The 72,089-nt window shown below is 35.8% G+C and overlaps 2 protein-coding genes across 2 annotated transcripts; both read right to left on the bottom strand.

Moving 5' to 3' along the window:
* Window positions 1-35,984: 35,984 nt before the first annotated feature.
* LOC149564715 (histone-lysine N-methyltransferase, H3 lysine-9 specific SUVH1-like) lies at window positions 35,985-37,049 on the bottom strand. Its single transcript, XM_089816217.1, has one exon. The coding sequence runs from the start codon at window positions 37,047-37,049 to the stop codon at window positions 36,306-36,308; it is 744 nt and encodes a 247-aa protein (XP_089672343.1). The 3' UTR covers window positions 35,985-36,305.
* Window positions 37,050-61,171: 24,122 nt separating this feature from the next.
* On the bottom strand, window positions 61,172-62,110 carry LOC149564714 (uncharacterized). Its single transcript, XM_089816916.1, has 2 exons — window positions 61,444-62,110; window positions 61,172-61,324 (listed from the first exon to the last, which is right to left on the bottom strand). The coding sequence occupies exons 1-2, from the start codon at window positions 61,840-61,842 to the stop codon at window positions 61,313-61,315; spliced, it is 411 nt and encodes a 136-aa protein (XP_089673042.1). The 5' UTR covers window positions 61,843-62,110; the 3' UTR covers window positions 61,172-61,312.
* Between the last annotated feature and the right edge of the window lie 9,979 nt (window positions 62,111-72,089).

The raw sequence follows: 72,089 nt of genomic DNA, 5'->3' as shown, positions 1-72,089 counted from the left end.
ATTTTGAACTTTTCTTGATGAGATCACCTTCTTTCTATGTTTTATTACTAATATAGATGATCTTATCATGTACTTTTGATTGTTTGATAGCTCTACTTGACTATGTACTAATGTTTGTATGTCTTTTTGTTATTGAAGAGGGACTTTCCAAGTATATCATTTTGTTCCACTTATCCTACTATTCAAAAACTGGTTAGAGATCTTACTAATGGAGAGGTGGCCCACCTTGATACCCTAGGTTTGATACACTTGTGTGATGTCCCTGATATTTGGGTGAATCACATTCTTCTTATTGCACTCATCAAGTATTTCCACTACAAGTTAAACACATTCCATTTACCACTGGGCAAGATGATTGTGATGCTTGAGGACATATACAAGATTTTGAGGATACCTTTCCACAAACCTTGACTAGAGTATGATATTGATGCTCAACCTAGCATTGTTATGCCGAGGGTTGTATTTCTGGATGATATTATCATTCTAAGTAGAGTCATTCATAGGGATGAGCTTATTCATAGATATGGGTGAGATCACTAGATCACAATTGTATTGGGTACCTTTATCTCAGTTGCTATCTGATGTTTGGAAGAGGGAAACATGGCTTGCAGTTTGGATGGGATCATATGCTTCAGAGGATGTTGGATCCTCTAGCTCAATTTGGTTGGGGCTAGTGCATGTTGGCACACATGTATCATAAGATGCATGAGATTGTTTACTATTGTGCGAACAACATGGCCTTCAAAATATTTGTCCTTCAAGTTTGATATGGGAGCACCTACCCATTGTATGACTAATTGTTTAGGATCACCACTGGCCTTTAGAGTCATATATTCATAGATACAGAGGATACATTTCCCAACCTACATTGGGTAAGACCAAGAACTAGAGGCGATAGTTAGATGATCTAATGTCTGTCATCTAGAGACTATGGTGAGTTACTAAGCCATGAGGTGATGCTAGGTCATAAATTAGCAATATGTTAGTCTCATGTCCACTGATCAGACATGTTATAGTTGTAGAGGTTTCCTTTAACATGAGTGTGGCAATAGTTTGGTTGGCCACATGATACTTCTCAGGAGTGTTGTTCCTATGCCTGATTCACTAACGAGGTGAAGAATTTGTGGTCACTGAGATTGGATCCAGGGCTTTGGATGATTGAAATTTGATCAATTAGCCTCACTAGGTGGGATCATTTTCTTGATATTGAATATGCCATGATTTTTCCCAAGTACAAAGATTCTTTTACCACTCATCCATTTCTATGGTTTACAGATCCTTTTGGTATGAGTGTCCTTGTAGGGGTGGCACTAGTAATGACACTACCTCAGGACATGTCAGTGGCTCCTCCTGTTCAGTTGAGAGTTGCACAGGTATAGATTCCTAATCATATGTTTAGAGGGGATGCAGGTGCTAAAAATAATAGGGGATTAGTATAGGGATGATCCTACAATGAGTTTGGTACCTTGGATTCTATTGGTGGAGGTACACATAGATATTTGGTTGAGGACCCAATATAACCATCATAGGAGTAACAAGTTAGAGGTGGTGATGAGGACATGCTAGACTAGCCACCATAGGGCCCACCTTTTGGGGATGTCTTAAGTTAGACCCAGGATGCTCTTCAATGTGTTCAAGAGAGACTATGAGCAACACAACACCAAGTTAGAGATTTGTAAATTTAGGTGGTGGTCTAAGATACATGCCTTGCAAAGAGAGATCAGAGATTCATGAGTTGCAAGGCCAACTCAAGCATCAGTGAGAGAAGGCTTGCCAGAAAACCACTTAGGAAGCCTACTATATTGTCGCTTATTCCATAGTTGTTCCCTAGGTAGAGTAGGTGCCTCACTTTTCTAAGTATAGTTATGGCTCTAAGGGATCAATGTCTCCTCCTAGATTAGTTGTGCCTTCTCCTCTTGGGGATGAGGAGGAAGGTTTTAGTTAGACCATGTACCTTTTGTGATGTATTGATGTATTAGCATCACTCATGTATTATATTGATACTTATAGCAACAATTTTCTAATTAGCACTCATTCTTTTTTATATTTTGATTGTATCACCTCTTTGGCATTCAATGATGTATATGATATATAAATTTTGATTCAATCTCATCACATGTGTTATAGTTTGTAGATTTTTATTCATGAGATGTTTCTTTTGTGATAGTATGTCATGTATGTATGCATTTTTCCTTTCTATATTCTAGATGACATATATGCAAATGTATGTATGGAGATGTAGTTAAATGATTAGTTTTGTTTATATAGCTACTAATGTTTATGAGATACCATGCTTATGATGATGATCTAATGAAATAAAAATTTATAGATATCAAATGTCTTCTTTGATGATTATGTAGAATGATTATATGTATGTATACAACTAACCATCTCATGTAAGTTATTTTTTATACTAAAACAAATATTTGATCATTGTTTTTGGAAATAGAAGAGACAATCATCCACTTGTACAAGTTAGGAGTGATGAGAAATGACATAGTCTGAAGGACTTCTTACCTTCATTTCTCATAGTTTCAAAGAATGATGAACATTACAATGCTAGATATAAGAAAAATTTAAAATGCATGCAAGTCTAGGACTTTAGTCATTGAACCATATCTTTTTTTCATCACTAGAAATATTTTTGGTAAGGCCACAAGATGTCATACAACCCTCATTAATAGGGCTATCATGAGAATATGAATATGATATTAGTCATAGTTTATTGGAATTAGATGTAAGCATTAAGGCATAAGAAGCCAAATAACCAAAACACATGCTCCTTTTTATTTAGCAAGTGAACATAAGCATCAAATCATAAATGCTAGGATGACTAGAATGTTTCTTGCATACAAGCACATCAAACACACTAGAGTCTCTTCTCACACTAGGTAATCATGATTGTTCTATCCACAATGACCCATTTTTTATTCATAACTTGAGACATAATGTTTATTGTCTACTTTAATGACCCATATGTTTACATCCTAGGGTAGTTATCCAAATTACCATTGCAATGAGAGAGTATTTAAATAGATAAGGAAAACTCCCAACCTCGTCTAAGTGTCCAAATAAAATGAGTCAATGTATACATGGTCATCCAACATGTGATGGAGACTCTCATAATAGACACCCTTTTTATTTGAACATTCTAGATCATTGGAATTACATCATCAATCAAAAATCAAATCAAATTTTATTCCCCTCGTCGTCACTCCTCTATATCTAAGTAGTTGTCCTAGAATTGCTTGAGGGAGAATAGTAAGCCAAAAATAAATACAAAGAAGAACTCTAGTATTAACCAAGAAAGTTTTAGTTTCACATTTCTCATTGATACATTTGTTATGTACATCATGTTTGATGACCAACATGTCAGTTTTTAAAACCCTTTAGTGGTTAGGTGACACTTGATTGACTTAGAGTTTATGTACAAGAATTTACAGAAGAAAAACTAGACTAGATTTTTAGGACCTTGCCCCCTATGTACAAGTTGATTGCACCATGTGTATAATTTGATTGGTTTAAATCCATGATGATCTCAAGAGGGTCATGAAAGTGACTGAATTCTAAGAAAATAATTTAGATTAAAAAAAGAAAAACTAGATATCACCATGGTGCTCATTTGCTAGATTTTCACCAAGATGATGAATGTTTTTAGGACTTTTGTCAAATTTTTAGACTTTTTTCAAGAATTTTTAGAATGTAAAGATAGCTTCTCAAGAAATTAGCTATAGAATCTCTTCAGATGGACAGTGTTGATAGGATCTTTGAGTGCTTCTCCCTCTATTGTTGACAAGTGGTATGCCCCTAACCCAAAGACTTCAATAACAATGTATGGTCCCAACTAGTTTGGCTCAAATTTACCCTTTGGAATTATATTATGTTGATTCTGTAGGTTTTCTCTTAGATTGAGATTACCCACTTGGAATTCCCTTGGTCATACTCTCTTATTATATCTCTTTGACATCTTCTTTTGATAAATATTAGGTGATCAAACATCACTTGTCAATGTTGATCCAATAGTTCCATCTCTTGCAGGCAATGTATTCTATAGTCATCATCAGTGATGAGGCCCTTCAAAGAGACTCACATAATAGGAATCTTGACCTCAATTGGAAGAACAACATCTACTCCATATACCAAAGCATTTAGTGGGATACCGCAATTGATATTCTGATGCTAGTTATGTTTTTCCAAAGAGAGGATTAAGTTGAAGGTGCCAATCCCATTCTAATCTATTAACTATTTGATGTAGGATTTTTAACAAGTTTTTGTTTGATGCTTATGTTTTTCCATTATCTTGAGCATAGTAAGTGGATGAGCAATTTTGTTTGATCTTGAATTTTTCACACAGTTGTTTTAGATCTTTATTCTTGAACTGCCCTCCATTATTTGTGACATTAAGGGAATACCATACCTACAAATGATATAGTTCAAGATGACCATAGCTACTTGTTCATGAGTAGATTTTTTTAAAGGTATTGCCTCCACCCACTTTGCGAAGTATTATGCTACAGTGATGATAAAATTATGTCCATTAGAGGATGATGGGTATATATGTCCAATCAAGTCAAATGGCCATTATTAAAATGGATAAATAGTAATGAAGGGTATCTATATCAAGTGCATGGATCAAATTCCCATGTTGGCACTGGTTCCATGACTTGGCAAATTAAATAGTGTCTTTCTCCATTTTGGGCCAATAGTAATCCGCTCTTAGTAGTTTTTGAGCTAGTGTCATGCCACTAGAGTGCAATCCAAAAAATCTTCATGTACATCTACTAATGCATGTTCAGACTCTTTGTGTTCTAAACATCTAAGTAATGCACCATCCAATCCCCTTTTGTATAAATCATTTGCTACAAATACATACTGTTAAGCATTATGAATAGGGTTACGTCTCTCATTTTGAGCTAGATTTTCAGGAATGGTTTGGTCTCAAATATAAGAATGTATATGATGTTAGTAAGATGATTCATGCCCTATGACAGAAAAAATCATCTAGGATTCAGGAGAATCATAGGTAGGGTAGTGTAACCCTATTAATAAGGACTCATAGTGTAAATTGTTTTTTGGCATTTTTGATATCTAAGAAAGTGTCTTCATGGCATCTACAACTTTATTCTCTATCCTTGGAATTTTTGGGAAGACTATACAAGGGAAGTACTTCTTGAGATCATCTACCATTATTTTATATGGTAATAGTTTCTAATATTTTGTTTGATATATGTCATTTACCTAATTGATTATGACCTGAGAGCTCCATATACATGCAATTCATCTACCCTCTAGTCGATGGCCATTCTCATACCATTAAGAAATGCCTCATATTCAATAATATTTTTCATACATGGGAATAGTATCTTGTATGCCCTTGGTAAAGAAAATATTTTTAGTGTGATAAATAAAGTACCAACACCTGATCCTTGTTGAGTGAGTGAACCATCAAAGTACATTTTTCATGTTTATTTTGTCACATGCATGATGGGCTCATCATGAAACTCTATGTTTATTAGTTGATTATCCTATAATAGAGCTTTTTATAATTGATTAGCAATTACTTACCATTTTATATCCTTTTGATCAAAGTATTCAATGTCAAATTCACTTAATACAATGATCCATTTGGATAGTCTTCCAGTCAGCACTACTTTGTTTAGTAGATACTTTAATGGATAAATCTTTATAACTAGTTTGATAGAATGTGTTGGCATGTAGTTTCTCAACTTTTGAGAAGAAAATACCACCACTAAACAAGCCTTTTAAATTAAATTATATTTCATCTCATATGAAACCAATATTCTTTTGATGTAGTGTATCACCCTTTCTTTCTTGTTCTCATCTTCTTGTGCTAGGAGTGCCCCCACTATTGAAACAATAGTTGATATTATAAAATCAATGGTTTCCCTTGAATAGGAAGCATTAAAATTGGTGGATTTGTAAAATATTTTCTTATTTCATTCAAGGGTATGTGCAGGATCATGGTCAACCAAACTATGGCCTTAAGTGGCAGTGAAAAACCAATAAATCAGGGTTATGTCAACTTGACACATAATTTTAAAGTGGTTCTAGACTTTATATCAAAAACTTGTAAGAAAATAATCTATAGGGAAATGAATTTAGTTTCTAAACTACTAGGCCTTATCTCAAGAAAAAAAAAATTGATTGTTCAAAAGTTTGAATTTTAATGCAGTACTACAAAAATTTCAAGGTGAAAATAAAAACTAGGTGTATGTCTAACCACCTTAATCGAAATCAAATGATAATATTTTTAAATATAATTATACATATAAAAAGTAGACTCATGCTCGGATGTGAAGCATATTTTTTGATATTTTTATTCCAAATAAATAATTAAATATGAATTTTCTACTAAAACTTTTTCAAAAAAGAAAAACTCCCATGTCTGACCACCTTAACTAATTGAAAACTATACCAAATTAAAAAAATTTCCTTATGCTAGGCGAAACATAATATGTGACACAACTTTTGTATTTAAAAAATGTTATACCATTTTAAAGTTAGCTACTTTTCAATTAGTATGTTAATCAGCACTTTACAATCATCTTCATTGAAAATTAACTAATAAATTCTTATTGAACTCAAAATTTGACAACAATTATATCGATCAAATCTTGAGTGTTATAAAAAAAAACCCTTTTTGTTTCATTCAATTTTGATGAAAATAACAATTTTAGATGGCTATCCAAACTCTGAGTGTTAGTGAAACCCTTCTCAAACATGTTTTTTTGGGTTGACCAAATAGGCTTGGTAAATACTGAGCCTAATAGAATACCCAAAATAAATCAGGTATCTGATTTGTAATCGCATACCCGATATGAAATCAGGTGTCCAATCACTACGAGTTTTCCAATTAAACTTTTGGATGAAAATTTGAGAGGAAAGATTTTCCAACTATAATTTTGGAGGGAGGGAAATTTGAGAGAAGAGATTTTCCAATTGCAATTTTGGAGAGAAATTTGAGAGGGAAACTTTAGAGGGTTTTAGAGGGAAATTTATTTGGGGGAAGTGTGGACATCAATATTATTATTACATATGATTATGATTATTATTATTAACTATTATTATTATATATGATTATAATTATTATTATATATAGTAATATGTATAATTATTGTTGTTAAATATAATATAGTTATAAATATAATAATAATTATTATAATTAAAATAATATAGTAATATTATATGACTATTATTATATATAATAATATATATGGTTATTATTATTATATTAAAATATATAGTATTATATTATTATTAAATATAATATTGTCATGAAATGCATCAAAATGGGTCATAGGTTAACCTATGACCCCTTTCGACACATTCCCAAAGGTCCCTAGGGGTCCTAGGGCCCCCAGGGACATATGATGTCATGAAATGATATTGGAACCAACCAAATGCATCCCTAGGGGCCTTAGGAACCCTAGGTACATAAGTTGTCATGAAATGCATCGAGAGAGGTCATAAGTTAAACTATGACCCCTCTCGATGCATTGGAACCAACCAAATGCATCACTAGGGGTCTTATGGCCCCTAGGGATATACATTGTCATGAAATGCATTGAGAGGGGTCATAGGTTAACCTATGACCCCTCTCGACACATTAGAACAAACCACATGCACCCCTAGGGACATACGTTGTCATGAAATGTGTCGACAAGGGTCATAGGTTAACCTATGACCCCTCTCGACGTATTGGAACCAACCAAATGCATGCATAGGGTTCTTTGGGCCCCTAAGACATATGTTCTCATGAAATGCATCGAGAAGGTACATAGGTAAACATATGACCCCTCTAAAAGAAATGGAACTAACAAAATGCATCCTTAGGGGCCCTAGGACCCCTAGGGACATAGGTTGTCATGAAATGTGTTGAGAGGGGTCACAGGTTAACCTATGACTCCTCTTGATGCATTGGAACTAGCCAGATGCATCCCTAGGGTTCTTGGGGCTCCTAAGGACATATGTTGCAATGAAAATGCATCGAGGGGGGTCATAGGTTAACCTATGACCCCTCTCTACACATTGGAACCAACCAAATGTGTTCCTCAGGGCCCTAGGACCCCTAGGGACATAAGTTGTCATGAAATGCATTGAGAGGGGTCATAGGTTATGAACCTTCTCGATGCGTTGGAACCAACTAGATGCATCCCTAGGGGCATTAGGCCCCTAGGGACATAGGTTGTCATGTAGTGCATCAAGAGCAGTCATATGTTAACCTATGACCCCTCTTGATGCATTTGAACCAACCAAATGCATCCCTAGGTGTCCTAGGGCCCCTAGGGACATACATTGTCATGAAATACATTGAGAGGGGACATAGGTTAACCTATGACCCCTATCGATGTATTAGAACTAACCACATGCATCCCTAGGGGTCCTAGGGCCCCTAGGGACATACGTTGTCATGAAATACATCGAGAGGGGTCATAGGTTAACCTATGACCCCTCTCAATGCATTGGAATGAACCAAATGTGTCCTTAGGGTCCTAGGGCCCCTAGGGACATACATTCTTGTGAGATGCATCGAGAGGGATCATAGGTTAACTTATGACCCCTCTTGCACACTAGAACCAACCACATGCATCCTTAGGGGTTGTAGGGCCCCTATGGACATACATTGTCATGAAATGTGTTGAGAAGAGTCATAGGTTAACCTATGACCCATCTTGATGCATAAGAACCAACCAAATGCATCCCTAGGTTTCCTAGAGCCCCTAGGAACATAAGTTGTCATGAAATGCATCCAGGGGAATCATACGTTAACCTATGACCCCTCTTGATGTATTAGAAATAACCACATGCGTCGAAAAAGACATATATTGTCATGAAATGCCCTCTCAATGCATTGGAACCAATAACATCCATCCCAAGGGCTCGTAGGGCCCGTAGGGACATACATTGTCATGAAATGCATTGCCTATGACCCCTCTTGACATATTGGAACCAACAAAATGGGCCCCTCTAGGGACATACATTGTCGTGAAATGAGTTAACAGGGGTTATAGGTTAACCTACAACCCCTCTCAACACATTAGAACAAACCACATGTGTGCCTATGGGTCCTAAGGCCCATAGGGACATATGTTGTTGTAAAATGCATCAAGAGGGATCATAGGGTAACCTATGACCCATCTCGATACATTAGAACCAATGACATGTGTCTCTATGGGTCCTAGGGCCCCTAGGGACATAAGTTGTCATGAAATGCATTGAGAGGGGTCATAGGTTAACCTATGACCCCTCCTAATGCATTGGAACCAACCAGATGCATCCCTATAGATCCTAGAGCCCCTAAGGACATACATTGTCATGAAATGTATCGACAAGGGTGATAGGTTAACCTATGACCCCTCTAAATGCATTAGAAAACTAGGTGCATGCCTAGGGGTCCTAGGGCCCCTAGGGATATATGTTGTAATGAAATGTATTGAAAGGGGTCATAGGTTAACTTATGACCCCTCTCAACACATTAGAACTAACCAAATTCTTCTCTAGGGGTCCTAGGGCCCCTAGGGACATATGTTGTCATAAAATGCATCAAGATGGGTCATTGGTTAACCTATGACCCCTCTTGATGCATTGAAACCAACTAGATGCATCCCTAGGGGTCCTAGGGCCCCTAGGGACATACATTTTCATGAAATGCATCAAAAGGGGTCATAGACTAACCTATGAGCCCTCTCAACACATTAAAATCAACCACATACTTCCATAGGGGTCCTAGGGACCCTAGGGACATACATTGTTATGAAATGTGTTGAGAGGGGTCATAGGTTAACCTATGACTTTTCTCGACACATTAGAACCAACCACATCTGTCCCTAGGGGTCCTAGGGCCCCTAGAGACATACATTGTCATGAAATGCATCGAGAGGAGTCATAAGTTAACCTATGACCCCTCTCAATGCATTGGAACCAACCACATGCATCTCTAAGGCCCCTAGGGACATACATTATCATGAAATATATCAAGAGGGGTCATAGGTTAACCTATGACCCCTCTCGACACATCAAAACAAACCATATGTGTTCCTAGGGGTCTTAGGGCCCCTAGGGACATATGTCATCAAAAAATTCATTAAGAGGGGTCATAGGTTAACCTATGACTCCTCTCGATGCATTAGAACCAACCAAATGCATCCCTAGGGGTCTTAGGGCCCCTAAGGACATAGGTTGTTGTTAAATGCATCAACCTATGACCCCTCTTGATGCATTAGAACCAACCACATACATTCCTAGGGGTCCTAAGGCCCCTACAAACATAGGTTGTCATGAAATAAGTCGAGAGGGGTCATAAGTTAACATATGACCCTTCTCGATGCATTAGAACTAACCATATGCGTCCCTAGGTGTCCTAGGGCCCCTAGGGACATATTTTGTCATGAAATGCATCGAGAGGGGTCATAAGTTAACCTATGACCCCTTTCAATGCATTGAAACCAACCAAATGCATCCCTAGGGGCCCAAGGACCCCTAGGGATATAGGTTGTCATGAAATGCATCAAGAGGGGTCACAAGTTAATCTATGACCCCTCTCGATGCATAAGAACCAACCAAGTGCGTCCCTAGGGGTCATAGGGCCCCTAAGGACATATGTTCTCATGAAATACATCGAGAGGGGTCATAAGTTAAACTATGACCCCTCTCGATGCATTAGAACCAACCATACGTTGCCATGAAATGCATTGAGAGGGGTCATAGGTTAAGCTATGACCCCTCTCAATGCATTAGAACCAACTAAATGTGTCCCTAGGGGCCCTTGGACCCCTAGCGACATATGTTGTCATGACATGCATCAAGAAGGGTTATAAGTTAACCTGTGATCCCTCTCGACACATTAGAACCAACCAAATGCATCCATAAGGGTCCTAGGGCCCCAAAGAAATACATTGTCATGAAACCCAATGAGAAGAGTCATAGGTTAACCTAGCCTATGACCCCTTTCAACACATTGAAAATAACTAGATGCATCTTTAGAGGTCCTAGGGACAAAGGTGTTCATGAAATGCATTAAGAGGGGTCATAGGTTAACCTATGATGCATTTCAACAAAATAGAACCAACTACATAATCCCTATGCGTTGTAGCACCCCTAGGGACATAGGTTGTCATGAAATGTATTGAGAGGGGTCATGGGTTAGTCGATGACCCCTCTTGATGCATTAGAACCAACCAAATGCATCCCTAGGGGCCCTAGAACCCCTAGGGACATAGGTTGTTATGAAATGCATCAAGAGGGGTCATAGGTTAACCTATAACCCCTCTCGATCCATTAGAACCAACCAAGTGTGTCCCTAGGGATCTTAGGGCCCCTAAGGACATACCTTGTAATGAAATGCATTGACAGGGGTCGTAGGTTAACCTATGACCCCTATTGATGCATTTGAACCAACTAGATGCATCCCTAATGGCCCTAGGGCCCCAATGGTTATGGGTTGTTGTTAAATGTGACAAGAGGGGTCATAGATTAACCTATGACCTCTCTCGATACATAAGAACCAACCACATGCATCCTTAGGGGTCCTAGGGCCCCTACGGATATAGGTTGTCATGAAATATGTTAAGAGGGGTCATAGGTTAACATATGACCCCTCCTAATGCACTGGAACCATCCAAATATATCCCTAGGGGTCCTAGGAGCCCTAGGGAGATACGTTGTTATGAAATACATCAATAGGGTTCATAGGTCAACCTATGACCCCTCTCGATGCATTAGAACTAGCCACATGCAACCCTAGAGGTCCTAGGTCCCCTAGAGATATACGTTGTCATGAAATGCATCAAAAGGGGTCATAAGTTAGCCTATGACCCCTCTTGACACATTGGAATCAACTAAAAGTGTCCTTAGGAGTCCTATGGCCCCTAGGGATATACATTCTCATGACATGCATTGAGAGGTGTCATAGGTTAACCTATGAACCATCTTGACGCACTAGAACCAACCACATGTGTCCCTAGGGGTTTTAGGGCCCCTATGGACATATGTTGTCATGAAATGCATTGAGAGGGGTCATAGGTTAACCTATGACCCCTCTCAATGCATTAGAACCAACCAAATGTGTCCCTAGGGGTCCTCGGGCCCCTAGGGACATATGTTGTCATGAGATCCATCAAGATGGGTCATAGGTTAGCCTATGACCCCTCTAAACACATTGTAACCAACCAAATGTGTCCATAGGTGCCCTAGAACCCCTAGGGACATAGGTTGTCATGAAATGTGTTGAAGGGGATGCATTAGAACCAACCAAATGTGTCCCTAGGTGTCCTAGGGCCCCTAATGACATTCGTTGTCATGAAATTTGTTGAGAGGGGTCATAGGTTACACTATGACCCCTCTTCACACATTAGAACCAACCACATGCATCCCTAGGTTCCCTAGGGCACCTAGCGGCATACGTTGTCATGAAATGCATCAAGAGGGGTCATAAGTTAAACTATGACTACTCTTGACATATTGAAACCAATCACATGAATTGCAAGGGGTCATAGAGCCGCTAGGGACATACATTGTCATGAAATGTGTCGAGAGGGTCATAGGTTAACCTATGACCCCTCATGATGCATTTGAACCAACCAAATGCATCCCTAGGGGTCATAGGGCACCTAGGGACATATGTTGTCATGAAATGAGTCAATAGGGGTCATAGGATAACCTATGTTATCCTATGACCCCTCTCGATGAATTAAAACAAACCACATGTGTCCCTAGGGGTCCTAGGGCCTATAGGGACATACATTGTTGTGAAATGTGTCGAGAGGGACCATAGGTTAACCTATGATCCCTCTCGAACCATTATAACCAACCACATGCCTCCCTAGGGGTCCTAGGGCACATAGCGACATACATTTTCATAAAATGCATTGTGAGCAATCGTAGGTTAACCTTTGACCCCTCTCAATGCAAGGGTCCTAGGGCCCCTAGGGAAATAGGCTGTCATGAAATGCATTGAGAGGGGTCATAGGTTAACCTATGACCCCTCTCAATACATTAGAACCAACCACATGCATCTCTAGGGGTCCTAGGCCCCCAAGGGACATATGTTGTCAAGAAATGTTTCGAGAAAGGTCATACATTAACCTATGATCGCTCTCGACACATTAGAACCAACCACATGAGTCCCTAGGGCCCCTAGGGAGATACGTTGTAATGAAATATGACAAGAGGGTTCATAGGTTAACCTATGACCCCTCTCAATACATTAGAACCAACCACATGTGTCCCTAGGGGTCCTAGGGCCCCTAGGGACATATGGCGTCATGAAATGCATCGATAGGGGTCATAGGATCTCGATGCATTGGAACCAACCAAATGTGTCCCTAAGGGTCCTAAGGCTCCTAGGAACATACATTATTGTGAAATATGTTGAGAGGGGTCATAGGCTAACCTATGACCCCTCTCCAATCATTAGAACCAACCACATGCATCCCTAGGGGTCGTAGGACTCCTAGTGACATACATTGTCATCAAATCCATCGAGAGGGATCATAAGTTAACTTATGACCCTACTTGATGCATTAGAACCAACCCAATGTGTTCTTAGATGTCCTAGGGCCCCTAGGGACATATGTTGTCATTAAATGCATCAACAAGGGTCATAGGTTAACCTATCACCCATCTCAATGCATTAGAACCAACCAAAAGTGTCCCTTGGGGACCAAGGATCCCTAGGGACATAGGATGTCATCAAATGCATCAAGAGTAGTCATAGGTTAACCTATGACCCCTCTTGATGCATTAGAACCAACCAAATGTGTCACTAGGGGTCAAAGGGCTCCTAGGAACATATGCTATCATGAAATTCATTGAGAGGGATCATAGGTTAAACTAGGACCCCTTTCGACATATTGGAACCAACCAGATGTGTCCATAGGGGCCCTATAGCCCCTAGGGACATAGGTTTTCATAAAATGTGTTGATAGGGGTCATAGGTCAACCAATCACCACTTTCGATGCATTAGAACCAACCACATGCATCCCTATGGGTCTTAGGGCCCCTAAGGACATAGGTTGTCATGAAATACATTGAGAGGGGTCATAGATTAACCTATGACCCCTTTCAATGCATTACAACCAACCACAAGCATCCCTAGGGGTCCTAGGGCTGCTAGGGACATTAATTGTCATGAAATGCATTGAGAGGGGTCATAGGTTAACGTAACACCCTTCTCGATGCATTAGAACCAACCACACTATATCCCTAGGGGTCATAGGGCCCCTAGGGACATAAGTTGTCATGAAATGCATTGAGAGGGGTCATAAGTTAACCTATGACCCCTCTCAATGCATTAGAACCAACCACATGCGTCCCTAAGGGTCTTAGGGCCACTTGGGACATATGTTGTCATGAAATATGTCAAGAACCTATGACCCCTCTCAATGCATTGGAACCAACTAAATGCTTCCCTAGGGGCCCTAGGACCCCTAGGGACATAGCTTGTCATAAAATGCATCAAGAGGGGTCATAAGTTAACCTGTGACCCCTCTTGATGAATTAGACCAATTGAATGTGTCCCTAGGGGTCCTAGGGCCCCTAGGAACATACATTGTAATGAAATGTGTTGAGAGGGGTCATATGTTAACCTATGATGCCTCTCAACGCATTGGAACCAAGTAGATGTGTTGCTAGGGTCCCTAGGGCCCCTAGGGACATAGGTTGTCATAAAATGTCTTGAGAGTGGTCACAAATTAGCTTATGATCCCTCTCAACAAATTGAAACCAACCACATGCATCCCTAGAGGTCCTAGATCCCCTAGGGACATAGGTTGTCATGAAATGTGTTGAGAGGGGTCATTATTTAACCTGTGACCCCTCTCATTGCATTTAAACCAACCAAATGCATCCCTAGGGGCTCTACGACCCCTAAGGACATAGGTTTTCATGAAATATGTTGAGAGGCGATGCATTAGAACCAACCAAATGTGTCCCTAGGGGCCCTAGGACCCTTAGGGACCTAGGTTGTCATGAAATGCATCGAGAGGGGTCACAGATTAACCTAAGACTCCTCTCGACACATTAGTACCAACCATATGCATCCCAAGGGGTCCTAGGGCCCCTTTGGATATAGGTTGTCATGAAATGTGGTAAGAGCAGTCATAGGTTAACCTATGACCCCTCTCGACACATTAGAACCAACCACATGCATCCCTAGGGGTCCTAGGGCACCTAGTGACATACATTGTCGTAAAACATGTTAAGAGGAGTCATAGGTTAACTTATGACCCCTCTGAAAGTATTGGAACCAAATAAATGTGTTCCTAGGGCCCTAGAACCCCTAGGGACATTGGTTGTCATCAAATATGTCAAGAGGGGTCATAGGTTAACCAATGACCCCTGAATCAAATGTGTCCCTAGGTGTCCTAAGGCTCTGAGGGATATACATTGTCATGAAATGCATCAAGAGGGGTCATATGATAACCTATGACCCCTCTCAATGCATTGAAAATAACCAGATGTGTCCCTAGGGGTTGTAGGGCCCATAGGGACATACGTTCTTGTGACATGCATTGCACGAGAACCAACCACATGCATCCCTAGGGGTTGTAGGGCCCCTATGGACATATGTTGTCATGAAATGCATTCTCGATGCATTAGAACTAACAAAATACATCCCTAGTGGTCCTTGGGCCCCTAGGAACATACATTGTCATGAAATCCATCAAGAGGGGTCATAGGTTAGCCTAAGACCCCTTTGAACACATTGCAACTAGCCAAATGTGTCCATAGGGGCTCTAGAACCCCTAGGGAAAGAGGTTATCATGTGATGTGTTAAGAGCAGTCATAGGTTAATCTATGACCCTCTCAATGCATTAGAACCAACCAAATGCATCCCTAGTGGTCCTATGACCCCTAAGGACATTCGTTTTCATGAAATCTATTGAGAGGGGTTATTGGTTAACCTATGACTGCTCTTGATGCATTAGAACCAACCACATGTGTCCCTAGGTGCCCTAGGGCACCTAGAGACATACATTGTCATGAAATGCATCAAGAGGGGTGATAGGTTAAGCTATGACCAGTCTTAACATATTGCAACCAATCACATGCATTGCAAGGGGTTGTAGGGCCGCTAGGGACATATATTGTCATGAAATGTGTCGAGAGGGTCATAGGTTAACCTATGACCCCTCTTGATGCTTTTGAACCAATCAAATGCATCCCTAGGGGTCATAGGGCTCCTAGGGACATACATTGTCATGAAGTGAGTCGATAGGGGTCATAGGTTAACCTATGACCCCTCTTGATGAATTAAAACAAACCACATGTGTCCTTAGGGATCCTAGGGCCTATAAGGACATACATTGTTGTGAAATGCATCAAGAGGGACCATAGGTTAACCTATGACCACTCTCAATGCATTAGAACCAACCAAATACATCCCTAGGAGTCCTAGGGACCACAAGGACATACTTTGTCCTAAAATGTATCGAGAGGGGTCATAGATTAACCTACGACTCCTCTCAACGCATTGGAACCAACTAGATGCCTCTCTATGGGTCCTAGGGACCTAAGGGACATAAATTGTCATGAAATGTGTCAAGAGGGGTCCTAGGTTAACCTATGATGCCTCTCGACACATTGGAACCAACTAGATGCATCCCTAGGGATCTTAGGGAACCTAGCAACATATGTTGTTGTGAAATGCATTGAAAGGGATCATAGGTTAAACTATGACCCCTCTCAACACATTGGAACCAACCACATGCCTCCCTAGGGGTCTTACGACTCCTAGGGACATATGTTGTCATAAAGTGCATCATGAGGGGTCATAGGATAACCTATAACCCCTCACAACGTAGGGGTCCAAGGGCCCTTAGGGACATAAGTTGTTAACAAATGTGTCGAGAGGGGTCATAGGTTAACCTATGACACCTCTCAATCCATTAGAACCAACCACATGCATCCCTAGGGGTCCTAGGGCCCCAAGGAACATATGTTGTCATAAAATGCATCAAGAAGGGTCATACATTAACCTATGACCACTCTTGACACATTAGAACCAACCACATCCATCCCTAGGGACCCTAGGAAGATACATTGTACTGAAATGTGACAAGAGGGGTCATAGGTTAACCTGTGACCTCTCTCGACACATTAGAACCAACCACATGTGTCCCTAGGGGTCATAGGGCCCCTAGGAACATATGTCATCATGAAATACATTAAGAGGGGTCATAGGTTAACCTATGACCCCTCTCAATGCATTGGAACTAGCCAAATGTGTCCGTAAGGGTCCTAAGGCCCCTAAGGACATACATTGTCATAAAATATTTTGAGAGCGATCATAGGTTAACCTATGACCCCTCTCAACTTTTTAAAACCAACCACATGCATCCCTAGGGGTCATAGGACCCCTAGGGACATATGCTGTCATGAAATCCGTTAAGAGGGGTCATAGGTTAACTTATGATCCTGCCTAATGCATTAGAACCAAACCAATGCATTCTTAGTGGTCCTAGGGACCTTAGGTACATACATTGTCATGAAATGCATCAACAGGGATCATAGGTTAACCTATCACTCATCTCAATTCATTGGAACCAACCAAAAGCATCCCTTGGGGCTCGTGGACCCCTAGGGACATAGGTTGTCATGAAATGCATCAAGAGGGGTCATAGGATCGATGCATTAGAACCAATCAAATGTGTCTTTAGGGGTCATAGGGGCCCTAGGGACATATGTTGTCATGCAATTCATCAAGAAAAGTCATAGGTTAAACTAGAATCCTCTTGATGCATTGGAACCAACCAGATGTGTCCAAATGGGCCCTACGGCCCCTAAGGACATAGGTTGTCATGAAATGTGTCGAGAGGGGTCATAGGTGAACCAATGACCCATCTTGATGCATTAGAACTAGCCACATGTGTCCCTATGGGTCCTAGGGCCCCTAAGGACAGAGGTTTTCATGAAATGTGTTGAGAGGCAAAGCATTGGAACCAACCAAATGTGTCCCTAAGGGCCCTAGGATCCCTACGAACATAGGTTTTCATGAGATGCATTGAAAGGGCTCATAGGTTAACCTATGACCCTTCTCAATGTATTAGAACCAACCACATGTATTCCTAGGGGTCCTAAGGCCCCTAGGGACATACGTTGTCATGAAATGCATCGAGAGGGGTCATAGGTTAACATAAGACCCCTCTCAATGCATTAGAACTAACCACATGCACCCCTAGGGGTCCTAGGGCCTCTAGAGACATAAGTTGCCATGAAATGCATTGAGAGGGGTCATAGGTTAATCTATGACCCCTCTCGATGCATTGGAACTAGCCACATGCATCTCTAGTGGTCCTAGGGCCACTTGGAACATATGTTGTCATGAAATATGTTGCATTGGAACTAACTAAATGCTTCCCTAGGGGCCCTAGGACCCCTAGGGACATAGCTTGTCATGAAATGCGTCAAGAGAGGTCATAGGTTAACCTATGACCCCTCTCGATGAATTAGAACCAATTGAATGCTTCCCTAGGGGTCCTGTGGCCACTAGGAACATATGTCATAATGAAATGTGTCGAGAGGGGTCATATGTTAACCTATGATGCCTCTCGATACATTGGAACCAAGTAGATGTGTCTCTAGGTGCCCTAAGCCCCCTAGGGACATAGGTTTTCAAGAAATTCCTTGAGAGGGGTCATAGATTAGCCTATGAGCCCTCTCGATAAATTAGAACCAACCACATGCTTCCCTAGGGGTCCTAGGGCCCCTAGGGACATAAGTTGTAATGAAATGCATTAAGAGGGGTCATAGTTTAACTTGTGACCCCTCTCAATGCATTTGAATGAACCAAATGCATCCCTAGGGGCCCTAGGACCCCTAGGGACATAAGTTGTCATGAAATGCATCGAGAGTGGTGATAGGTTAACCTATGACCCCACTCAATGCATTAGAACCAACCAAATGTGTTTGTAGGAGCCCTAGGAACATAGGTTGTCATGAAATGCGTCGAGAGGGGTCATAGGTTAACCTAAGACCCCCTCTTAGTGCATTAGTATCAACCACATGCATCCCTAGGGGTCCTAGGGCCACATAGGATATAGGTTGTCATGAAATGCGGTGAGACCAGTCATAGGTTAACTTATGGCCCCTCTCGATGCATTAGAACCAACCACATGCATCCCTAGGGGTCTTAGGGCCCCTAGAGACATACGTTGTCATAAAATGCATTGAAATGAGTCATAGGTTAACCTATGACCCCTCTCAAAGTATTAGAACCAACTAAATGCATTCCTAGGGGCCCTAGAACCCCTAGGGAGATAGGTTGTCATCAAATGCGTCAAGAGGGGTCATAGGTTAACCTATGACATCAAATGCATCAAGAGGGGTCATAGGTTAACCTATGACCCCTCAACCAAATGTGTCCCTAGGTGTCCTAGGGACCCTAGGGACATACGTTGTTATGAAATATGTTGAGAGGGGTCATATGTTAACCTATGACCCCTCTTAATGCATTAGAAACAACTAGATGCATCCCTAGGGGCTCTAGGGCCCCTAGGGACATAGGTTGTCATGAAATGCCTTGAGAGGGGTCATAATTTAACCTATGACCCCTCTTGATGCAATAGAACTGACCACGTGCATCCCTAGGGGTCTTAGAGCCCCTAAAGACATAAAGTGTCATAAAATACATCGAGAGGGGTCATGGGTTAACCTATGACCCCTCTTGATGCATTGGAACCAACCAAATGCATCACTAGGGGCCCTAGGACTCCTAGGGACATATGTTTTCATTAAATGTGTTGAGAGGGGTTGTAGGTTAACCTATAACTCCTCTCGATCTATTAGAACCAACCATGTGCATCCCTAGGGGTCCTTTGGGCCCTAGGGACATACATCGTCATGAAATATGTTGAGAGGGGTCATAGGTTAACCTACAACCCCTATCTATGTATTTGAATCAACCAAATACATCTCTAATGGTTGTACATAGGTTGTTGTGAAATGAGACTTTCGATGCATTAGAACCAACCACATGCATTAGTAGGGGTTTTAGGGCCCCTACGGACATAGGTTGTCATGAAATAAGTCGAGAGGGGTCATAAGTTAACATATGACCCTTCTTGATGCATTAGAACTAACTATATGCATCCCTAGGTGTCCTAGGGCCCCTAGGGACATACGTTGTCATGAAATGCATCAAGAGGGGTCATAGGTTAACCTATGATCCCTCTCAATGCATTGGAACCAACCAAATGCATCCCTATGGTCCCTAGGACCACTTAGGACATAGGTTGTCATGAAATGCATCTTTCACATTAGAACCAACCAAATGCATCCTCAGGGGTCTTAGGGCCCCTAGGGACATACGTTGTCATGAAATGCATCGAGAGGTGTCATACATTAACCTATGACCCCTCTTGATGCATTGGAACCAACATAGTTTTTAATGAAATGTGTCGAGAACCTATGACCCCTCTCGACGCATTAGAACCAACCACACACATCCTTAGGGGTCATAGGGCCCCTAAGGCCATACATTTTCATCAAATGCATCGAGAGGGGGGTCATAGGTTAACCTATGACCCCTCTTGATGTATTGGAACCAACCAAATGCATCCCTAGGGGACCGAGGACCCATAGGGACATAGGTTCTCATGAAATGCACATTAGAACCAACCAAATGTGTCCCTAGGGTTAACCTATGAGCCCTCTCAATGCATTAGAACTAACCGCATGCACCCCTTGGGGTCCCAGGGCCACTAGGTACATAAGGTGTTGTGAAATGTGTCAACCTATGACCCCTCTCATTGCATTAGAACCAACCACATGTGTCCCTATAGTTCCTAGGGCCCCTACGGCCATAGGTTGTCATGAAATGCATTGAGAGCAGTCATAGGTTAACCTATGACCCCTCTCAGCGCATCAGAACCAACCACATGTATCCCTAAGGCTCCTAGGGCCCTTAGAGACATACATTATTGTGAAATGCATCGAGTGAGGTCATAGGTTAACCTATGACCCCTCTTAATGCATTGGAACCAATTAAATGCATCCCTAGGGGCGTTGGTACTCCTAGGGACATATGTTGTCATGAAATGCATCAAGAGGGGTCATAGGTTAACCTATGACCCCTATCGATGCATTAGAACCAACCAAATACATCCCTAGGGGTCATAGGACCCCTATAGATATATGTTGTCAGAAATGCATTGAGAGACATCATATGTTAACCTATGACCCCTCTCAATGCATTGAAACCACCCAGATGCATCGCTAGGGGGCCTAGCGCCCCTAGGGACATAGGTTGTCATGAAATGCATCGAGAGGGGTCATAGGTTAACCTATGACCCCTCTCAATATATTAGAACCAACCACATGCATCCCTAGGGGTCTTAGGGCCCCTAGGGACATAGATTGTCATGAAATGCATGGAGAGGGGTCATAGGTTAGCCTATGTCCTCTCTCGATGAATTGGAACCAACCAAATATGTCCCTAGGGGCCCTAAGAACCCTAGGAACATAGGTTGTCATGAAATGCATCAAGAAGGGTCCTAGGTTAACCTATGACCTCTCTCGATGCATTAGAACCAACCAAATGCATCCATAGGGGTCCTAGGGCCCCTAGGGACATATGATGTCATGAAATGTGTCAAGAGGGGTCATAGGTTAACCTATGACCCCTCTCAATGAATTGGAACCAACCAGATGTGTCCCTAGGGGCCCTAGAGCTGCTAGGGACATAGGTTGTCATTAAATGCATCGAGTGGGGTTATAGGTTATCTTATGACCTCTCTTGATGCATTGGAACCAACCAGATGTGTACCTAGGTGCCCTAGGGCCCTTACGGACATAAGTTGTCATGAAATGTGTTGACAACCTATGTCCCCTCTTGACGTATTAGAACCAATAACATGCATCCCTAGGGGTCCTACGACCCCTAGGGACATAGGCTATCATGAAATGCATCGAGAGGGGTCATAGGTTAGACCCCTCTCAATGCATTGGGACCAACCAATGCATCCCCATGTGTCCTAGGGCCCCTAGGGACATAGGTTGTCATGAAATGGATCGAGAGGGGTTATAGTTAACCTATAACCCCTCTTGATACACTAGAACCAGCCACATGCGTCTCTAGGGGTCCTAGGGCCCCTAGGGACATACGTTGTAATGAAATGCATTGACAAAGATCATAGGTTGACCTATGACCACTCTCAATGCATTACAACCAACCACATGCATCCGTAGAGGTCCTAGGGCCCCTAGGGACATATGCTATCATGAAATGCATTTTAGAACCAACCAAATGGATCATAGGTCATAATAATAATAACAATAATAATATTTGTTGTTATATTTAATAATAATAATATAATATTAATATATATTATATTTATGTATTATAATAATAATATATATTATGATAATATAATTAGAATATATTATTATTATTATTATTATTATATATTAGTATTATTATTATATATTATTAATATAATTATATTATAATATATTTATAATATATATTATTATTATATTTATAGATTATAATAATAGCATATATTATTATATTTAATATTAATATAATATAATAGTCACATATATTAATAATAATAGGTCATAATAATATATAATACATAACAAAAATCCTAAATAATATTACTTATCATACATTCCCCTTAATTCCCTCCAAAATTTTGGCATCAATATCGAATATCCAATCTGAAATCAAATATCTAATTTATTATTGGGTATCCGATCTTAGATCGGATACTCGATTAAACTGGCATGATTTTCCAAAAATATTCCCTGTCACTGCAAACTTGACAACATCGCTTTTTGTGGGCCATTTTCATGGGTTTTGGGAAAACTCACATTTTGGGGCCCAAACGATCGAAAAATGTTTGATAATATATCATTAGGTGTTTGATATTGTCATCTAAATGGGGAGCAGTAGTCGTCGAAAGGCTAAATGCGAAAGGAAGGTATCTAATGAAGACATTGTGGTCGATAAGGAAAGGGACAACATAAATTACTGAAGGAAAAGACAAGGTATGTTAAATGTGAGTCAAGTTGATGATTAATTAGTCAAAGGTGAAATCATAGAGTCAGATAATGAATATGTGCAGTTGGGGAATGAAAATGTACCAATTGATAACGATAATGCCGAGATTGAAAATTTAGAGAATGAAAATTTGGAGGATAAAATGATACCAGGTCATAATGTAAATTGCATGATTGACCATGTTGAATATGACAATGCATAGGAACCTTACATATATCCTAATTATAATCAACATGAAGGTTCTAGAAAACCAAAATAGATAATTGAAATTGATGAAATGATTATTACCAATTTGGAAGGGAAAAAATCAAAAAGAACCATTCGATTATGGGCTTCAAGACTATATAAGATGTTTTTTGGCAACAAGACAGTGGTGGAGCAATGTCAACTTTTAATGCACTTATTAAAGATGCAAAAGATGAGACCTACGCTTCTCAAATTGAAGATTCGACTCAATAAAAAAATAGAAATAAATGCCATTATTGTGAAGAATATTTTCAGTGCTCTCAATAGCATTGGAAAAATAGCAAGGAGAAGGATAAGAGAGCTACTCAAAGGGTTATTACAACCTGTTTGGTAAGTCATCATTTGAGAAAGGGTAGATATATGAGACAAACTTGTATTGACTTGAACCTAAATTGTACTACTTTGAGAAGAACACTTAGTAGATGAGAGAGAATTGATGATCCTCTTCAAAATGAAACATTGGTTTTTGGTGGAAGACTTCCACACTCTGATAAGAAGCTATTTGATGATGTGAAAGAAGAAATTACACAATTTTGGCACTCTAGCTCAAGAGTATCACCCAATGCTAAAGACATATTAAAGTTGAGAATTGGCATCAAAGACCACATGCCACATCCTAAATATTATTTAGAGGTAAGTCAAACTATGTTGTTCAAACAATTTAGAGAGAGTCATCCAAGTCTTCATTTATCACAAAGGGCTTTTGAATCTTTGAAGCCATTTTATTGTGCGCAACTTAAAATTTGAAATACATGTTGTTGCAAATATCATGTCGAGTTTTCTATGCACCATGAACTATTATGCTCCAAGCGACTTGCTAGATCAATTTTTATGTCATAGATTTGATGGTTGTTTCTTTTATAGAAATGCTTGCTTAAATGAGAACTGTTCAGAATGTGGTGGCTTATCCAAGTTTGACACATGTTTCCATGAGGGGTCTGAACAAGATCTAGGAAAGATAATAGTAAAAAAAAGGGTATATGAAATGGTGAAATACACATTGAAGAGTGGGGGTGAGGGCTCTAGATGTGAATTGGTTGCAAAAAAAATCAGTGTGGCTAGTTTTATTTCAGATTTCAAGACAAATCTTTTCTACAAGTATGCAAGACATAGTCATAGGTCTTAGTGGTTGGATCAACAATTTAGAATGTGTAAGGAGACTTTTCCCATTGGCACTATTATATTAGTTGTTAACTTTGCTAAGAACTACAAGTTGCAACCTCAAAATGAGACACAATCTCAGTATTACAACTCCATTTAGATTGCTATTTTTGCCCATATAACATATAAAAATGTCCCTAATAGTGCGGAAGATAATCAGAAGATTATTAGAGAGTATCATTTTATGAGTGATGATAGATCTCACTCTCATGAGTTTGTGCAACATTATTTTGATAATTATTTTGATTTCTTATAGGAGCATGAGATTGCTATGGATAGACATATCATTTGATCAAATAACTATACAGGTCAATTCAAGAATGCTCGCGTGTTTTATTGGTTGTATAGGATGCACGCAGAGAGAGGGGTGCCTCATATTTGGAGTTTTTTTGAGACTAGCCATGGAAAAGGTGAACATGATGGAGTAGAGGCATGTGTGAAGAGAGCTCTAGTTAAGGAGCAATTGAAAATTTTAGGAGCAGAGCTTCTTGATGCTCATAGCATTGTTGATTGGTCTAGTTTAGCATTATCATGGGGGGGGGGGACTCTTGATTCAATGGTATGTAGGTTCTTTTGGTTGATTGAGGAAGGGTCCATAGGTGACAGATCAAATTGTGCTATAGTGAGAGACTCATAAAAAATGCATTCATTTCGAAGCTTTGATTCTAGTACATGGACCATTTGGACATGACAACTAGCTTGTTTTTGTCTTAGTTGTTTTCAGTGTGATTGGGATCACTGTGAGTCGAGTGAGTGGGTGGACACATGGGCTCCACATTATCTTACTCCATTTTCTATCATATCCTCTATCAAAAATGATGACATGAATAGTTTACTCAAGCATAACCATCTATCAGATCTTCTTTAGCTAGGACATGTCTTTGCATTGGTTGCACCACAGGGGAATGATGAGAAATCTGATTATTGGTTACCATGTTGTGGAAGAGGTAAACAAAATCTTGCACAACTGATCAAAGATGATGATGGATTCACATATCCTACCAGTTCAGTGGTTGTCACTGGAACATGGCTACGGACATACATGCTTAGAAGGAATGGAATTCCTGCATTCAAAGACTATCAGAAGTACAAAATAATTCTCATATATTCGCATCTTATTATAACAACAAATGTAAAATTTTTGAAACAATAAAGAAGACCAAAAGTAAAAGAACTTTTAATGTTGATCTTGAAGCCCTATTGGAGACCCTAAAATAGAGAGAGGACCCTACTGGAACACTTGACTAGGTATATTTACTTCTTATGTTATTTTCTTCATAATGATTTAGTGAACTGATGATTATCTTGTTTAATACAATAAATTACTAAAAAAAATTATGATATTTGAATGTAGGTGCATCATGAAGAGTTTCCATGCGTGAAGATAAAAAACTAAATAAGGAGTAGAATGAAGAAAAATCTATTCTATTTTTGACACTACGATTTTTTACAATACTTTTATTCATACTACGATTTTTTACACTACTATTTTTGACACAATGAGTTTTGGTAATTGTGTATTGATGTAATAATGATAAAACACTTGATATATTGTAAATGTAAACTTGTTGATTTAATGTAAGAAACAAAGATGATTTTACTTAATGCAATTTATGTGGTGGGACCTAAAAAATGATAATTTTTATATATATTAACACCAAACTTGCATTGTGTCAAATGCCAAAAACTTGAGAGAGGTAAAAAATATTGTTTTTGCTTTTAATACTAACCCTAGTGTGACCCTTGTTCTAGATGTGAAGACCATCATTCGTCCACGACCACCCTATACCAAGGAGTCTTTAAGGTGATGTAAGTGCATTTCGAGGTCAATCTTTTGAGGGTCGTAACTCAAAGTGTGTGAGGGCTATCAATGAAACATTAAATTCTACAGGACGGTCATGCCAAGGTCTAAAATAACCTATCTCATTTTCGAGAGATCACATTCTGTTTGGATTCGACACAACGATCTCTCTTGATGCCAAAACTTGCAGTGTGCCTTAGTTCATAGGTGCACCACAGTGTAACTTTGAAACCACTAATCTTGGCAGCAAATCATCAGTGTCATTAGCTCTGGATGGGCGGGTGAACTCTAGTGACACCCTTGTTCCAACCGTGGAGACCATCCATCATCTACAGCCACCCCATACCAAGGAGTCTCCAAGGTGCTCTAAGTGCATTTTGAGGTCGATCTTCTGAGGGTTGTAACTTAGAGCTGCAAGTTTTGGCACAACAATCTTGCTCGATGCCAAAACTCAATGTGCCTCAATTTATAGGTACACTACAGCATAAATTTGAAACCACTAATCTTGGCATCAAATTGTCAGTGCCATTAACTCCAGATGGGGGGTTGAACCTTAGTGACACCCTTGTTTTGGCTACGGAGACCCTCCATCGCCTACGGCCACTCCATACCAAGGAGTCTCCAAGGTGCTCTAAGTTTGTTTCAAAGTTGATCTTCTGAGGATCATAACTCAGAGCTCGTGAGGGCTATCGATGAAACATTGAATGCTACATGATGGTGATGTTGAGGCCTAAAATAACCTATCTCATTTTTGAGAGATCACATTCTATTTGGATTTGGCATAGAAATCTCGTTCGATGCCAAAACTTGCAATGTGCCTTAGTTCATAGGTGCACCACAACGTAACTTTGAAACCGTTGATCTTGGCATCAAATCATTAGAGCCATTAGCTTTGGATGGGTAGGTGAACTTAGTGACACCCTTGTTCCAGCCACAGAGACCATCCATTGTCTGTGGCCAACCTGTACTGAGGAGTCTCTGAGGTTCTTTATGTGTGTTTCAAGGTCGATCTTTTGAGGGTCATAACTTAGAGTTCATAAGGGCTATCAATGAAACATTTAATGTTATAGGATGGTGATGCCAAGGCAAAAAATAACTTATCTCATTTTTGAGAGATCACATTCTATTGGGATTCAACATAGTGATCTCGATCGATGCCAAAACTGGTAATGTGCCTCAGTTCATAGGTGCATCATAGCGTAACTTTGAAACCATTGATCTTAGCATTGAATCATCAATTCCATTAATTCTAGATGGGCAGGTGAACCCTAGTGACACCCTTGTTCTAGCCGTAGAGACCCTCCATTGTCCATGGCCACCTTGTATCGAGGAGTCTTTAAGGTGCTCTAAGTGTGTTTTGAGGTCAATTTTCTGAGGTTTGTAACTCAGAGCTCATGAGGGCTATCGATGAAGTTTTGAATGCTTTAGAATGGTGATGTCAAGGCCTAAAATAACCTATCTTATTTTTGAGAGATCACATTCTATTTGGATTCGGCATAACAATCTCACTCTACCAAAACTCACAGTGTACATCAGTTCATATGTGCACCACAGCATAATTTTAAAACTACTAATCTTGGCATTGAATTGTCAGTGCCATTAGCTCCAGATCAGTAGGTGAACCCTAGTGACATACTTTTTCCAGTCACAGAGACCATCCATCATCTGCATCCACCCCATACCAAGGAGTCTCCAAGGTGCTCTAAGTGTGTTTCGAGGTCGATCTTCCAAGGGTCATAACTCAAAGCTCGTGAGGACTATCAATGAAATGTTGAATGCTATAGGATGGTGATGTTGAGGCCTAAAATAACCTATCTCATTTTCAAGAGATCACATTCCATTTGGATTTGGTATAGCGATCTCGCTCGATGCCAAAACTCATAGTGTGCCTAAGTTCATAGGTGTACCACAACATATTTTGAAATTGCTGATCTTGGCATCAAATCATCAGTGCCATTAGCTTTGGATAGGTGGGTGAACCCTAGTGGCACCCTTGTTCTAGTTGTGGAGACCATCCATCATCTGTGCCCACCCCATATCGAGGAGTTTCCAAGGTGCTCTAAGTGCATTTCAAGGTCAATCTTCAAAAGATTGTAACTTGAAGCTTGTGAGGGCTATCAATGAAAGGTAAAATGCTATAGGATGGTGATGCCAAGGCCTAAAATAACCTATCTCATTTTTGAGATATCACATTCCATTTGGATTCGGCATATTGATCTCACTCGATGCCAAAACTCATAGTGTGCATCAGTTCATAGGTGCACCACAACATAACTTTGAAACCCTTGATCTTAGCATCAAATTGTTAGTGCCATTAGCTTTGAATGGGTGGGTGAACCCTAGTGACACCTTTTTTTTATCCATAAAGACCATCCATCGTTCGTGGCCACCCCGTACCGAGGAGACTCCAAGGTCCTCTAAGTGTGTTTCGAGGTCAATCTTCTGAGGGTCGTAACTCGAAGCTCATGTGGGCTATCGATGAAACATTTAATGCTACAAGATGGTGATGCTGAGGTCTAAAATAACCTATCTCATTTTTGAGAGATCACATTCGATTTGGATTCAGCACAATGATCTTGCTCGTTGCCAAAACTCGCAGTGTGCCTCAATTCATAGGTGCACCATAGCGTAACTTTGAAACCACTAATCTAGGCATCGAATCATCAATACCATTAGCTCCAAATGGGTGGGTGAACCCTAGTGATACCCTTTTTCTGGCCACGGAGACCCTCCATCATCCACAACCACCCCATACCAAGGAGTCTCCAAGGTGCTCTAAGTGCATTTTGAGGTTGATCTTCTAAGGATCATAACTTTGAGCTCGTGAGGGCTATCGATGAAAAATTGAATGCTATAGGATGGTGATGTCGAGGCCTAAAATAATCTATCTCATTTTTGAGAGATCACATTTTTTTTGGATTCGGCATGGCAATCTCACTCGATGCCAAAACTCGTAGTGTGCCTCAATTCATAGGTACACCATAGCGTAACTTTGAAACCGTTGATCTTGGCATTGAATCGTTAGTGCCATTAGCTCCAGATGGAGGGGTGAACCCTAGTGAAACCCTTGTTCTAGCCCCAGAGACCATCATCCACAACCACCCTATACTAAGGAGTCTCTGAGGTGCTCTAAGTGTGTTTTGAGGTTGATCTTTCGAGGGTCATAACTCGGAGCTCGTGAGGGCTATCGATGAAACATTGAATGCTACAGGATAGTGATGCTAAAGCCTAAAATAACCTATCTCATTTTTGAGAGATCACAATCCATTTGGATTTGGCATAGCGATCTTGCTCGATGCCAAAACTCACAGTATTTCTCAGTTCATAGGTGCACCACATCGTAATTTTGAAACCACTGATCTTGGAATTGAATTGTCAACACCATTAGCTCTAGATGGGCGGGTGAACCCTAGTGACACCCTTTTTTTGGCTGGGAAGGCCATCCATCATCCGTGACCACCCCATACCGAGGAGACTCCAAGGTGCTCTAAGTGTGTTTTGGGGTCAATCTTCTGAGGGTCGAAACTTGAAGCTCATGCAGGCTATCGATAACCCCTTACCAAGTTTGGTGAACTTATCTAATTAAGAATTTAAAGTTATATCAAAAATTGCTCAAAATTGCAACTTTTTCTTGCAAAGTGAAAATGAGTGCAAAGAGTTTGTTAAGGGTTTGAGCACTACCATACAAGGTTGGAAACACCTATATAAGGTGTGAAATGATAGCATGCATTAATGAAACCAGTTTTATTAAGTGGATTAGTATGGGTAATCTAATCAATGTGAGAAATGTATAGATGTTATTCATATGGATATGGTATTGGGGAACCAAGTTAAAAAGGTTTGATCCAATCAAATCTCTTAACTTGGGATATTTTGAGGTTATGTTGAAATTGAAAAGCTTTAGTATGAGGATAGTAACAAAGTGAAGGGCTAGTTATCAAAGATTATGAGTCTAGGAATGAGTTCATGGTTGGGAATAGAATCCATGGTTGAGGAGTGGAGTCCTTAATTGTGTTGAGATTAGATTTGAAGCCAAGAGTTAGTTTCAAGGTTGAACTTGGGGTTATGTGAACCTTGTGTAGGAGGTTAACAAGTGTGTTTATGTCATGATAGCACTTCAAATTAAAAATTGCATCCAAATTTGATAATAAAGGTTGTTAAAATTTTATTCACAAATTATTTCATTTGAATCAAATATAACAAACATGATCAAAATTAATGATATTCCATTAACATGAACAATACATATGATCTACAATAAATTGAACAATACTAGATACTAAATTAATATGTATATCATTATGCACATAAATGACAAAAATATATATCAAAATACATATATCCATAAACAAATTACACAAATATATATCAAAGTTCATGTGTCCATAGACAAATTACACAAATATATATCAAAATACATAGATCCATATACAAAATGTGGCTGATCATGCCATTGAAATGTGTATAATATCAATGTTTCTATAAACAATGTGGCATATGCCATATCAAAATGTCTCATGACACATCCTATGACAACTATACTATCGTAGATTGTTGGTGGATGATCAAAATGCACCCTCTTCAATACACTAGGTGGATCGGATGCCTCCTACATAAACAAAAAAGGAAAATCCAAAGTTAGACTACTAAATTTATATGATTCTTTATATCTAACATTGAATTACTCAAATGCATAATGATCTTTTATACTATTAAACTTTCATAATAAATACCTCTCTCATCGACCTCTTGCGCTAGTCAGGAGTCCTCTCGTATGCCCTTGGGAATGCTTGTACCTCGCTGATTGTGGCCTATGTATGTTCAAATATGTTTGTCAAATGAATCTACAACTTAAACTATAACATTATAATTCATAGCATGCTAAATTTATAACATATTTAATCAAGAATTCAAACTACAACTTACTAGTATAGGCTCCTCCTCAGGATATAGTGGTTGCATCATCAAAGATACAAAACTCTCCCATCCAACCTCGTGTGCACTAGGAGTTTCCTATGAGATGCAAAATAGTAGTTGTTAATATTAAGAAAATCAGTTTTTAATTTATTTATGAAGATAAGGAAAATAAAATATAAATGATACTTATACAGACAATGGGGCTCTCAGTGCGAATGGAAATGCCTGAGCACCCATGACACGGAATCTACATGGGCTCATCGCCAGTAGCCACGCCCTATACAATAAAGAATGTAATTAAATTTCATTACCAAAAACATTTTACAAGAATGTATCGATATTTAATCAAATAGAAAGCACCTAATTACGTTTCCTTTTTCAATGGGTCCTAGTTCATCCCCCACACTTTGTCCCCCATATACAGGTGATTACTATAAGATAAAAGCAAGATTAGAAACCATATATGCTACAATATCAAATAGAAAAAATAATGAGAACACAACATAATGTACCATAGATGTCTCAAGGCCAAATGAAATAGCCGAGAGCATGGCATCATCAACTTGTCTCAGCTCCTCCTCAATCATCAACTAAACATGAATAAAGATCACATACATGTATAAGTTAGTATGGCTTAAAATTTAAAATTACTCTATTATAAAAATTAACTTTAAATTTCATATGTCATAACAAAAAAATGTATACATGTACTGACATAGAAGGATTTCATGTCTCTGCATGCCCTTCCTCTCTCGCATTAGGGTCTATAGCCTTTGCATGTGCATCTGGTGTATCCTCGTCTAATACAAACTAATACTTAGGAAGATCACCTATAAGACTCAAACAAATATTCTTGCATGTAATGCAATTATGAGGCATACAAACTTGTGATGAGCTAGCCGATGATGAACTTGAACCAGCATCATCAACACGGGGAGGCAAGACTGACCTAGCCTGAGATATCAATAGGCTACTTAGTCTATAAAAGGCTCTAATGGTCTGAGAGCTAGCCTCTACAATAATATCAAGATGTTGCACTCAAGAAGGGGGGGAGGTATCAATAGGGGGGACAAAAGTGCTAGCTTTCTTCTACTAGGAAGAGGGTCTATCATGAGGAGCTCCTAGTCCTACACCCATGTTGGGCTTCATGCTCCAATAGTTCACCTTGAGTTTCAACACAAATTTTGCATACAATTTTATAAGGAAATAAAATGGCATGTCTAAAGTGCTATGTGGAGGGATGTCAAAAACCATCCACCAATGATCCCAAAAGTTCATACGTATGACATCATTTCTACACCATTTAATCGATAGTTTGGGCTTTTTGTGGTCAACTGGTAAATTGGTTTTTGGGTTCACAAAAAGGGAAACCAAATCATCTTTACTTATACTGAGGGCCGCAACCTCATCATAGTCGAACCCATCATCAAACATCTCATGCATTTCGTCATGCCAAAAAAGAGCGGCATTTTGTTCCTCAGTAAGTGTTTCAATGTTATCCACTATGGTGTTTAACATGGATAACATAGGAGCCAATGAGAGTACAGAGTATTATATGTTGTTCGCAAAGTACTCAATTCGGTGAGATTTTCAAATATCAAGTCCTTGATTTGAGGAGGGTTTTGAGGGGGTAAAGGATCATTTGGTGGACGATTATGTGGGGGTACTGGATTGTTTGGTGGGGGGTTAGGAGGAATAGTATTCCTTGCCTAAATATCATCATTTTGGTTAGCCATACCTATTAATTTGCAAAACATAATTTATATTTAAAAAAACCTAAATTTTAACAATTTCTATCCAAAAAAACCTAAATTCTAACAAATTCAACTAAAACTAACAAATTTATAATAAAATTTGATAAATTAATACTAAAATTTATTAAAAACATCAAATTTTTTTACCTTTTATCATGTATCTAATTACAAAATGGATATTCGAGCTCGAAAAACACTATATCACTATCAAAACAACAACCCTCGAGTTGTGGTTTTTTTAAAAATAATAGTACAATTATTGGGTATCCAATTTGATATCGAATACCTAATATTATCAGATATTCAATTTTATATTTTGATACACAATATTATCAGATATCCAATTTTATATCGAATGTCCAATAATATCGGGTATCCGATATCAAATTGGATACTTGCAGATAAGGGTTGGGGGCCTACTTTATAGGTTTGGTACCAAGATGGGTGAAAAAAGTCAGAGTGGATTTTGAAACACTTTTAGACATTTTCACACTCTATTTTTTTCACATCACCACTTTTTGGCAGACCATGATCTTGCACATACCCTCAAGCACCCCTTTATGTAGAGTTTTGGCAAATGGTTGTGCCCTGTCTGCCATATGTGCAATGAATCACCTAATAGAGTATAGTCTCCCTTACAATCCTCTCATATTACTTATGTTCCAAGGTGGTTTCATTTTCATGATTTCTTGTACCTTCTTGGGATTAACCTCAATTCTTTTTTCTAATCCAATGTAGCATAATAGCTTTCCATATGTAACCCCAATTGTACATTTCTTGGGATTAAGCCTTACTTTGAATTTTTCCACTCCCTCTAAGATCAGACCTAGATTTGTCAGATGTGTCCTTCTTTCCATTGAGTTTATCAAAGTATCATCCACATAGTCTTCCATCATTATGTGCATCATATCATGGAATATAATAGTCATTACATGTTGATATGTCACTCCAATATTCTTAAGACCAAATGGCACAATGTTCTGACAAAATCTTCCCCATACACATGTAAAATTCATCCTCTCCTAATCTTCAGGTGCAATCTAATTTTATTATAGCCTAAGAATCCATTAATTAGTGAGTACATATCATATCCAGTCGTCATGTCCACTATCATTCTTATATTTGGTAGTGGAAAGTCATCCTTTGAACAAGCATTGTTTAGATCTCTAAAATATGTGCATACCTTGATTGATTTGTCGACCTTATAGATAGGCACAATGTTGGGTATCCCTTATGCATAATGAATAGCCCTTATGAATCCTTCCTTTAGAAGTTTTTCCAATTCATCTTTAATTATTACTACCACATGAGGATGCATCTTCCACAACTTTTTTTTCACAGGTTTTGTACCAAGTACAATAGAGAGATGATGCATGAATAAATCAAGGTCGAAACCTAACATATCAGAATATGTCCATGCAAAGTTAATTTTATTTTCCTAAAAGAATACTATAAATTCTTTCTTCTCTTCTTCTGATAAGAATTAAGCTAGGTGAATTATCTATGGATACTCCTAGATACCCAAATTTATTGGTTGTGTTGGTTACTATCAGTACTGAAGACCTCTCCTGAAAGTGACTTGGGAGAATGTCAAATACCTCATCTTCAAGTGCCTCAATGAGGTTTCACATTTAGATACATTTTACTATATTTAATTTTAACACCACTACAATGTCATTTTCACCATCAAAATGCCTATTATTTTTCTTTTTGATCTTTTGACAGAGGTATTTGATATCCACCTCTATCATATTTATCCTAGAGTCACTAGTAGAAGATGTCACACATTCAGTGATGTTAAGGTAACAAGTTAGAGCATATTCATTTTGGAACATTGTGACTTCAATGGATGTTATATTAGAGTTCCATTCAATAAGATTGGGAAGTATGAGGGGAAGAGAACCAATGAGTTCAATTGCATTCGCGATGATAATCATGTTTTTACACTAGAAATTTAGACTTTTGTGTCATCTTGACTTAGTTTTCATATATAAAATTTGATGAAATTATTACTTTAGATTTAAATTAGTACACAAAAATATTCATATGTAAATATATTTTTTAATAATAGAATGTTTAGAATTATATATTAGTTTTAATTTTAAGGCTTTCCCTCTTATTAATAATAATATTTTGATATTACCTATTTTTTAATTATTATTCATCAACTAGAAACTCTTCATAGTTGTATCATATACTAGTATGCATTATTTTAATCCTTAGATAATAATATTATTTAATATATTTTATCTAGACAATCAAATTGAAATATAAATACTTGCTTATTGGTCAATACAAAAGATTTCTTTCCCAACTTTTGTTTGGTACAATGTTATAATAGAATAAAAGTTTAAAGAGTCATTAACCAAGGGAGATGACCTAGACCTTGAGCATGTTCTAATGGTTATTTACAATAGTTATTAGTTTCATACCCATACTTGTTGGTTTGATGTCTATATTTTTTTCAACAAACTATCAACAATTGTGAAAATAAAGTAATTTATTTAATAATGACTACCCATAATTGAATGTTGAAATTATCCCTTGTTTTAAAAAGGGACTAATGATTTGATGTCACCTTAGCTAAACAATTTTGGGTTTACTTTGGAATAACTATTGCTCTCAATTGTCGGGGGGTTGTTTTAAACACCTTGGAAAAAATACATTGATGTAACATTATCTTTGATGATGTAGCCTTGAAATTTTAGTTATAAGTATAGAGCTTGCTAAGTAAGATAATGTACTTCAAATGGATTGAAATTTTTGCAAACAATTTTGAGAAGCACAAAAATAGGATGCTCAATACTAGGTCATATCCTTTGTATATAAGGAGAGTCCTTACCTCATAGTACAACTAGTTATTCATGGTTCTACAACCATACAAGTTAGAATAAGAAAGAGAAACTAGTTTGATGACTTAAAGATTTTAATCAACAAGTGGAACATTTGACATGATTATGAAGTTTGTAACCATTGAATTATAACACTAGTTGCGTGAGATGTGAATGAAATGATGAGTGTGAGATCAAATACTATTTCAAAGTTTATAATCATCAAATGATTACACTAGTAATTAGAACATTGACAACAACATAGAATAGTCATTAGGAAATTGATATTAACGATCAACTATCAAGTTGACAAGATAGACATGAAATGATAAGCATGGACATAATTCATTGTTGTGTGTTTGCAAAGTTAACCATCACAACATCTAGTCTCTAAGATAGACATGATACCAGTGACATCAACATAACTTAATACATACTTACAAAGTTAATCTGCACAACTACTAACTCTTGAAATAGACATGAAATCAATGATCTCGACATGACTTAATACATGTTTACAAAGTTAACCCTCACAACTTCTAATCCCTAAAGATCTTCAACACAAGCATCCTCAATATTTAGAATTGTGCAAAAGACCACGGGTGGAAGTTGTGTCGATGTTAATTTGAGGTTGGCCAGGTTGCCTAACAAGCTTGAACTTAAACACCTTATTACCTGATGCACCTTTCTCATGGGTATAACTCTCTACATCATACAACCCATCAAAAGTATAGAACACCCTTCGCCCATGAGAGATCTCTCTCGCCCTCACAACCCTAACAGGAATCCCACGCTCCATGCTATTTTTGAGGGCCAGATTACCTCGATCAAGGGTCTGATCTCTTCCAGTATCCCCATGGCCCGCGTATATCAAAACCTCCCCTTTATCAACATTATCTTTGTACCCACCAGATACCACAACACTAATAGCCACGTTGAGGTGATTCACAGTTCCATTTTCACCAAAAGGGCATTTGAAAAAATCAATACCTGCCTGCAAAGGGCGATGAAGACCCACAATGATCAACTCCAATCGGAACTCAAAGCTATCTCCAACATATATTCCGGGCACCATTCCCACCTGTGCCTCTGTCCGCTTCAACTCATTCTTTTCCTGCATAATGTTGTACGCCTTCATACGCCGTCCATGATATATATTCTCACCTCTACACTCTCTGCAACGCCTCTTAAAAAGCTTCAGCAATTCTATGATGCGTTTCCTTTCCCTTTCTTTATTAGGGTCGCCCAATTTTCCCTTGTTGGATGTTTCTTCTTTGTGTTTCCTTTCTTCGTTACTACAAATTGGATCACCCATTTCCTTTTTAAATGTTTCTTCTCTATACTTTCTCTCTTCATCATTACAAATTGGTTGACCCATTTTTTTCTGGAATGTTTCTTCTATATACTTTCTTTCTTCATTATTATGAAGAAGGCGACCTGTGTTCATTTTGGATGTTTCTTCTTTATACTTTTTTCCTGCATTACTACAAAATGAGTTGCCCATTTTTCTCTCTTGTGTTTCTTCTTTGTACTTTCTTTCTTTGTTGTTACGAACTGGATGACACATCTTCTCTTTGGATGTTTCTTTTCTATGATTTCTTTCTTCTCTATTCCAAATTGGATGACCCATTTGCCTCTTGAATGTTTCGTCTTCATACTTTCTTTCTTCATTGCTACAAACTAAATGACACATTTTCCCTTTGGATGTTTCTACTCTATGATTTCTTTCCTTTCTATTCCAAATTGGATGATGACCCATTTGCCTCTTGAATGTGTCTTCTTTATACTTTCTATCTTCATTGCTACAAACTGGCTGACATATTTTCCCTTTCGATGTTTCTTCGCATTGATTTCTTTCTTCTCTATTCCAGATTTGATGACCCGTTTGCCTCTTTAAAAAGGGACTAATGATTTGATGTCACATTAGCTAAACAATTTTGGGTTTACTTTGGAATAACTATTGCTCTCAATTGTTGGGGAGTTGTTTTAAACACCTTGGAAAAAATACATTGATGTAACATTATCTTTGATGATGTAGCCTTGAAATTTTAGTTATAAGTATAGAACTTGCTAAGTAAGATAATGTACTTCAAATGGATTGAAATTTTTGCAAACAATTTTGAGAAGCACAAAAATAGGATGCTCAATACTAGGTCATATCCTTTATATATAAGGAGAGTCCTTACCTCATAGTACAACTAGTTATTCATGGTTCTACAACCATACAAGTTAGAATAAGAAAGAGAAACTAGTTTGATGACTTAAAGATTTTAATCAACAAGTGGAACATTTGACATGATTATGAAGTTTGTAACCATTGAATTATAACACTAGTTGCGTGAGATGTGAATGAAATGATGAGTGAGAGATCAAATACTATTTCAAAGTTTATAATCATCAAATGATTACACTAGTAATTAGAACATTGACAACAACATAGAATAGTCATTAGAAAATTGACATGCAGGGGGCCCCTACTAGACTATAGAAAGGGGGGCCCCACTATAGAAAGGGAAGGGGGGGGTGCTTCTCCCTAGGGCGGTGCAGGCTCACCCTATCAATAAGCTGAAAGTTAGAAAGTTGTTACTGAAGCCCTACCCTATAAAATTGATGGAGAGGATATTTTGCCCATAAAATTATAGGGCTTCGTCCACCCATAGCTAGTTAGTAGTTAAGTTCTAGTAGGGCCAATAGCCCAAACTCCTAGAATTTTATGGGCAAACAATTATGAGGACCGTAGCAACAATCCTAAAACATTTCTAGTTTCCTCCTTTTTGAGAGTCTTGGAATAGTGTGTGGACATTCATCAAATCATAAATGAGACATAACTAGTAGTAGAAATACTTGCAAAAACTTGATAGACATGTATGCAAAATGTAGAAGCATAGACAAACTACTACTTTCTTATTATTCATGAAATTCATGCAAATTGTTCTATGATCAAACAAACTTCTTGAAGTCAATTTTGTATAAAATTAAATAGTTTTTTATTAATATAATATTTTTGTAGATGCTCAAAAATGGTTCACATCTATGGTTTCATGACTTCTTAATACTAATTTGTCCCATTTTCTCATTCTACTAACTCTGATCTTTTGGCCAGATTGACCATATTTTGTCATTTGTATCCTCTTTCACATCAATTTCATGTCAACTTAGAATCATATCAAATCAACTCGAAATCACCCCAAATCAACCCGGAATCACTTGGAATCAATCCTAATCAACCCGAAACATATCAAACATCCCAAATCAATCATCATTTATCTTATCCTAGGTATTGTTGTGGCTTTCAGTGCCTTGGAAATCTATCAACTTATCAATCTTATCAATCTGACCTTAGTATTGTCATGGCTCTCAGTGCTAGGTCAAACTATCATTCATGTCATCCAATCTTTGACATTGTTGAGGCTTTCAATGTCAGATCATGGCATCATCAACCATTTTAATAATATTGGTAGTGTCTTTCGATGTTATTATGATCAAACCTTTTCAATCAATTTCAATCTTGTAGCATTTACAATGTCGGTTAAATGTTACATATCAACCAATTCATGTCATGTGTCTTTGGCATGTTATCAATTTTAATCTATCAATCAATTTGACCATGGCTTTGATCTACTGGTCATCATCTTATTCGATCTATATCATCATCACATTTTCATCAAATGGTGCAGTCACATTCATTCAATCAATTTGGCCAATCGTCTGCTAATTTTGTGAGGCCTCGCCCCGACCCTTCACAACCTTAGTTATTATTTTATCATTTTGACACTCACGACTCGAGATGTTGAGACATTATCAGATACTTGAACATATCATATTATTTCATGTTGTGTGATGTTATTTTCAGATATTTAATGTTCGTCATTTAAGGTTTTAGGTATATGTATATTGATGAATTAAGTAAAATGTAGGATTAACACATTGATTTTGGAATCTTTATGGTTAAGGATATAAGTAGGATGCAAGAAACCCTGAGTGATGTATGTTCCAATTTATGTGAAATTCTGATACGTATATACATATGTACATGTGAATTTTGGGACTACTGATGTGTGCAATGAGTGTGCAGATATTTTGGCCGAAAAAACCGACGGAAGAACTGAACTGATCTCTATCTGCTAAATTTGGAAACCTTGTTGTTCATAATTCAAGTATTTTAACTATGAGATGTATGTATTTTCTTTCTATGTTCAGTGAATGTAAATGTTCGTAACTATGTTCTTTTGGTGTCGCTTGACACTCATGAGTTGTTTATGTTCTTCAACATGCTAGTTAGGGTTAGTTGTGTAACCTTTAGACCTAGGTCGAATTTAAGTTAGTGTCAATTTGCTAATTGGGTTCTTAATTGAGTTTAGTCACCCTTAATTTGGATTAGTGCTTAATCTATTTTGTTAGAGTTGTTAGTTGGTCCTAATCATTTTCCTAACTTTTGTTTGGCTCTAAACCTATTCCTAAGGCTTTAAAACATGGAATATTTATACCCAAGGGGTATGGGTATGGGTTAAGGGTCTTTTCCAACCCCTAAGCCCCTTTTATTGACTTTTGAGGCCACTCAAAAAGTCTCTTTTTGCTTTTGTGCGAAAATTGACTATGGCTACCATGAGTTTCATCACCCCATCTCCACTTAGTGTTTAACCATGGTGTGGGTTGAGTTAGGAGTTTTTAGAATTGTAAGTGGGTGGGAGAAGTTATTGATCTTTTTGGTGGTTGAGTTTGAGGCTTATTTAGAGACCCTTCTTGGTCTAGTGGAGGTTGTTACCCAATCTCTACATTTAGAGAGGAGTCTTGGAAGATTGGAGCAAGGAAGGGGAAAGCTCTACTCAAACTTGTTCATTGCCATTACCTCTTTGTGAAGGTTGGAATTCTCATCTCCCTTGTTCAGATTTCATTCTTGTTTCATGCTTATGCTACCTTGTTGTTATATGAATGTTTGTATGATTGTGAGTATGTTGGAAAGATTTGAAAACCATGTTATTTTGGATGATTTCTTTTCATGTGTATGATTAAAATTTTGAGATTTTCTTGCATGGGTGTTTTGGTATTACTCACCCATGGATAGGGTAGAAGTGACCAATTTTGGGAAAGGTTTGTTTAGTTGGACTCCAACCAGTGTAGAGTCTCTTCTCAAGATGAGAAGAGGGAGAAAGGGTAGGGTGTTATGTGCCCCTACCTGTCAGCACAAACCTTGTATGATTATGATATGTTGAAATGGAAGAACGAAAGTTCTTGGTTTATAGCCCTGATTGGGCATCTATTTTGTGTCGTGCTTGACTTCTCTTGGTCGGAAGAATCCACCTTTCCCTAGTGTTGATTCATTGTGAATCCTATTGTAAAAACCTTGTATGAATATGCATGTTTGACTTGTTCTTGGTCATGCTTGTGGTCCCCTGATCAGATTTTGTTCCCTCCATGGTTATAGAAATGTGTTGCAGAAATTGTTATGAATCCCTTGATGAGGGTCATGAAGAAAATTCAATTAAATTGTTGAAATTTGGGATTGATATCCTATGTAATTTGTATTTCAAACTTTTTTGTAATGGCAACGAAGCCGGGTTTTCTTCCTGGTTCTTTCCTGGCTGAGCCTTTGAATCAGGTTTGCAAATAAAAATGGAGATTGAGTATGTTTGTTTATCATGAGACTTAGTCAAGAAATCTTCAATTAGATGAATGCACATCAAAAATAGGATGGAAATGTTGTTGATTCAATTAGGCAAAAACTTTATGTTTCTTTATATGTTGAAAACACGAAAATCATATTTTGAATGAAAAGATTTAGTTTCGTGATTGTTGAAATTAAATCAATTCTTGCATTGTGGCTCAAATGGATAATTAAATCTATTGGTTTATTAATTTTCAAGTGGTTATTAAATCAACTGAAAAAATATAGACTTAAAAAAAAAGAATGTGCCAAGAGAGCAAAAACTCTCTGGTTTTTGTATGGGGAGCAATTTAAATTCTCCCCTTGAGACAGAGAATATTCCTAAAGATATTCTCAAATTTAAAAGTTAGCTATAAAAAGTAATATACTTATAATAACATGAAAATGTATAAATTAATAATTATCTAACTTACTATCTTAAATATCCATTCTCACCAACCTTTCTTTATTCATTTAAACCTACGTATCCCATGCGCCAGTTTGTAAAGGAATGCATTGTGTTTAAAACTTAGAGGTTGAATTTAATGCCAAGACTTTTGGCCACCTTATGACATCACATCCACCCCTCTCTTTTAAATTTTTGGGCGCAGTGAGCAAGACCAACTTGTATTAATGGAAAGTGAGTAATGTTTTAAAAAGTTTTTGTTGCTTTTCTCCATCTTCCATTTTCCTGATGTTTATGCTGCCCTCTTGTACCTTAGTCAGACCTGTACAAGGATTCACATGACATAAACATTGGTCCACATGAAGAGTTTTGGGAGGCGCCCAAAGACATAGGAATTCACAGCTTAGCAAATCCTTAGATTTGACATTTATTGTGAATACTTTGCAAGGGAGTTTAATTGTTTTAATGCCTTCTACCATTTGCTTTCCTTGTTTACCTTGGATGCTTCATCACACTTGAGTGTGGTCAGTGCTAGTGGGTTTGGGGCAGAGAGCCAAGCCTCCTTGGTAAGCGCTTGGCAGGCGTTAGTCTTAGGGATCTACGCATGGGAATTGGGGAATGATGTGATGTGGTTTGGGTGGAAGTTAGTGGTAGGCTTAGGATAGTTTAGTAAGTGTTTAATTAAGTTATTTTGTTTTAGATTTTATTTTATGTTAGGGATTAGTGTTAGTTAATTTTAATTTTAAGTTAGTTTAATTAGTGTAATTTAGTAAGTTGTTTTTAGTTAGTGGTTTATATTATGTTTTGTAATTTCTTTATGTTGTTAGTTAATAATTTTGTTAGTTAGTTTAATTTATTTAAATTGTAAGTTATTCTAAATTTAGCATGTAGTTATAAATTTAAGTTAGTTTAGTATCAAATTTATATTAAATGTAATATAGTTTAGATTTTAAATTAGTTAGTATTTTTAAATATATATGTATTTTAATATAGTTTAGTTGCAATTATAGTTTTAATTAGCATTAATTAAATTGGTGTTTGAATGGTGATTTTATTAGAATTAAAAGGATGAGTTTTAATTTTGTTATGAATTAAGTATCATGCTAAATTAATATTAAATTATGGGTTCTATCATCATTTAAATTGTGCAACTTTAGTTCTACACTAATAAGATTGTTAACTAGTTTAAATGTATTATTGTTTTATAATTAGTTAGTAGGCATTAGATTTAGTTAGTTATTAGGAAAGGAAATTTAAATTTAGTAAGATTAGATAGTTAATTTTTATGTTAAGATAGTCGAAATGTTTTAAGTTAATAAATTTTAGGCATATAAATTCAGTTTTTAATTTTAGTTAATTTTTTTTCTTAAAAGTAACTTTACAATATCGGTTAGATTGTCAACCGATAATTGTCTAAGAGATTTATAGTTGTTTTTGATTAAATATTTTCAAATAACTTGGAACGAACTCATTTAAATTATTTTTTAAATAATTCTCATGTATTGTTATAGAGGAAATATAAATCTATTGTTTTAAGATTAATATGAAATGAAATAACATCGATATTATTTTAATAACGAGAGCATCAAATTTTAATGATGTATGCCTTTACAAGATATGTAACTTAAGATGTAATGAAGAGAATCTTTTCATGCAATGTGATCTCAATCTTATCGAACTTAGAGCATCTTAATTTTAAAAAAAATTATTATTGTGTGTTTTTGCCCTCATAGTTTGGGCATGACAAATTTTCTCTATAGGATTAAATAACCCATAATTTAATCCTATTCTTTCTAATTATTCTTCCTAATTATAATCTTTAATTAATTAATTTTATTAATTAATTAGTTCATCATCAGCAAACCATGAAAATTCTTAATTTCTTAAGCTCCATTTTCCATCATTAATTCTATTTTCTACTAATTCTTATTTTGTGGAATAAGAGGATTTTTAATTCAAATATTCCATAAAATATTGCATCATAGTGACACTTGGATATGACACCTCATGGATTCTCCTTTGACACTTGGCTAAGATTTGTCATAGTCAAATATTCTTACCTCTTACGCACATCCCTATTCAATATAGATTCTTGGCTTTAAGTGGGTTGAGGTGTCTTATGACACGTCATAGATTCTCTTCCACATTTAGCCAAGTTTGACTTTCATGTGTCATAGAATCTTACAATTGGCATATTCTGTCATATGTGTCATAGGAATCTCTTGCCACATTGCATATCTATGGGTGACAAATCCAATGCTCTCACCCTCCATGACAAATATAAAATGGACACCCTTCCTCTCATTTCACGAGCTGAATGCTGAAGTCTTGAGTCCTTGAATCCTTGAGTCTTTGAGTCTCTATTTCTTTGCATTTTGCATTCTTGCTCTCACACTAAAATCACACTTCAAGTATTCTCATGGCTTTATCCCTATCATAGGATTTTGCTTCAATCTTGTGTGCACTATAGGCAAATTGGAGCTACAATCATTTGGAGAAGAAAGAAGGACATGGGAGCTACAAACGGAAAAGGGAGTTTTTAATTATGTTTGCTTTCTTTTGATTAGTTTGGCTTTCATGGTAGACTAGTGGGTGCTAATATATGTTGATTGAGTTTGTGATTTGCTCATAGTGTGTTATGCATTTAACCTATTTTCTGGTCTTACAATTTTATAAATAAATACATTAAAAATCTTTAAATTAATATAATAAAATAAAATTATTAATTTTAAACTAAACTAATTTGTATGTTTAATAAAATATTGGTCAATGAATGGAAAAAGTAAGATTCAAATATAAATTAAGGAAAATCTAAAAAATGAATTATGAGTAATTTTAAAGTGAAATGAAGTAAACTTTTAAAAAATGCATTAATAAATCTTCAAATTAATATAATTTAATTAAATCATTAAATTTTAAACTAAACTAATTTGTATATTTAATAAAATATTAATCCATAATGGAAAAAGTAAGATTCAAATATAAATTAAGGAGAATCTAAAAAATGAGTAATTTTTATTATTCCACTTCAATCATATAAATTTAATCAAAACATAATTTAAAAATAAATATAGCCAAGACTATAATCTTTATCCATCACATTATTTTTAAATTTTTTTTAAAACATATGTATATAATATTGAGGAAGCTACAGTGTATAATAATATTTAAAACATAATTTAAAAATAAATATAGCCAAGACTACAATCTTTTAATAGTGAGGAATAAAATAGAACTATTTAAAAGAGTGATTATTTCCATTAAAGAAAATAACCATGACCAATAAAAATCATCACTATTAAAGAAATCAACTATGATCAATAAACAAAAAATGTTTGAAGAAACTTTAAAAACTTCTTTGAGGTCCTTTAAAAATGGGTGAATTATGCTTTAAATTTTATTAATGTCCTTTACTGAATGAAATAGAAGAGGATTGGATTTCTGTGCAAGAGTTACTTTAGTAGCACTATTCTTTCCTTTGATAATATGCTCCTATGGGTTGGCTTTTTGGGCTGCCATTAACCAATGTCAATTCCTTACGAACATTTTTTAACAATCTTGGAAATTGATTTTTCAAACATTGACAACATGTTAAAATCAGTTCTTAGTTAGTTGAATTTATAAGAAGATAATGTACAAACAAATAGAGCAATCATACAAAAATACAAACACGTGCAACTATACAAAAAAAATACAAAAAATTACAAACCGTATTTAAGGAGTATTCATCATCATTTGACCCTTTAATTGAAATTTTGAATAATAATTCTTTTAGCAACATTTTTGTAATTTATAAAGTTAATCTCCATATTCTTACAATGATATTATGTCTATGGATCATTTTGTCCTTAGATTACTATGGTCGGTTTATTTTGTTCAAATTTATTTTTTGCTTGGTTATTATGTCCAACGAATAGGTTAAAAAGATTAAAAAACTAGTTTAATTTTATTTTTATTTTTTGTTTCCATGCATTATTGGCCTTTTGGATCAATTTTAAAGTGCCAAATTGTTCTCCAAGTTTGGTCTATAAAGTGAGTCTCATTAAGTGATAATTCTAGTCGAAGACATGTATAAGATAACTTGTAAGACTAAAATGTATATATTTTAGTGCCTTGGGATACTATTTTTTCTTGCCAATACTCATGCTACTTTTGTTATTCTTGAAAGGATGTGCTATTTTGTAATCATTTATAAAAAGAATTATGGCATACTTAATTGACTTCCTTTTCTTTTCTTTTTTTGGGATAAGATTTTATGTACTTTCAATAAAAAAAAGTTGTATCCAAACTTTTCTATTTTGTTTTGTTATATTTTCCATTTACTACCTTAGATTGTCATTCATGAATATGGTATTCATGTTGAACATTCAAGAGTGGAAGTTCTTCTCAAATGGCTTACTACTTTTCTATGTTTTCTAACTTTTGTAGAAAGTTCTTCACATATTTCTCAAATATTGTTGTACCATTCCATAAATTAATAAATATGAGTTTTGTATTTAAATGGATATAAAAACACTCCCATACTTTGAAAATATTAAAAGAGAAATTAGGTTTAATATCTATCCTTTTAAACTAGATATCTCACAACCATTTTAGTTTAAGGTAGATGCCTTATAATATACAATTGATATTTTAGTAATTTGGTCATCCTATGGCCTATAATTCAAAAAATATTTGTTACTAAAATAAATTAGTCTATATATGATATAAAATTATATGCATCAGTTCTAGTGACTTCCTCTACAATTTTTTTAATCTCAAAAAAACAATAAGGAAGCTAGAGATATGATGTCAACTTAATATTTACAAAAAAAAGTATTTGTTCATCAAGTATAAAAAGGTGAACACAATAAATAGTTTAGATGCCTTGTAATATACAATTATTGTTTTAGATTAATTTAATCATCCTATGGCCTATAACTTCAAAACTCTTTGTTGCTAAAAGAAAGTACTCCATATATGATACAAAATTATATGCATTAATTCTAGTGACTTCCTACAAAAAAATTTAACCTCAAAATAATAATAAGTAAGCTAAAGATATGATATTAGTTGACTTTATATTTACAAAAAAAAATCATTTTGTCAACAAGTAGAAAAAAGTGAAAGCCAATAATATATTAATTTTTTGAGTCATCCTCCTACAACATTTTTGAAAACTATTTTGATCACTTCTTATTCGAGACTAAGGGAATGATGTTCTCCATATTCTTATGATCAATTGTTTGGTGATGCTTACACTAGCCTTCAAAAATCATTCAACTTCCAAGTTGACACCTTTTCAATATTTTGAAATCTTAAAAAAAGGATAATCTATAATTTAGTTAAATTGTGTCACTCAAGATCAAAAGCTTCTCAAAATGAAGAGCATTATACTCTTTATGGTGGTCAATTTGGGAAACAATAAAACACTCCATCTTTTACAATAGGTCATCTATTAGTCTCATACATTCCCATATTCTCCATTTTACCAAGAGATGTGCATTTTGTTGTGTTTCCAAATTAACCAATAAAAAGATGGACTTGAGTATTCATTTTCTTATTCTTTATCGTCTTGCAAGATAATTATTATTTATTTGTTTACTCAATTTCCATTTACTATTTCCACTATAATTATTGTTTGTGGAATGAAAAATTTCTCAAGACAATAAATTTCATTATATATTAATAAAATAATTTTTTATTTTTTTTGTGGATCAGTAAATGACTGAAGCCTAGATTAAATATTGATATTTGTTGTAATTAATTATTTTATGTGTTAAGTGAATTCATACCCAAGACCTCCCACATGAGAGGCTCACAAGTTACCATTGTGTTGTAGGCTCTTGCCTATAAACAGAATAAGTTTTATACATGATTCAACACATCTATTTTCTGATTTTGATTCATCTTTTTTTTCCTACCAACTAACATTATGTTTTATTATGACTCAATTTGTGGATTATTTCTAGTGATCCATGAAGTATTTTTAAGAAGTTTCCCTTAACTTCTCTACTAATTTCTATTCTCATTTAGATACTCAAACTAAACTTGTAAGGTAAAGTCTACTAAAAAGTTTGAGGATTTATAACCATAGTTCTTTGTAAGAAGACCCATCTTGCTTATCAATCATGTTGGATCTTTCACCATCAACTATCTCATAATGTTCTTTTTTGAATGAACCGGAGTTCAATTCACCTATCATTAGAGGAAGAATAAAGATTCAAAGGAATATGTACTATAGCATTATGTTTCATCACGACTCAATTTGTGGGTCATTTCTAGTGACTCATTTAGGATATTTAAGGATTTTCTTTTAACCTCTCCTCTAATTTCTATCCTCATTTAGATAGTCAAACTAAACTTGTGAGCTAAACTCTCCTTACAAGTTTGAGGATATATAACAATAATTCTTTGAAAGAAGGGTTAGCTTCCATATCAATCATGTTTGATCTCTCACCATCAATTGTCTCCAAATGCTCTCTCCAAACTAGAGCCCAATTTCACTATCACTAGAGGAATGATTAAGATTCATAGAAATATACTATACTAGAAACTCTAAATTATAATTTTAATGTTATGTACAAAATTGAAAGTCAAATACTATGCTAAAAAATTTAAAGTTAGGAAAATAACATTTTTAATTTGAATTTCTTACACTACGTTAATATTTGGATGATATTCTAAATGGCATTGGAAGTGGGTATCCAACAAACTAAAGTAGCAGTTGCACATTTATGTGCGTGCAACAATCCAATAAGAGTGAATGCTACTAAAGGGATTTGATCCTAGATTGTTGGACATAGACCAAATTATGTTTCTAGTTATAAATTTAGTCAAAGATAAATTAAATAATGGATTGCTAATTAAACTAAACTAATCATCAAATAAATAATTTTGATTCTAATCTTTACCATTAAATAGAAAACATAGATATTTATGGTTGTCTAAAACAAATGATCCAAAGGATTTTCTCAACTAAAAATAAGCATTAAGTTACACCTTGATGCTTGTTTCTATCTTATTATATTTTAGTACTTTATTCATACCACACTAAATTTTATTCCTGCTCATGTTCATACTAATTTTTTGAATTTTTGTTCTTTTAAAAATTGTTTCAAAGGCACTTCCTTTTTCTAGATGTTTGATCTCATGCTTTGATACACATGCATGCTATTTGATATCTAATCTCTATTTAAGTAGTCAAAGCTATTATTTTCATTTATTTTTTAGAATTGTCATACATAATTGCAAAATTACTATATCTAATAATTTTGATTTTTCATACATAATTGCAAAATTACTATATCCAATAATTTTGATTCAACACATTATTTTCCATCCATAATTATCATCGATATTTTATTCATTGAAAACCCTACTTTATTTGATAAATATTGAAAAAAATCTCTACTATACTACATTTAGTAGACATTGTGCTTTAAAATCCATTGACTTTTAGGAGGAATTAAAAGAAAAATACTTAGTGAAAAGAAAATAATATAATGTAGATTGAAAGAACATACAAAAGATAATGTAGATTTAGAGAGAAAAAAATCAAAAGTCAAAGTCAAAGAATAAAATAATAAACAAAAAAGAAAGGAAGATAACCCTAAAGAAGATAATAATAATAATATGGTGCAAACCAAGGTGTTTCCTTCTCAATTAAGTTGATTTCCTAATAAATGAGACCAAATATCATATCCATATTCATTTGTGAAAATAAAGAAATACTATTTTTTGCTCTTAATGTTGTAACATTTCAAAACCCTGAAACAATTTGATGAATCACGAACTCAAGAGTGAATGTGTTTGAAATTTCTACTTTGAAATTGAATAAAAATAAGAAATTGATTATCTATTTGATTTGGAGATCTAATGAGAAATCAAAATCTTTAATTAATCTTTGTCAACTTCCACATAAAATTATAGCAATTTACACATTGAACTATGCATTAATAAATAGTTTTGGGAAAAGAACATGGATTTCAATTTCACTAGTTCATATAAAATTTAAATAGTGTTACTTTCCTAAGCCATGCAATGGCATCCCTAAAATGATGGAATTTACTAAGGTGAACAAAATCTAGAATGAGGTCCTCAAATGAAAGGATTGTTTGCTACTACACCCGATTGAATCCCCTTGCTTTATAGCCGAAAGAAAAAGAATCATGAGACAATACTATAGGCAATTTCATTGTCAAAGTGAATAGAAGAGAAAAATAAAATTTTCCAAAGTTCTTTACTCCATTTTGACCAATTGAGGTTATATTTTTACTTTGCTTATAGTTGCAAATTTATAGATTTGGTAAAGCTTTGGAGGAAATCCCCACAGCACTCCGTAAGGATGTTCATTGAAATCAACTCAAAAAATAAACACTGTAATTTCTATAATTTTTTCTATGTGGAAAGCACAATTAACATTGAAAGCGTCAATCAAAGAATTAAATCTATTAGGTTACAAACCAAAAAAGGTTTTTAGAAAATACAAAGTTTAAGATTATGAGTAGGCCAACATGATTTGTATACACAATATGTTTCGCCATAGTCTATATAGCATGCATTGGTCAATTTAAAGTGACACCCTATTCTTCCAGTGTTCTAATTGTATGGACAGAGGCTAAATTGTTTGGCCTTCTCAACTTCTACCATCAAAACTATAAAATTTATTTAAATGAATGTTGCAACTAAAAGTTTAGAAAACATAACTTGTACAATCAATTTCCATTGGACTACTTCAAATTAAACAAATTAAAAATAGAAGAAAATAAATGTCTTTTCTCCTCAATTGAATTCTTCTAAAAGAACAAAAATTGTAATTTCTATTAATTTTTCAATGTCCATAGGTTATTTAAATCATCATCAATTTCTTAATCTACATCAGCTTGTAACAACTAACAACTAGCATTTGCACGTTCATGTAAATTCAAAAAATAGCCAATACAAATCAGTTATATATATGATTGAAAAAATGAGTGTACATTAAATAGAATTCTAATTTCAAAGAGGCAATTTCATTATTTCTAAATAGAAGCATTGGCACATGTAAAATAAATAGCTAATAATGCATAATCATTTTACTATTAGAAAAATATAACATTTACTCTTTTTTTAATATAATTATTTTATGTTTATTTTTTCAATATTTGGATATATTATTTTATTTTTAATTAAGAGGTAGTAGTTGCAACTTGATAATTCCACATGTATGTAAAATGTCAAAGTGTAAGCAAGTCATTTGAAATGTTTATCAAGATAAGATAAGATAAGATAATTTATTAATGTCTAAGAAAATCTTATAGACTTGTTCACATGAAACACAATCATTGCATAAAATGCACTCAATTTTTATTTTTATTTTTTTTTATCGGTAAACGGCCAAGGCCTTGATAATATTTATTTAAAAAATAATTACAATAACGTCCCACCGTTCAAATGGGCACTGGTAGGAAAGAACGGGGAAAGAAAACCTCCAGTCTAGCCCAGGACCATAGTCCTATATTATTACAAAATAAAAGGGGCATACCCCAGTCAGAATATCTAAATTATACATTACAACATAAATATTTGTTTACATCAAGATTAAAGTACAACTTTTTGGACCACCACATTCTCTTGGCAAGAATTCCATCTCAATTATGCATAGAGACCAAATGCGATCAACCCTGTCTAGCTATCTTGTAATGAAACTGGTTAATAATGAATATAGAATCGAAGATGAAATTCTATCTAAAATTGATACAAGAATGTTAATAAAATGCACTTAATTGATTTGTTGGAAGAGTTTTATTAAACTTTTCGTATACTAAATTGGGGTTTATGTCAGGGTATGAACTTCAATAATAAAAATGTCACAAACAATTATTAGGACCATAACAACAATCATAAAACATTGCTAGTTTCCTCCTTTTTGAGAGTCTTGGAATAGTGTATGCAAATTCATCAAATCATAAATGAGACATAACTAGTAGCAAAAATAGTTGCAAAAACTTGGTAGACATGTATGCAAAATGTAGAAGCATAGACAAACTATGACTTTCTTATTATTCATGAATTTCATGCAAATTGTTCCATGATCAAACAAACTTCTCGAAATCATTTTTGTATAAAATTAAATATATTTTTATTAATATAATATTTTAAAATAAATACATTAAAAAATATTTAAATTAATATAATTAAATAAAATCATTAATTTTAAACTAAACTAATTTGTATGTTTAATAAAATATTAATCAATGAATGGAAAAAGTAAAATTCAAATCTAAATTAAGGAAAATCTAAAAAATGAATTATGAGTAATTTTAAAGTGAAATGAAGTAAACTTTCAAAAAATGCATTAAAAATCTTCAAATTAATATAATTAAGTTAAATCATTAATTTTAAACTAAACTAATTTGTATATTTAATAAAATATTAATCCATAATGGAAAACATAAGATTCAAATATAAATTAAGGAGAATCTAAAAAATGAATGAGTAATTTTTATTATTCCACTTCAATCATATTAATTTAATTTAAAATATATATAGCCGATACTATGTGGAGAAGCGTTGGCTATCGGCTGGGCTAGGGTTTCTCCCCTAGCCTGTTCTTGGTGTTTGATCTTTACTATTTTTCTGTTTTGTTTGGATTGCTAGCTACTGGACATAATTTGTGTCGGTGTTTTTGGAAATCTTCTGCAGTCAATTTTGGATTGGGGTTTTATTGTTTGCATGGCAGGGCCTGGGATTTCTTCTCCGTTGGTGAGAACAGATGGTTCTTCTCCAACTATGCATGCAATGCGATTTGAATCATTTTATTCAGGGGAGAGGTCCAAGCTGAAAAAAATTAATGGTTGTTTTCCGTGTAACCATGATCACCCTGTTTTGGTTATTCCTCCAACGGCTGTAATGGAGGACATTGATTATTGGACCAAGCATGCTTTGATATGCAAATTTCTTGGAATTTGGAGTTCCCTATCCGCTCTTGAGGCATGGATCCGCCGCTCATGGCAGGTGGAAGGCGATATGGAGATCATGTTGGCGGGGAATAGTTATTTTTTTGTTGTATTCTCTTGCATGTCTGATCGGGATCGTGTTTTTGAAGGAGGCCCTTATTTCTACAACCATGTGGGGTTATTTGTCAAACCTTGGCATTTAGGTTTTGATTCTGCTGAGGATCTCCCTTCAACAGTGCCAGTTTGGGTTCGCTTGCCTCGTCTTCCCTTGGAATTTTGGCGTGAAGACATCCTTCGACAAATTGTTTCTTTGTTGGGGAAGTCGGCTACGATCGCACATCAATTCCTCGATAAAAAGGTTATTTCTTATGCTAGAATTTGTGTTGAAATTAATTTGAATAACCCATTACCAGATTCTTTGGAAATTTGTATGGGGGATTTTTCTTGGGTGCAGCAGTTAGATTATGAATCTCTCCCTTTACGTTGCCGAATTTGTCATGAGTATGGTCATTTACTGCGTCAGTGCCCCCGTAACTCAAGTTTCAAAGGAGTGGATGGTTCTACAACTAGCAATACTGGTGGTTTGGCAGATGCTACAGGGAAAGGACAATCTCAAATGGCTAATACTACCAAGGGGATGAATCTGCAAGATGCTACAGGTAAGGGTAAGGCTCAAATGTAGGATAAGGATGGATTTACCCCTGTTCGCCCTCATGCTAAGGGTCGTGGTCAAAAGAGGCCTTTGAAAGAAAGATTATCTGATTCAGGTTTTAACCGCTTTGAGGTGCTGGATAGTATGGTTCTAGAGGAGGGTATTCCTCCTCCTATCTCTTCTGATCCAGTTTACCCAGATGAGAGATCTGTTCCTAGTGATGCTTGTGGGGCATCCTAAGTTGTAGTATATCAGAACTGTGAGGTCCCTGTAGCTCCTGTGACAGAGGCCCTGGTGACTCCTGCAGTGTTGGAGGATAATGATGTTGTTTTAGCTAATTTGGTTAAGGATGTGCTACCATCAGGTAAGGGCAAGGGTTCTCCTCTCCCCTTGGGGTTGATGTCTCGACCCTTTAAGCAGGCTTCTTCTACTCCTCCTCTAAGGAGTGGGCACAAAACAGACCAAGAGAAGATTAAACTCACAGGAGATATACTGATTGAGTCTGGTTCAGTGAAACCTTTGGATTCTCATTTTCCCAATTCTACCCAATGATGATTATTCTCTCATGGAATGTAAGGGGGTTGAATAGCATCCCTAGACAAAAGGCTATGAATAACTTGGTGGTTGATCATAGCCCTGATTTTTTTTGTATCCAAGAGACTAAGCTCTCTGTGGAGTCTATGGTCCAACATGCCTCTAGTATTTGGTCTCGTGGCCAATGCCAGTGTGTTGGGGCAACAGGCAGTGCGGGTGGTTTAGCTATATTTTGGGATCCTTAAAAAATTTCTCCTCTTGGCTGGATGTCTTCTCGCTCAGCTCTCTCTATGGTAGCTTCTACTCTAGACTCAGGAGAGGTAATCATGGTTACTAATGTGTATGCACCTGTTGATCTTGTGGGAAAGGGGGAACTTTGGGAACATATTCAATATGTTAGAAATTGTCATCCTTATCATCCTTGGGTGTTAGCAGGGGACTTCAATTCAATTTTAAGTCTGGAGGAGAAGCATGGTGGTTTGGCTAGATTGGGGACTTCTTCTGCTCTTTTTCGGCAACATATATCTCTTTTGCATCTCTCTGATGTTAAGCCTTCTAATGGTCTCTATACCTGGAATAATCGTAGGACTGGTGTTTCTGCTATCTCAGAACGTCTGGATAGATTTCTTGTTTCTTGCTTCTGGGTTAGTGGCACCCTTACTATCTCTTCAAAAATCCTTGATTGGAGGGGTTCAGATCATTGGCCAATCAAATTTTCCACTATAGGGGCTTATGTTCTGAAGCATCCTCCTTTTAAGTTCCAGTTGATGTGGCTTCGAGACTCCTCTCTTCATGATTGTGTTTTCTGTTGGTGGAAAGATGGTGCTCCTGCATATGGTACTGCAATGTTCTCATTTTCTAAAAGGCTTCAATATGTTAAAAGGCAGCTCAAGATATGGAATAGGGAATGCTTTGGGGACCTTCACTTTATGAAGAGGCTTGCTCAAGAAGATCTTGATGTCATCACAAGGGAGATTAGAGATCGAGGTTTCTCAGAGGATCTTGGCAAGGCTGAATCCCTTGCTTCTAGAGCTCTAGAAGAATGGGAACTTCGAGAGGAAATTTTTTGGAAGCAAAAGGCTAGAGTTGATTGGCTCCAGGAAGGTGATCGTAACAATGCCTTTTTCCATAAAATAGTGCAATCTCGCCGAAATCAGAGCACTATCTCTTCTTTGGTTAATTCTCAAGGTATCCAACTGAATTCCTTGCCAGCTTTGTTCCAGGAGGCTATTTGGTACTTCTCTACCCTCTTCTCTGAGGACTCTCCTCCTGCTGATAATGAAGAAGATCTTATTTTGTCCTGTATTCCTTCCCTTATCACTCAGGAAATGAATGATTATCTCATGCGTCCTATTTCTTTGGAAGAGCTGGAGGAGGTGGTCTTTGGCATGCCTAAAGGGAAGGCTCCTAGTCCTGATGGCTTTCCAGTTGAATTCTTTCAAGAATTTTGGGACATCATTAATCATGATTTGTTGGAGGTGGTTAAAGAATCCTATGCTAGCAAGTAGATGCTTCAAGCTTTGAACTCTACATTCTTGACTCTTATTCCTAAGAGAGAGGGTGCTAATCAATTGGAGTTTTTTAGACCAATTGCCTTATCTAATGTGGTTTACAAAGTTATTACTAAGTTGATTGCTGAGAGATTGAAAAGGTGGCTTCCGATTATTATCTAAGAAGAACAAGGTGGTTTTGTTGCTGGTAGACAAATTTTGGATGGGGTGGTTATTGCTACTGAGGCTATTCACTCTATGGCTACTTCAAGGGAGAGAGCCATGTTTGTTAAGCTAGATATGGTTAAGGCCTATGATAGAGTTAAATGGAGCTTCCTAAGGAGTATTCTTCTTTCTTTTGGATTTAGCTCTGACTGGGTGAGTTGGATTATGAGTTGTGTTACTTCTGCCTCTTTTTCTGTTCTTATTAATGGTCAACCTTCTCAACTATTCGGTGCTTCTAGAGGCCTCCGCCAGGGTGACCCTCTCTCCCCATATCTATTCATCATCATGGCTGAAGGCTTGGGCAGATTCATTAAGCATCAGGTGTCCCAAAATTATATTCAAGGCTGGCAGTGGGGTAATGGCTTACCTTCTCTTTCCCATCTTCAATTTGTTGATGATTCTGCTCTTGTTGGTCTTGTTAGGATCAAGGAAGCTGAAGCCTTTCGACATGCTTTGGATGTTTATTTGGCAGCTTCAAGCCAGAAAGTTAATGAGCACAAATCTTCCATTTACTTTTTTAACACTCCTGATTCTATTCAGCATAGGATTGTTGGTATCCTACAGTTTCAAATAGGATCACTGCCTTTGACTTATCTTAGCATCCCTATTGTTGTTTCCAGGCAGCCACGTCTCTTCTGGCAAAATTTAATTACCAAGCTTTAGGATAAGGTAAATCATTAGACTCATAGATGGCTTTCTACTGCTGCCCGGGTTACTCTTCTTCAAGCTGTTATCCAAGCTCTTCCTACTTATCGAAGCATGGTTCACGTTGCACCTATTTACTTTCTCAAGGAGATTGATGCTCTTTCTCAACAATTCCTTTGGAGTGGTAATTTGCGTAGTACTAAATGGAGCTTGGTTAATTAGGCAACTGTTTGTAGGCCTAAAAAGGAGGGTGGTCTTGGTCTTCGATCTGCTCTATTGAGTAGTCAAGCTTTGGATGCTAAACTTTATTGGCGATGGTGCTCTGGACAACATCAACTTTGGGCTCGTATTATCACTCATAAAACTTTTCATGGTGTTGATCCTTGCTCTGTTTCTGCACTTCCTCTTGAAGGTCGTGGCTCAATGGTTTGGCATACTTTGAAGACAGGTGCGATGTTGGTAAAGAGGGGTCTGTTTTGGATATGTAAATGAGGTTCTCAGGCTTTGTTTTGGTCTGATGCTTGGGATGGATTCCCTTCCATTTTATCCATATACCCTCATCTTCAGCCTCTTCGTGACTCTTTTCTTACCGCTGGATGGGATAAAGTGGCTCATTACAAGACTCCTTATCAATTGGGACCTGTTGTTGGTTACAGATGGAAGCATTCTTCTGATTGGCCTCCTGGAGGTACAGACATGGATTGTCAGGAGCTTTCTCAAATTCTAGCCTCTAGAGAGTGTTCTTCTTTGCTTGGTCCAGATGTTTTGGCTTGGGGAGCTGGTACCTTGTCTGGTAAATATCATGTCTCTGTTGGGTATCAGGAGATAACTAGACAATTATTTGGGAATGCTGAGGTCCCTTGGTGGAAGCAAGTTTGGAATAAAGTTTCTTGGTCCAAGTGCAATTTTTTCATGTGGCTAGTGGCTCACAACCGTTGTCTTACCTGGGATAATCTTTGTAAACGTGGATTTCAGGGCCCTTCTTATTGTGTTTTGTGTGGTAATGGAGAGGAGTTTGTCTCCCATCTGTTCTTCCATTGCTCCTATTCTACTCAGATATGGCACCTTTGGTGGCGCGCTTGGGGTTGCTCTTGTTGGCATGCTTCCTCTTTGCCTAAGTTATGGGCCCGCTTGGGTACTGCTCCCTCCAAGTCTTCTTTTCTCCATGCTGCTTGGATTGCTGGCCCATCTTTCATTCTTTGGCATATCTAGTTGGAGAGGAATCGTCGCATATTCCAAGATGTTTGGCTTGGTGTTTTGCATCTTTGGTGGAAAATATCACATTCTCTTCAGGAAACTATTCTTGTGAAGTGTGAGCTTGATGGGGGTATGGATCTGGTTGGTCTTGCTATCTGTAATCCCCTCAATTTTCATCTGCAGGATGGGGCTGCAGCTCATAGGTTTCCTTCTATGTCCAGGTAGCTTCATCATCAGAGGAAGGGTCAGGTTAACCGGGATGGGCACTGGACTCATCCTCCCTGTGAAGTTCTGAAAATTAACACTGATGGTTCTTCCCGTGGGAATCCTGATCCGGCTGGTATTGGCGGAGTGGCTCGTTGTAGTTCTGGGGATGTTAAATTTTTCTTCTCAGTTCATAAGGGTGATTATACTAACAATCTCATGGAAGCTCATGCTATTTTATATGTTGTGGAACAGTGTTGCTTGCGGGGATGGAGTAAGATTATCTGTGAGTCTGATTCCCAGGTAGTGGTGAACATGCTTTCTTCGCAAGAGCTTGAGGATGTTAGTTGGCAGTTGGCTACTGTTGTTAAGCAAATTATTTTCTTCTCTTCCTCTTTTCAGTTCATTAGGTTCACATATATTCCTCGTGAATGGAATAGAACTGCTGATTGTTTAGCCAAATGGGCATCTAGTCATGATCCGGGTTGGAATATTAGGGATAGGAGGCAACTGTCCTTTGAGATGGTGCAAGAATTTGATGATCTTGTTGCTCAGGATCGAGCTCCTTGTTGAGCTCTCCTTGTTGTATTCCTTTCTATCTTAATAAATTTTTACCCCTCTTTTTGCAAAAAAAAATATTGAGGAAGCTATAGTCTATAATAATGATTAAAACATAATTTAAAAATAAATATAGCCAAGACTACAATTTTTTAATAATGAGGAATAAAACAGAACTATTTAAAAGAGTGATTATTAAAAATCTTCACTATTAAAGAAATCAACTATGATCAATAAACAAAATCACAATCAAGAAATGTTTGAAGAAACTTTTAAAACTTCTTTGAGGTCCTTTAAAAATGGGTGAATTATGCTTTACAATTTATTAATGTCCTTCATTGAATGAAATAGAGGAGGTTTGGATTTCTATTGGAATGGTCTATGTGTAAGAGTTATTTTGGCTTTTTGGGTTGCCATTAACCAATGTCAATACCTTATGAAAAAGATTTAACAATCTTGAAAATCGATTTTTCAAACATTGACAACATGTTAAAATCAATTCTTGGTTAGTTGAATTTATAAGAAGATAATGTACAAACAAATAGAGCAATCATACAAAAATACAAACACATGCAACTATACAGAAAATACAAAAAATTACAAACACATGTAATTACATAGTAAAAATCATTTTGATTTAGATAAAACATAAAGAATGGTATTGAAATTTGTAAATAAAATCCTATTTAACATTTTTCAAATAACTACTTAATTTATTTTAAAAAGTTGTAGTTGCCCACATGAATAAAGAAGATAATAAGTAAACCATGATTTCATTATTATAAATTGAATGTGTTTTTTCATAATCACTAAAAATATAAATTTTAAAGAATATAATCGGTAAAGCAATCAGAAAAATTAAAAGTTTGGAGAAATTTCTAGCAATATTTCTTGAATCAACTATAACCAATAAAAATCATCACCATTAAAGGAATCAACTATGATCAATATGCAAAATCACCATCAAGAAATATTTTTAAGAACTTTTTGAGGTCCTTTAAAAATGGGTGAATGCTTTAAAACTTATTAATGCCCTTCATTGCATGAAATAGAGGAGGTTTGATTTTCTATTTGAATGGTTTATGGAAGAGCTATTTCAGTAGCATTTCTCTTTCCTTTGATAAAATGCTCGATCAAATTTTTGGGCTGCCATTAACCAATGTCATACCTTACGAAAAACAACATTTAACAATCTTGGAAACCCACATTGACAACATGTCAAAAGTAGTTATTGGTTAGTTCAATTTAGAAACTAATATCATTAGGAGAGAACCTATAATTCATAAGAAGATAATGTACAAACAAAGAGAGCAATCATACAAATATACAAACACATGCGGTATAAGAAAAATACAAAAGTTACAAACACATGCAATGACATAATAGAAATCATTTTGATTCAAATGAAACATAAAGAATGGTATTGAAAATGGAATGTATTTTTTTCATAATTACTTAAAATATAATTTTAAAGAATATAATCAGAAAATTTAAAGTTGGGAAATTTTTGATATACTGAAAATGTTTCTGGCATATGGACAATATTTTGTCAAATATTAAAATCCATGGAGCAAAGCTCCCACAAATGGCCTATCTGCTAAAAAATTGAACATTTTTCAACAAGAACAATGCATGCATCATATTAATGCAATTCTATCAAATTGCAACAATAGTATTTAAAAAATCTATCACCTCAGCTGCTGCAATTCCTTTCAAGCTAAAATGAATAATTAAATAAAATGATCCTTAAATTGTTAAGCAGATTTTATAGAAATAGTGAGAAAATTAGAAACTTATTCACAAGAAAGAAAATTTAGAAACTTTCTAATATTTAGTTTTTAACTACATGAAAAGAAAGTTAAATTTGTAATAAAAATATTTGTAGATATCCAAAAATCATAGCACATAATTGGAAATCATAGTTTTTCAAATTCTAGAAACCAATTAGCTTAAATATAAGATATATAACAAAATAGATTAAAAGAAAGGAAAATTTTGAAAAGGCACTCCATTCCAATAAAAAGTGAATTTATTTTTTTAAATAAAAAATTGATTACAATTTTTTGTTGGTTATTTCCCTATAATTAATGTATATTTGAACATTTTAGTGCCATTTGGCACCAGATTACTCCAATATTCTTTAATTCCAACAAGATCGCCAACTCCAAGTAAAAATTATCATCAAGCTCTGTTTGTGTTGGTAGTATGCAATTCCTATGTGAACTCTTCAACCGTTAAAAAGGCAAACATTTAATGACAATCTGGCCTTCAAACTTTTAACATATTTATGGTAACTGCAGGTTTTTTACCGATTCTTCCCGTTGAACTGATAGTTCAGAAACTAAACTATACAATTACATATTCAAATTCAAGAGGTTAACTCGAAGTTGTAATAAATGATCAAGGATTCCATCTTATCGGCAATCTTTTAACTTGGGATCTCTTCAGAAAGCCAAGCTGGACTCGTATAAATTTTAGAAAGAAGAGTTATACAACAACACATTCTATTAAAAGGTTATATTAAAATTATATTTGTCCAATAATGGATTCTATCAACAGGCTGTTGAGAGAGCCAATTTCAGAGCCCACATAAAGCTCAGAGAGTAGTTGTACGATTGCAGATTCCATTCAAATGATTACAGCCAGACATCAAGTAATATCAAATGATAATTTCTATTTACAAGATTATTCAAGATTTAACAATAGCATAGGCATCTAAACTTTCATGTAATTAAAAAATTCTGTTCATGAGAGCCAAATCCAGACGCATATAAAGTTAAGAGTAAATAGTATATTTTATTCAAAAGATTAGATCTAGACCCATATAAGAATCATCACTTGAAAGAACCTTAAAAACTACTATTCATAAATAAATAATAGTAATAATTTTTATTAAAAAAAAATACCATTTGGCGAACATAATAGGTTTTTCTTTAAGCCCCTCAATCACATAGATCTGGGCATACTCAGAATGTCTTGTAAACAGTTTATTGATATGAAATGGAGCAGCAAAGACTATTACAAAGAGAACTTTTAACATATCTGATGCTATGATCACTGCTTCATCACTTTATTATATGCTTATATGCTTTTTGAGACTAATCTCAAAGCTTTCCCTGTAAATCAAAATGAAATAAGCATTAGAGCCCGTGGAGAACATACCTAAAAACAAAAGATGGCCAAACATCAAAACTGTTTTTTTTTTTCCTTTTAAAGATTGATAAGTTGGGTTTACCTCACAGCTAAAGGCAGCAGGAGATTTATTCTTGCATTTGGCAACAATCCCAAGCCCTGCCTCCACAAATGCATAGAAATTACCTTCCTTTCCAAAGATCTTTTTCACATTGGTACACATATAAGCCTCAGACTCCTCATTCCCAAGCTTTTTGAAAAATCTGCAACAAGTTTTTGGAACATAGTCTTCATTGTCTGTGTCATATCCTGCTTCTGCAAGCTCTTCCATATAACTTACACAGTCTTTCAGAGAACTTCCTTCTGCTATGGTGGGAGGGGAATCAGAGGTTGTAAACCTAGCAAGCTCATCATTTTGTGAAGGTTGGTATTCAACATCCTTGCAATATGCTGTGGATGCCATGATCAGGAGCATGAAGAATATAACACAGACCATCTTCATCTTGAAATGTTGAGCTTGTGTGTTCTTCACAGGATGATCCAATATGAAAATGTGAGCAAATGGGGTGGTGGGGATTAGTTTATATATAGGTTGGGTTTTGAGATTAAGTGAATTCTTGGGTGAAATCAGTCAGTTCTTGCATAGAAATTAGTATGACTGTTTCAAGTTTCAAGAAATTGCTTGCACCTTGGGCACTCTATATTCTCAACTGGATTATATCTCAATCCACAATAAGTGTCGAGATCTTTCATGGTAAGCATAGATCTTACAAGATCAAACAGTATTGATGGAATGGGATATGAATCTCTAATCTTAGAAACTTCGGAACTTTAATAAATGCTCATCACTATTAATTAGTGTCGCCTTTTATTAATTGATCAAGGCGGATTTTTAATTTAATTTTTTTACAATAAGGCTGGCTTTTCTTTAATTCTTCAAAATTAGAATATTATCGTGTTTGTTTTCAAGTCTTCAAAGTATGTTTTGAAATTTAAGAGAGGGAGATGAATGGGTGAATAGAGTCTTGTAGAATAGATAAGAAGAGGAGAAGATAGAGGTAGATCCAGTGATAGAGTGAGAAAGAGGATATAGGGAGGTATAAGGAGAGACAATTATTTAAATAAATATAATGGGATATAGAGTGAGAGATAGAGAGAAAGATATAGAGATCTATAGAAGAATAGGGAGATATAGATATGTAAGATGGTGAGATAGAATGATAGATAGGTAATGGTATAAGGAGCTATAGAGAGGGGAGAGGGAGAGCTATTAAAAAAAATTGAAATAATTGGATATACACAAATAGTGTTGGAGAGAATAAGATAAATATGGGAAAATAGAGGAAGATAGAAATATGTTAGATCAGGGTAAACTTTAAGAAAGCTACCTCTCAAAAAAGATATAAAATATTGGTGAATCTTTCATTATTTTGAAAAAATAAAATTATTTCTGTTGGCAAATCTCTTAATTTTTTATTCTAAATATGATTAAAATTAGCTATTTTTTTGTGTCATAATTTTTTGTATAATATATTGATGAATCTCAATAATAATAGGAAGTTCATTAATCACCATGAAATATTACAAATCAAAATTGAACATTTTTTAATCTCGTGGAATATTATGAGAATAGTTACTTATACTTTAAATCAATAGTGAAAACTAAATATTGGTGATATATCCCTAAAGTAACTAATAATTATAATAATTATTGGTCAATTCAATTTAATTTCTCCAATAATATATTATATTTAGGTGACTCAATTCTAATCATGTAACGAATATTGTGGTGAATATTTGAGTTTAAAATTTTCAATGAAATAAATTATTGAGCGATTTTAAATATTCTAGAACTAAAATTTATAAAACTATGGTGATTTAGGTTGTATCAAATCTTAAATTATTAGCCAAATTAATAGTCAAAAAAATTAAAATTATTATTAGTTTGGTAATTGACATGTATGTTTAACCATGGTGTGTGTGTGTGTGTGTGTGTGTGTGTGTGTGTGTGTGAGAGAGAGAGAGAGAGAGAGAGAGAGAGAGAGAGAGATTAACCATTGTCGGAAAATAATGACTTCTAATGTGTACTAATATATTTTAATGTTTCCTAAAGGGTTTTAATGGTCCCTAATCAATCATAAAACCTTGGGACCCATTATGACCCCTTAGAACCAATTCATACCCATTACGTACATTAGGACCCCTTATAACACATTAATCACCATATGATACACTTTAGGGTTCTAATGTGTGCTAATCAACCCTAATTTCCCATAAGTATATTTAGTGGTTCTAAGCACCCTTAGGATTCATGACAACTTCCTCGGACATGTTATAACCCATTATGACATGTTAGGACTCCTTAGGATTCATGACAGCTTCCTAGGACATGTTATAACCCATTATGACATGTTAGGACTCCTCAGAGCATATTAAACATTGTAGGAAAAACTTTTAGGGTTGTATGTGTCCTAATGGTTCCTAATGTGTCCCAAGGGATCATTAAAGAACACCAAGGACCTATTAGGTCTCATTAGGAATCATTAAGTCCCAATAGGACACATTAAGGTCCATTAGGTCTCACTAGCAGACATTAGTGTTAAAATATATAGTCCACCAATATAACTGAGAGGAGGGGGGAGTGAATCAGTTATCCAACTAATATCACAATTATCAACCTTATTGAACTTTAACCATATGAACAATATAATTAGAAACCACAACAAGATAGTCATACACAATAACACCAAATATGTTAATTAGTGAAACCCTTGATCAGAGGGAAAACCCTGGTGGGGATGGTACCCACAAGATGTGTACTAATATAAATATCCATTGTTAGAGGATGTACCATGTTCAGAGTCAATAACAACATTCATTACATATCAGTGCCTATTATGAGACATTGAATCTATGTTAGGAGATTCCAACCATGTTAGGAGTTGTGCCAACCCTGTTAGGAGTTGTGGAAGATAGTTGGACCCACTGCGCAAATAGCTTCAAGGGAAAGATCAATAAACTCACTGTCCAAATGATCTCTATATTATTCCTTGTAGAATAATAAAAAATAATAGTATTGCTCCTTCCTCTTCCTGTCCTATCAACCGAACTTTTGTTCCTTCTGATCTTGTAAACAGATCCCAAATCTCACATCCAACAATCCCTTGGATTTCTTACTCACATTCAATAAACACTCTGCTCCTTTTCGCACTTCACATACACTTCAATCTTTCTTGTACAATACAAACAAGGAGAACATCTTTCCTTTATATCATATCTTCAAAAAAAATTATTGTCGGTCTTGAGGTTTTCTCAATTAATTATAATAAGATAATTAATTAATTTACAATTACAATAGCACTATCAGCTCACAATCTATAAAAATTCTCACACGTGCAACACTAGGACTTGTGCATTCACTAGCATCATCATCATACTATCATAAGTCACTGGCTAACTACACATCAATAGATTATATCACTTCCAAAGGATATAATGCAAACATCATAAACCACTTCTCGGGTACTCTATCTTCCTATTGCTCTCTATAAATCAAATACAAATTATGTATGTCTTTGACTTACATGTTCCACATTGAACCTTCACATCAGGACACTGTACCAAACATGTCTATGAACGTGCATCACTAGACAATCAAAACATTGTCCATACAACTAAGATCGATGTCTGCTACACTGTTAGTCTTCACATAATTACTGCTATGTTGACATCAATGACAAACATAGTCATGAATGCAACATGTCAATACTTTCAAATGCTTAGGATATACCCCCAAAAGAATATGATCAACATTCATGATAACAATCTCCCCCTTTGGCATTGATGGCAACATAGATGAAAATTATCGAATTTTCAAGAACACAAAATAGTACTTTGTTGTTGCTGTTGTTGTTCTCATCTTTTAAAATCCTCTTCATCAATCAAATCTAAAATCCTCTAGAACATTGCTTTGTTATTCTTCTTCTTTAGGATCGACAACAGTTGTTCACACTAAACAACTCACATGAATACATTAGGATTCCTTATGCTATATATCTCCCCCATAGAGATATGTGTACTTCTTCTTTACATGAATCTTTCTAAATCTCCCTAGTAAAGTAGAGATTTCCATGCACTCTTCTCCCCATACATACTTACAATATGTTTTTCATGCATATTTTCCCCCATTGAAATATATGAAAAAGGCCTCATTATGTCAATTTACTACTCCAAGTCTTCAACCAACTCAAGTGCCCAAATACATTGTTCAAAACCAAATACCAAGAGCCCTTAATGACTCAACTCATCATAGATACTCCCCCATATAGGAAGCATCATCATTTAGTCCAATCTAACAATAGTGCTTTGTACCACTAGACTGATGCAATCTCTGCATCATCTACTCAAAAGTAGGAAGGGGCATAACCCCAAGCATAACTCTCAATTAATCTAATGTATCTTTAGGTAAGGGCTTCATAAATATATTTGTAATTTTTTCTTTAGTATTCACATACTCCAATCTAATCTCTTTTTAGGCTACCTTCTCTCTCAATACATGATACTTAATAGATATATGCTTAGTCTTAGAATGTAATACAGGATTCTTAGACATACTTACAGTACTTGTGTTATCACAATATATGATAACAAGTTCTGTAAATTCAATTCCAATATCCTTCAGCATATGCTTCATCCACATAACTTGATTACATTTATTTGTTGCTACTACATACTTTGCTTCTACTATACTTTGTGAGATACAGTCATTTTTCTTGCTCAGCCAAGAAACCAATCTTTCTCCAAGAAAAAATGCTCCACCATTGGTGTTTTTTCTATCATCCATAATGCCTACCCAATTCGCATCAGTATATGCCCATAGAGTGAAATCACTAAATCTGTCATACCATATTCCATAATCAAATGTTTCTAAACCAAGTATTTGAATATCCTCTTTACTATTGCATAATAATACTCTTTAGGATCAACTTGAAATATAGCTATAATCCCAACTACATTTATTATATTTTTTCTAGTCTAATTCAAATACTGCAAACCTCCAATCATGGATACATACTTCTTCTACTCAATTGTAGGTGTCTCGTCTTTGCTAGATAACTTGTGACCAATTATCATAGGTGTACCAATAGGCTTACAACTTTTCGATCCAAATCTCTTCAACAAGTCTTTCAAGTAATTAGCTTTTGAAATGAAAATACCATCACTATTTTGTACAATCTACAATCTTAGGAAAAACTTCATTTCTCCTATCATACTCATTTCAAACTCATTCTTCATTTCTTTAGCAAACTTATCACTTGCTTCATCATTTCCTCCAAATATGATATCATCAATAGATATTACTATTATCAACAAATCATCATCAATTTCTTTCAAATACAAGTTACTATATGTCATACCTTTAGCAAATCTAAGTTTTATCAAATCGCTATCCAACCTTGCATACCAAGTTATAAGTGCTTGCTTCAGTCCATATAGAGCTTTCTTTAGTTTGCATACCATATCTTTTTCTTCTATCAAAGGAAATATTGTGACGTGGAGCATAATCAAATTTGGAGGTTTGTTGAGCACGGTTTCTCCCTAGATTATTCTAGCCCTAATTTTGTAAGTGGCAAAAATTTGTATAAAATGGCTTAGGGTTAGGGATTTCATAATGTAATGGTGATATTGTAGCTCCTTGTGGTGGTATTGATCTATAAGGGATTGCATATTGTGATTACTGGATAATAATAATATCGAACTTATTGTCGATGGATGTAGCCCAAGGATTGGGTGAACCATGTTAAATATTGGTATCTTGTGGTGTCTTCTGTGTGATCTATTATTTTCTGATATTGGTTATATTTGCATGTATCTATTACTTATGTCTGAGTTTAATCCTAACAAGTGGTATCAGAGCCAGAAGTTTGTTGTTTTTTTTTTTGCCAAACTATCATTTTATTAAAAAAAAATGGTTATCCTCTACAAGAAGGTCTCACAATTAAGTGGGAGCAATGGAAGACAAGGGTAAGCTGAAGGTTGAGAATTTTAATGGGAAGAACTTTCAATTATGGAAATGCAAATGGAGGACTATCTTTATCAGAAGGATTTATGGAAGTCATTGGAAGGAAAACAAAGAAACAAGGAACTATGACAGATAAGAACTGAGAGATTTTAGACGAAAAGGCACTTGGAATCATTTGATTATGTTTGGCACCATCAATGACATTTAACATTACAATAGTGAAGACAACAGAAGAGTTGATGTAAATCCTAGTGAAACTATATAAAAAGCCCTCTATTTCAAACAAGGTATTTCTCATGAAGCATTTATTTAATATGAAGATGTCAAAAGGTGGATCTGTTGCAGATCATTTAAATGAGTTTAATATTGTTACTAGTCAGTTATCTTCTGTGAATGTCAATTTTGATGAAGAAATTAGGGCTCTCTTGATTTTGTGTTCTTTCTTGAAAAGATGGAATGACTTGGTAATGGTTGTGAGTAATTATATTTTTGGATCTAATACCCTAAAATTTGATGATGTGATTGGTGTTATTCTGAGTGAGGAAACTCGTAGGAAAACCTCAGGTGGATCTACATTAGGAAGTGCTTTGAATGCACAAAGAAGAGACAAAATGATTGAGAAAGGAAGTAATTCTAGAAATCGTGGAAAATCAAGAGTAAAGTCAAAGGCGAAGAGGTCTCAATCTAGAGGACCAAGAGATTGTTGGTATTGTGGGGAACTAGGGCATAAGAAGAAAGATTGATAGACTTGAAAGAACAATGAAGGAGACAAACCAAAAGGGAACAAGGAGGAAAATGTGGTAAGTAACAAATCCGAAGAGGATGTTTTTCTTCTTTTTTTATAAAGTGTTGATAATTCATGAGTTTTAGATTCTAGTGCTTCATTTCATGCTACACCCCATAGAGGCTATTTTATTGATTATGTCCAAGGGGATTTTGGGCTTGTTTATTTGGGGGATAATGAACCTTGTCAGATTGTTGGAAAGGGAAAAGTTATGATTAAGTTGCAGAATGGGAATCATTGGCTACTACATGAGGTAAATCATGTTCCAAGGTTGAGTAGAAATTTAGTTTCAGCATGGCAATTCAGTGATGAGGGTTGTGTAGTTACTTTTAATGATAAAAATTGAAAGGTTTCAAAAAGGTTTCCTTGCAGTGGAAAAAAGGTGTGAAAGTAGGCACCTTATATCTTTGTACAAGTCACATTGTTCCTTTTACTTTGATTGTTTCAAAGAAAAATGAATGTTTTGAAATAGTTGTTGTAGTTGAGCAAGGAGAACAAACAAATGTTGTAGATTCTGACACAATGCTATGGCACCACAGACTTGGGCACATGAATGAGAAAGGTATGAAATTACTTCATTGAAAGAAAGTTTTACCAAGTCTCAAATGTGTTAATATAGATTTCTATGAAAGTTGTGTGTATGGAAAACAAAAGAGAGTGAATTTTGTGAAAAGTGGGAAGGAAAAAAAAAATGAGAAATTAGAGCTTGTGCATATAGATGTATGGGGACTAGCTCCAGTATCTTCCCTTGGTGGCTCTCATTATTATGTTAAATTTATTGTTGATGTAACTAATAAAGTATGGGTTTATTTTCTTAGACAAAAATCTGTTGTATTTCAAACTTTTAAGAAATAGAAATGCTTGGTTGAAAATGAGATTGGTAAGAAATTAAAATATCTCAAATCTGATAATGGTGGTGAGTATTCCATTCATGAATTTGAAGATTATTGCTCCACTAATGGAATTCATAGACAAAAAATTGTTTGAAGGACTCCATAAGAAAATGGAGTGGTTGAACACATGAATAGGACTATAATGGAGCATGCAAGGAGCATGAGGTTGCATGCAAAGTTAACCTTAAACATGTGAACAAATGCTATCAATACTGGTGTATATTTGATTAATAGAGGCATCTACCCCTCTGGGTTGTGGTATTCCAGTGGAAGCATGGACTGGTAAGAAGGTGAGTTATTCTTTTCTCAAAACCTTTGTTTGTGAAGCATTTGCACATATAGATTCTGAAAATAGAACCAATCTAGAAGCTAAGTCAAAGAAATGTGTATTTTTTGGATATGTCATTGATGAATTCAGTTATAGCCTTTGGGATTTTGAAAGTTGTAAAATTATAAGAAGTAAGGATGTCATATTTGATGAGAAAGTGTTGTACAAAGATTTTTTGTAACAACATGAGAAGAAAGAAAATGATTATGTAGTGATGGATGATACTCCAAAAGATGATGTTCTAGCAATTTTTCATGATTTATAATAACCACAACAAAAAATACCACAAACCCTTGTAAATGTTAGACGGTCACAAAGCTAAGTAGACCTCCAGAAAGATTTTCTCATTCTTTGTATTATATTTTACTTACTAATGTTGGTGAACCTGAATGTTATGATGAAGTTGTGCAGGTGGATACAAAGATTTAGTGGGAGTCTGCAATGAAAGAAGAAATGGAATCTTTGTTGAAAAATAAGATATGAGATTTATGCAAGTTGCCTACAGGTAAAAGAGCTTTACAGAATAAATGAGTTTATAGGTTAAAAGAATGGGATGGAGATAAGAAATGATTTAAATCTCGGTTAGTGGTAAAAAGATTGACACAAAAAAATGGCATTGGTTTTGATGAGATATTTTATCTTGTTGTTAAAATGACTTCTATTTGCATTGTTTTAAGTATTGTGGCTACTGAAGATTTGCATTTGGAGTAGCTTTATGTTAAAACATCCTTTCTTCATGGTGATTTGGATGAAGAGATATAAATGGCATAACCATAGAGATTTGAGGTCAAAGGTAAGGACAACTTAGTGTGTAGATTGCAAAAAAGTTTTTATGGCTTGAATCAAGCACCTCGGCAATGGTATTTGTTCAATTTGATAGTTTTATGCATGAGCATGGATATAGTAGGTGTCATTCAGATCATTGTGTTTATTTTAAGAGGTTGGATGATGAAAATTATATTATTTTATGTTTATATGTTGATGATATGCTTGTAGCTAGGTCTAACATGAATCATATTAAGGGGTTAAAGGAATAGTTAGCATATTTATTTGCTATGAAGGATTTGGGGGCAGAAAAAAAAAATCTTTAGTATGAAGATTTGGACATATAGGAAAAATAGAAAATCCACATTATCTCAGGCTAATTATATTGTGAAGGTATTGCAACATTTCTCTATGGAGAATGCTAAAGTTGTTAGTGCACCTTTACTTGGTCATTTGAAATTTCCTAAGGAGATGTGTCCAAAGATACAAGAAGAGGAGGCTAAGATTTCCAAGGTACCTTATGCTTCAACTGTAAGAAGCTTGATGTATACTATGGTATGTACAAGGCCAAATGTTGCACATGCAGTGGGAGTCATTAGCGAGTATATGAGTCATCCAAGAATCAAGCAATGGAATGCAGTTAAATAGATTCTCAAATATTTGAGATGAACATCCAGTAAGTGTTTACATTTTGGAGGCTCTACTATTGATTTATAGGGCTATGCTGACTCAGATTTGGCAGGGGTTATTAATATCAGGCAGAGTACTACAAGTTATGTATTTACTATTGGTGGGGCAATAATGGGCTAGGTTACAGAAGGTTAATGGTTTATCCACTACAGAGGTAGAGTATGTTGTTGCTACAGAGGCAATCAAGGAGATGATATGGATTTAATTCTTCATAGAAGAATTGGACACCCACAAAGGGATAATTATTTGTTTATAAATAAATAGGGTGTCATTCATCTTGCAAATAATTTTTCTCTACATTCATAAACAAAACACATATAGTTGTGGTACCATTTTATTCGGTCAGTTTTGGATGATGGATAGTTAAAGTTGGAGAAGATACATACAAATGATAATCCAATAGATGCTTACCAAGGCAGTAACAAGGAAGAAGTTGAACTCCTCTTCAGCTTTGGTTGGTCTTCTAGACTGAATAGAATAAAAGAAAAACAAAATCACAAGGTGGTTTAATATTCTAGTGGGATCTCCAGGTTTTGTAGTGCTATGATCAATCTCCAAGTGGGAGGTTACTGGTGTGGAGTCTGATCAATCTCCAAGTGGGAGATTTTTGTGATGTGGAGCCTAATCAGACTTCGAGGTTTATTTTGTGCAGTCTCTCCCCAAATTATTTCTATGGGGGTTCCCCAAAGATGAGGTCAAGGGCTAGTGCCCCAAGTGCGTTCCCTATCGCAATATAGGGTGGGGTCGAGGGGCAACGCCCCCGTGGGGGTTTTTGGGGACAACCAAAATGATCTTATATTGTAAAAGGCATCAACTACTATTTTTTCTATTAGACGACTTATTCTAGCCCTAATTTTGTCAACGGCAAAAGCTTGTATAAAATGGCTTACGGTTAGGGATTTCATAATGTAATGGTAGTATTGTAGCTTCTTGCAGTGGTATTTTGGTGTCTTATGTTCTCTTCTATGTGATCTATTATTTTTTAGTATTGGTTATATTTGCATGTAACTATTATTTCTATCTAAGGTTAATCCTAACAGGAAAACCTTCAGGTTACTCAATATATACCTCTTCTTCAAGCTCTCCATTCAGGAAAGTTGATTTAGCATCCATCTAATATACTTTGAACTTCTTATTTGTTGCATAAGCCAAGAACATTCTTACTACTTCTATTCTGGCTACAAGGGCATATGTCTCCTCATTATCTTTTCCTTCATAATGTAATATCCTTTGCACACAATTCTAGCCTTGTTCCTTACAACTTCGT

The sequence above is a fragment of the Cupressus sempervirens genome, chromosome 3 (assembly GCF_028749045.1).
Source record: "Cupressus sempervirens isolate cs-2001-9-10 chromosome 3, ASM2874904v1, whole genome shotgun sequence".
Taxonomy (NCBI): domain Eukaryota; kingdom Viridiplantae; phylum Streptophyta; class Pinopsida; order Cupressales; family Cupressaceae; genus Cupressus; species Cupressus sempervirens.
This window is presented reverse-complemented; position numbering and strand designations above follow the sequence as displayed.

Coding starts and splice junctions, on each gene's coding strand:
- LOC149564714 (XM_089816916.1), bottom strand. CDS start 61,842: ATGAAGATGGTCTGTGTTATATTCTTCATGCTCCTGATCATGGCATCC.
- LOC149564715 (XM_089816217.1), bottom strand. CDS start 37,049: ATGGGTGATCCAATTTGTAGTAACGAAGAAAGGAAACACAAAGAAGAA.